This window comes from Barbus barbus (genome assembly GCF_936440315.1).
Source record: "Barbus barbus genome assembly, chromosome: 46".
NCBI classification, from domain to species: domain Eukaryota; kingdom Metazoa; phylum Chordata; class Actinopteri; order Cypriniformes; family Cyprinidae; genus Barbus; species Barbus barbus.
In genome coordinates this window covers 23,276,606-23,348,694 of record NC_136724.1, presented here as the reverse complement: position 1 = coordinate 23,348,694, position 72,089 = coordinate 23,276,606, and the positions used below count along the sequence as shown (strand labels likewise).

Here is a 72,089-nt window from a genome sequence, read left to right as displayed (position 1 = left end):
ATAAAAGTAACTAACCATGTAATATAATATAAACTACTATAATAAATACGTAAATAATAAGCAAATGAATTTCAATAAATAATACATAAAACTACTTTATACTGTCATATTTTTCCAATAAACAAACAAAAACAAAATGTACAAATAATAAATACCAAAATATAAAAGCTTTAAAAATTTTGTAAATTTATTTAATTTAATAAATTCAATTTCAATTTTATTTAAGGTGGGATTAATCAATATGTATATTGAAAGTTTTAAGGCACTCCTTTTTTCCCTTGCTTTAAAGATTTCAAATCATTTTTACATGCCACAAAACTTTAAGAAATCTACAGAATCTTATCTTAAAGTGGAAGAACGATAGCCATCTTTATAAATCTCATGAACTAACTAACTCTAGATGGACAGACGGATAGATGACCTGTATCTGTGACAGGGACTGTCGTATGAAGCGCAGTGACCGTCATTTCTCTCAGACATCCAGCAGCTCCTCCTGCACAGGGTCCTCCACTGATGCTGATGGAGAGCTTTTTATCCACAAAATCCTGCAAACACAACACAGAGATGCTTTCAGAGGATCTCAAACACACAGTGAAGCTGTAGATCTGTCTCCTTGCGGTCACTGACCTCCACAGCTGTGAAGCGGCAGTCGCCGGCCTGCAGGCCGTATCTCTTCTGATCGAAGGTGGTGATGTGCATCGCTCCGATCACAGAGCACTGACTTCTCTCCAGAACATTCCCACTAACCGGCACGACACACACTGGAAGATGGAAAATAGTAACAGGAACCTTCAATCGAAGCACAGAGGCTACAGTGGTTTCTGTCTTCATGCTGATGTTTGACTCACCAGGTGTTGCAGCGCTGTCGGATGGTGTCTGCTGCGCTGTAGCTGTGGCGTCTGTGGAAGCAGGGACAGTCGTCCCGTCGCAGACACTGACCAGCGTGCAGGTACAGACCCGGGGGACACTCACAGCCCCCCACACACTCATCCCGACACTGACCCGACGCCGGAGGACGAGGAGATGAGCAACACCATACCACTCAGACAAACACGCTCTGAGGGCCGAAACACAAGTACATTTTTTATACCTTAATTACCCTTTTTATTTTTTTTTATTACAAATACATATAACCTTAATACATTTATTGAAAACATATTTTTAATTAAAAAAATTATATATAATAAATAAACATATACTGTAATATATTTTTGATTTAATCAATATATATTGCAATGAATTGATATATATCTTGTGCACTTCAGCCACTTTAAGAACTGAAATAAAATTAACAATTTTTTAAATGCCACAAATCTTCGAACAACTTTAAGAAATCTACATTTGTTGAACATAAACCACAATCCCATGTGGAAGAACTACTACCATAGTAATCCTAATTTCTGAAGTATATATAGCAGTGTTTAGCATTATTTATATAGTATTACTTATTAGTTTTTAATAATATATCAAATTAGCTTTCCTTTTTATATATATTATATATATTGTTATAAACGCCGCAAAGCCCCCTGGTGGCAGCGAGGTGTTCAGCGGTAACGGTCAGATAGATGGTGTTCTCCATGTCAAACTTCAGTCTGACACCCAAAGCACTCTCCACAAACACAAAGTCACCCAGCCAGTGAACGCTGACTCCTGACAGCAAAAGAAACATACTTTCATCATACAGAATACATACACATATGCTTAGTAAATAACATAAAATGTAATAACTCCCAAAATAGCCTCCCTGTGAACCTCCACCCTGCCTTGTGCCATTGTTCAAAAAGGAAGTCAGGGTTATAATCGTTAACTAAATAAAAAAATAGAGCTAAAACTATTAACAGCATTTTTGTTAATTAAAATAAAACATAATGGTCTGGTTTCAGGGCTTATAGGCTAAGCACAAAAGCACATTAATTATCCTGCTATAAAACTACAACATGATATAAATCTAACATTTCACTGCACCAGAATTATGCCACTGGATAAAGATGAGTTTTGAAACTACGATACATAACATGATATACTGTAGAAATAGTTATGAAAGTAGCTCTGTGTTTTTTGTACCGTTTTGGAAGAGAGGTTCACCCTGAGGTAGTGTTAAACCATTAACAGTCATATTGGTTTTATGTATGGACACCAAGCCAAGACCCAGTCGCAGTCCCTAAAACACAAAACAACCACATAAACATCAGCCAGAACCGGCTGTCTGCAATCACTGCTGGACGCTGCACAAAACACAAAAAACAACCATACTCAACATAATGAATGATGATCATATCCCAAACTCGTGCTTTATGTGCTTATATGCTTTGTGTGTGACTGATATTCAACACAAGCTGCCAAGTTTCTGGCTTGTTGGTTTCATTGTTTTCTGAAGAAGCAGATGTTCTTTTTTGATAAATGGTTGTTTTGTTTGCTGGAAAATAGCGGAATTGCTGGAGAGAAAGATCTGCTCATAATGATTTGGAACAAACTGAGGCCAGATGCAAAAATGAGTGTGATGAGAATATGAGCTAATTTTATTAATATTAATTTAATTGACTGATTCTTTTTTAATCAAACAAAGACACAAAACAAGTTTCCTAAAGATACTCATATAGGCTAAAACTTTAAACTGAATCTGCAACAATTTCTGCATAACAAAGGTCTCAGCGTCAACATGAAATGACATTTGCATTTGACATGACATTACTCAGCAAGAATGTGGGACTTGATTTAATACATGAAAAACTAATTTCATGTATTTTTATAATCTTAAATTCAGGCCTGAATATTATTTTTTGGGTTATGTGGAGAACACTAGTAACCTGGCAGGAGCGTGTAAGGACAGGACAGACAGGTCTGACCGGACGCATTTCTCCAGCTTAAGCCCCACAGGTTAATGCAGCACTGCTCCAGAGCCATCAGAGATGTGTTATGAAGCCCAGGAAACTCCTCACATGTCCAGGTGGAGAAACACTGACCCCGGGCACCAACCCCTGCAATGTGAACAGACAGAAAAACTCAGAAGATATGACCAGAAATACACAAATGCATGAATCCTATGCATAATGTAGAAAGATAAATATGAACATATTCTTCAACAAATTCAACATCTGATATCATCCGTAGACTGAAAATCCATCTGATCTCACCCTGTGAGCAGTCAGGTCCAGCCCAGCCTTCACAACACTGTCTGACCGTCCGGTTCACTGTCTCTGTCTCAATGTCTGGAGGTCTGAGAGGCAAAAACACCAGCGTTCAACAAAACACATACATGTGATGTGGTCATAACATTGTTTTGGATATTGATATTGCTATTTACCTGTTTCAACGTTATGTTATTTGCTTGTTTTTAGGTTAATACCATACATGCTTTAATATAAAAATGGTTGCTCTTGCAATATTCACTTTGTTAGGATGAATAAGCAATAGTTGTGAAAGTTAGATGCCTGAGTTTGATGCTCTGTAATCAACCACAAATGTTAAAAACAAGAAGATACAGTATCTCACAGAAGTGAGTGCATCCCTCACATTTTTGTAAATATTTTATTGTATCTTTTCATGAGACAACACTGAAGAAATGACACTTTGCTACAATGTAAAGTAGTGAGTGTACAGCTTGTATAACAGCTTGTCCCCTCAAAATAACTCAACACAGCCATTAATGTCTGGCCACAAAAGTGAGTACACCCCTAAGTGAAAATGTCCAAATTGGGCCCAAAGTGTCAATATTTTGTGTGGCCAACATTATTTTCCAGCACTGCCTTGACCCTCTTGGACATGGAGTTCACCAGAGCTTCACAGGTTGCCACTGGAGTCCTCTTCCACTCCTCCATGATGACATCACAGAGCTGGTGGATGTTAGAGACCTTGCGCTCCTCCACCGTTTGAGGATGCCCCACAGATTCTCAATAGGCTTTAGGTCTGGAGACATGCTTGGCCAGTCCATCACCTTTACCCTCAGCTTCTTTAGCAAGGCAGTGTTCGTCTTGGAGGTTTGTTTGGGGTCGTTATCATGTTGGAATACTGCCTTGCGGCCCAGTCTCCGCTTCAGTATGTCACAGTACATGTCGGCATTCATGGTTCCCTCAATGAACTGTAGCTCCCCAGTGCTGGCAGCACTCATGCAGCCCCAGACCATGACACTCCCACCACCATGCTTGACTGTAGGCAAGACTCACTTGTCTTTGTACTCCCCACCTGGTTGCTGCCACACACGCTTGACACCATCTGAACCAAATAAGTTTATCTTGATCTCATCAGACCACAGGACATGGTTCCAGTAATCCATGTCCTTAGTCTGCTTGTCTTCAGCAAACTATTTGCGGGCTTTCTTGTGCATCATCTTTAGAAGAGGCTTCCTTCTGGGACGACAGCCATGCAGACCAATTTGATGCAGTGTACGATGTATGGTCTGAGCACTGACAGGCTGACCCCCCACCCCTTCAACCTCTGCAGCAATGCTGGCAGCTCTCATACGTCTATTTCCCAAACACAACCTCTGGATATGACGCTGAGCACGTGCACTCAACTTCTTTGGTCGACCATGGCGAGGCCTGTTCTGAGTGGAACCTGTCCTGTTAAACCGCTGTATGGTCTTGGCCACCGTGTTGCAGCTCAGTTTCAGGGTCTTGGCAATCTTCTTATAGCCTACGCCATCTTTATGTAGAGCAACAATCCTTTTTTCAGATCCTCAGAGAGTTCTTTGCCATGAAGTGCCATGTTGAACTTCCAGTGACCAGTATGAGAGAGTGAGAGCGATAACACCAAATTTAACACACCTGCTCCCCATTCACACCTGAGACCTTGTAACACTAACGAGTCACATGACCCCGGGGAGAGAAACTGGCTAATTGGGCCCAATTTGGACATTTTCACTTAGGGGTGTACTCACTCCTGTGGCCAGCGGTTTAGACATTAATGGCTGTGTTGAGTTATTTTGAGGGGACAAGCTGTTATACAAGCTGTACACTCCCTACTTTACATTGTAGCAAAGTGCCATTTCTTCAGTGTTGTCACATGAAAAGATATAATATAATATTTACAAAAATGTGAGGGGTGTACTCACTTCTGTGAGATACTGTGTATATAGTGGTGAAGAGAGCCTGTTGCAACATCAAGCAGAGATAAGACAGACAAAAAGAAGAGGAAGAGTGCTAGATGCAGACAGCAATGTAAGTGGCAGAGGAAGGACATTCATCTTAATAGACAGGAGTCACAGACATTTATAAATTAATTACAATTGCCTCCCATGAGACTTTACTTATAATTACAAACTGAGCTTCAGACAACAACAACCACAAGGGAGTCTTCTACATCATTCCTGAAGAACTTCAACCTGTGGGCAGGTAAGTACTTCATGGTTTAGGCTAGATTTGACTATCCTTACCCTACCTGAATAATAATAGGGTGAAAGGTGTAAGATAAAAGGACACAACGCGTAACAACGTGATTTAGTAAAATAAGGGGTTAATATCTGTCAATTTAATTACACATTTGAATATAAATAGCACAGTAACTTTACAATAATAATAATACATCTTTGTAGGCTAAAATGTGCTTTTTTAAAATTACAATATTAAGAATTATGTGGCAAAAATATGTTAAAAAGATCTATAAAAATACTTGCTTTTGATTTTGGTGGACATTGTGATCAAGCCATGTTTTTAAAAGACTGTGCGATTCATTGAACAAAAAATTAAGTAAAAAAATAAATTGTCAAAATATAAATCTAGTAATTCTGATGACAAATATGCTCATTTTCAGTACTCCTACTTTTTTGTGATTATGGGATGAGGTTTTTAAGATATTATTTCACATATTTAATGCACTCAATAGATATTTTATAACTTGACATACATACATTTAAAAGGAAATTTCCATTACTTATTAGATTTTATTATCTCCTAGAAATCACACTTTTAAAATTCCTTCATTTATCCAGGTTTTTCCAACACTTCGAGACTTAAAATAAGACATATGCCGCCGGTTTCACAGACAAGGCTTAAGCCTAGTCCTAGACTAAAATGTAAGTCTTAGCTGTTTCAACTGAAAGAAACTTGCACTGACCGCTCTTAAAATAGATCAGTGCCTTTGTTTTGTCTCAAGATGCACCCCAGTAATGTTTGTTTCTAAGCATGTTTATAAAAATTACTTAAATGTCCTAATTGAACTACGGCCTAATCCTGGCTTAGTCTAAACCCTGTCTGTGAAACCGGGCCATGATGTCTCTTTTCATCTTGAGTTTTAGTTGTTTTAGCTCAATTTTAAAGCTTGTGAATCTTGAAGCCCCCTTGTTGAGAGCCACCAGGTTACACCAAAAAAGTCAGTTTATACTTTTCCCCCCTTTGTACAGTCTGTGCAATCCTAATATTAATGCATATGTTTGACATAACAGAGGAAATGTATCTGATCTGACAGAATGAGTGGGATATGATGTTTTTCTCACTTGAATATGTAACAGGAGGCTCTAGGTCCCTGTCTCTTGTAATAAAGTGCGATGCCGTCATCTCCTCCGTGTTCATGCCGCATTCGCTCCACATCCAGCCTCCAGCCCTGGGTGTTGAACTGATAGACAGTGGAACATTCCACCTCACGCTGAACACGGGGGGAGACCAAACTCTCCACCTTCTCCTCCACCACACGTACACATCAGTGTCTGACGGAAAGATTCAAAGAAGAGTACAACAGTGACAAATGAGATTATTTTACTGTTTCTGTGCTAACGTTACTTACTATTAGGGGTTTGTTTAAACAACTAACCTTAAGATTAATAAAGCTAGACTAATCAAACAATCAAACAGTACAATTTAAAAATGTGAAATCGCTATTTTGTAATGTTAGGTTGTAGTAAAACATCTCACCCCATGACCACGACCAGATTAAACCCCAGTAGAGACATGAGCAGAACCTTCATTGTGTCTCTGAAGAGCTGAAGTTTGTAATCTAAAATTTTTTTTATTTTTTTTTTTATTTTGAAAATAAACAAAAACAAAAAAACAAACAATTCAAGCAGAACAGTTGAACATGAAATATGAAGTATAGTAATTAATTACATAAGCATGACTGAAGTGAGTTTTTACCTAAGTCTTCAGAGTTTATCCGGAGCTCTTGAGCGCAAAACGTCTGAAATTGATTCCTTTGTCTTTATTTATTCCTGTATTGCTCTTTATGCTCTTTTTGTTATTCCATATCCATAAAGCAGTAGATATGTCTCCGTATTCACTCTTTTCCACAGGTGTTGGTGGTTATTTGGTCGAGTTTTGTGGTGGTTGGTAGCTTTTAAATGGTGAGGATGGACAGGCCCATGGCAGCAGGTGTGAGGCATGTCATTGGTGTTAGTCACAGCTGTAGATGCACCCGTTAGCTCGTCGTTTGGTGACGCCAATGTTTCGTAGTGCTCCGTCCAGACCGAGGAAAGGGGCAGTGAAGTCAGCAGTAGATCCCTTGACTGTTTGTGCAAGTGTAATCCTATAAAGACTCACTTTGGTGGAAGGATTTCAGGGGCGTTTATTTAATAAAGTAAGTCAATAGGCGAGGACCAGGGGGCATGTAAACGCAACCAACATCACTGGCCTAGAGCTTCAAAAGAGATTTGGGGGTGTCCAGACACAAACACAGCTGCAACCATCCAACATTTCCTACAGTCAGAGAAGATTTCCTCTTCATTTTAAAACACGTGTCTTTTTAGGATGCTCTTTAATGATAGAAAGTTGTGCTTTTAGTGAAGAAGAAGAAGAGTGTAAGGAGTGGTGTATGTCTTTCAATACAAGATCCATGCAGTATTGTGTTTGAACGTGTGACCTCTGACATATTTTTCCATATTAAAATACTTCCTCCAATCGCAGTAGAGTCACTGTTAGTGGGTTTGACTTCCTAATGAGTGTAAACAAGAGAGGTTCAAACACTGAACCGTTTGTTTGAGCAAAATTAGGTTTGCATTTCCATTTTCTAACACTAGTGGAAAGTAAAAAACTTACTCTGTAATTGGCTAAAACAAGGAATCTTACCTTCCAGAACTTTGCCTCTGTTTTGGGATTAGGCATATTTTGCCTTATTATACTGCCTTCTTATAAGACAAATCACTATGTTTTGTATGAGAAAGAGATGTGGATGGCATAGATGCACAATAACTAAAGCAAACGGCACATGCAGTCTCTAGTCTGACAAATAGACATCAAAATGTATGCCAAACATCAGTTTGATCTGCAGAAGGGTGAAGGATCTGAAACTGGCAAATAAATAAAAAAAGGCTAAAGTGGTTAATTCTTTGAATTTGACATTAATCATGCGAAAAAAAATTATAGAAATAATGAGATGAAATCTCACCTGCATATCTCAATAAAATGATGGATGAGTATCTCTGGTTTACCATAGCTGGCATTACTGCAAAGTATTGTTCTGATAGACGGAAAAGTAGGATTTATATTCAACAGAACTGGACAATTGTAACATTATACAACCTTGGAGAGGAAAAGTATCAGTTTGTTTCCAAAACAAGCAATTCATTTTAATTTTGTTTGACTTGGACTGTGTATTGCTACATTTACAACCCTCACATTAGTTTGTTCTTGGGATTAAAAACAAACAATCTTGCTGTTTTTAAACCATGACGCTTGGAAAAAACAATAAAATATGTTCAAATAATGAGTCAGAGAGAAATAAACAAACTACAGTATACTTCATGGAGATTTGGACAGCATAATTTGAGGTTTATATGTTTCACTTGCCCTTCTTTTGAGCTTTTTATCAATAGGCTATTTGAGCGTTTGCTTATAACATGTTTTTCCAGCTAAACATCTGCATCACAACAATGTTTACAGCCAAGGCATATGTGTTAATATTTGTAAAGCCAGAAACCTGATTCAAATTATTGTATCTGTAGTAAAACTGTTGCAGTTTAAACATAACACAGATACGGTCTCATAAAACTGAGAGCCAGCAGAAAATAATTTATTAAGACAGTAATATAAATACTGGATATATAACAAATTACTACTTTCAGATGGTGATTTAAGTGCTTGTCATTAAGCTCTCTGCAGACCAGGGTTATGAAAGACTCAAGCTAATAATTAACCATAAAATTCTCACATTGGTAGGTAATGATGGCCTGTTTCATATCAGGTGGTTATGACCGATCATATTTCTGTGTTGTGAAACTAACAGACACTACAGTGCAATAACAGCTTCAGCTGCCAGTCCAATTCCCAGTCCCACATTGCTCGCACTGTAATTCACTTCAGCTGTCAGATTTGTGTTTCACCCTGCTGAAAAAATGCATATGAGCTGTATTGATATAACATATGTGAACTGAATTACATTAACTGCATTTTAAAGTTTCTTCACCAGGGTTTTTAATTTTAAATCTTTTTCTTGTTATTATTTTTCATCATAAATCCACCTTACATTAATTTCCTTGTTTTAAACATTTGTTTTATTGACATTGGTACATTTTAACTGAACTTACCTTTCAAATATCTTTAATATGCCAGGCTTCATCAGTTGAATAACTATGGGTTGTCCACTGAATTTTATCCTGTTAACATTTAGTTTTTAAGTGTCTTACCTGAAAGTGTGAAGACTGCACCTAAACTCTGGAAGCAATAACATGCAATAATTGTGTATGGTAAAACTAGTAATTTGACTATTTACCACAATCAAATAACAAATGTTGTTATTGGCATCTTTTCACACCATAGTTGTTAGGGGCCAAGTACCGAAGGTGCATAGGCACCTATTGTGTTTGTTAGATTTCTTATTATTATTCTTCTTCCGCCGCAAATGAATGGCAGCCCATAGAACCGATTGCGGGAAAGTTGTAAAATTTGGCACACTGATAGATGATACTGTAAATAGTAACCACACCAAATTTGGAATCTCTAACTCAAACTCTCTAGCGCCACCACTTGTCCAAAAATTAAATTTTGAAATGCTAATAACTTTTGAACCGTAAGCCACAAAATGAAAATTATTTTTTTCCACTGAAACCTTGGCTCAAGCCGAGTCGAATGAAGTCCAAAATTCAAAAATCGTAGGGTTTAGTTTTTTCGCTATCTTCAATTGTTTGTGAAACCTAATTTGTCGAACTCGTCCTAGACGGCTCGTCCGATTCTCACCAAAATTGGTTCAGATAATCTACAGACCATGCTGGCAAAAAATCATGGAATTCAAGTCGATTTGTCCAAGCGTTCTCGAATACCACATCAACGATTTTGCCGAAAAGCATGCAAAAATGGATCTGAGGCTACATCTCCGCAAGGGTTTGTCGTATTGAGACGAAACTTGGTGTGTCTTATAACAAGCATGACCTGAGGCGACAAGCAGTGTTTCGGCGCTGTGCCACCTAGTGGTCAGGAGATATGAAAAATTTATATTTTTGCTTATAACTTGTGAATAGTGTGGCCAAAAATCATAAAAATTGTATCTTTAGATTGGGTGCATCATGTCAAATCCAACCATATCCAATTTTTCCATATCAGCCATTTTGGGCGTCGGCCATGTTGAATTTTGTCGTAAAATGCTATATTTTACGAATGCATTGATATATCGTTACGAAACTTGATACGCTTCTTCGGCACCATGCCCTGATGGTACTCAAAAAGGTTGGGGACAGCACCACCTTGTGGTCAAAAGTTATAATTAAATTTCTAAAAATGCTAATAACTTTTGCTTACATTAGCCTATTGTAATGAACTCATGCTGGTATATTCCTTGGTTCATACCGAGAACATAATTGGATGAACTTCCTGTCCGCCATTTTGACTCATATTGAAAACCTACTTTTTCGAACTCCTCCTAGACCGTTGGCCCGATTTTCACCAAAATCAAATCATATCATCTTCAGTCCATGCGGACAAAAAGCTATGGATTTTGTGTTGATAGACAAAAACATTTTCACATACCACAACAACCAATTTGAGGCATGATGCCAAAATGATACTTGAGGCCGTATCTCTGCAATGCTTTGGCATATTGACACCAAACTTTGTGTGTGCCATTTTCACCTCACACAGAACACACCACATCGATTTGATAACGGTGCCACCTGTTGGTCAAAAGTGAAAAGTCATTCAATCATATTACTATTGGTTTTAAATTATTTTTCAGCCATTTGGACTACAATAATCTTAAAATGGCTTCAGTTACTAATTTCTGCAGTTGTTTTGATGCTCCGTACTATGCTTAGCTCCTAATTTTGCCGCTGATGTGCTTGGCCCCGTCATTGCTGCTTGCAGCTATATTTTTACATTACATTTGTTACATTATATAACTTGCATTATGTATATAACTCTATATATTTCATTGTTTTCCCATTATATGTTACATATTACACATATTTCATGTAGTGCATAATGCATTTCGTAGATAATGCATTAGAAAGGGTTAATTCCACATGATTATATTGCAATGATATAGTGCACCATATGTCATGAACAGTTGCAATATGTGTGCCCAAAACTATATTACTAAAGGTGTATTGTTTTGTTAAAATATTGATATAATTGAGGAAAATATGAGGTAAAAGAGACCAGAAAAAGGTGGGGTGCTGAAGACGATATTATATTAATGTGGAATGGACAAAAAGAAAAAAAGTACCAACCGTCTCAATTTTCTTCCTGATATCTGCAAATTGACCAAAATGCAATATATGTGTTACATATAAACAGTGCAAACACCTGTCGGCATGCAGCTGTCTGTATTAATTCTCAGTTTTACACTAAAACAGATTGGGATAGTCTGATACCCTGTCCACAAATGTGCACTGATAATGCAAGCAAACCCATCAATCATCTCTCGCTTTGTTCTTCTGAAGTTTTATGACCTTCTGCTGGCCAATCATCTTCTGTTCAAGAGAGGTGGGTGGTTGATAAAAGCAGAAACATCAGAGCAGTACGATTCAGAAGAGGACTGCATCTACTAACTGATCCAAAAAACACATTGCAGCTGTTGCAGCCACACTTTCGGGGAATTTATCCAGCCTGTAAACTTGGAAACAGTCACTGAAGGTAAGCTCGTTGCCTGATTTTTAATATCTGCTGCTATCATTAGGCGCTCATTATTCTAATTACAAGGTGAGTCACTGGACCTTTATGCAAAGGAGGGTTACGTAATAGAGCAATTGAATCGACACTGCTACAGAAAATGTTAGAAATAGATTGTGCCAAATGCAGAAAGAACACAGTGACATTTTTGCAGCAAAGAAGACCCTGAAAAACATTACAGCTTTAGGGTGGTGGAAAAACAACATCAGCTTAAGAATTGCCCAATACAGCTGAAAGAAACAGCCCTCAATGGGGTAATTAAATACAGCATATTGGGTTATCTGTTACTCATCTTAGTCAAGGAATGCAGAGGAAAAACAAGCAGGAAGCTGTGAGGAAGATAGAGGTGTTGGCTCACTCCATACTTGTATCTTGTATCTTTATTACTATAATGTGGTTACTATAGATTTTGCTATAATTTGTATAGATTTTCTGTGCAAAGGACGCACCGATTCCAAGGGGGAGGCGCTCTAGAAATGATAACCTATGCTTACATGAGCAGCTTCAACTAGATAGGAAAGTTTGAATAACTACATTGGCGTTACTAAGTCTGAGAATTTACAATAGGTTGAAGTTAAGGATAGATAGATAGATAGATAGATAGATAGATAGATAGATAGATAGATAGATAGATAGATAGATAGACTTACAGATAGACACATAGATAGATAGACTTACAGATAGATACATATATAGATATGTTGCTACAATGTTGCTAGAAATGTTGGTGTCAGAAGATGCTGCAGAATCTTAAAGAGTAGGTCAACTAAACTAGCATGAATTTCTATGTTGGTCTAGGCTGGTTTGGTGTTTGAGTAACAGTAAAAACAACTGATGATGAACCAGCGAGGCTGGTGGAGTGGTTTAAGGTTGCTGGTTAATGTAGCTAGGAAGCTTGATGGGGACCAACACACAAGTTTGTTAAAATTTGTATAATAAAACTATAACTAAAGTGATGTGAGATGGCTTGTTCATTTTGCAGGAGCCAAGATGTGGTTCTCCTGGATGCTGCTCATGGCTTCTCTAGCTACATCCACCACTTCGTCAAAAACAAGGGAGTGGGCCCATCATGGAGCTGCGATGTTTGCTGATCTCACTCCCCAAGAGATGAATGCCGTGAGAGACTACCTCCACTCCTGCAGCGAGCTGGGCCTCACCTCAGCACGAGACAAGTCCCTCAAGAAGAACAGCATCCTCCTTATGGAGCTGCATGTTCCTCGTAAGCACGAGGCGCTGCGTGCGCTGGACAGAGGACAGGCGAAACCTTCACGGCAGGCACGTGTGGTGGTGCAGTTTGGTAACCAGGCGGTGCCAAATGTGACGGAGTACATCGTCAGACCCATACCTTTCCCGAGGTCTTACCAGGTGAAGAAGTTCAAGGGCGACCGTCCAATCCGTTTCGAATCCAGGCCAATCTCCTCTGTGGAGTATGAGCATCTCAATGGGGTTTTGGAGAAGGTAGGAGCTAAAGCAAACAAGATTCTGCAAGAGAGCACCGGGTTTACTTATGGTAACTGCACTAATCGTTGCTTGACCTTCTCGGACATTGCTCCTCGTGGGTTGGCACCAGGAGAGAGGCGGACATGGATCATGCTGCAGAAGTTTGTGGAAGGCTACTTCATCCACCCGGTGGGCTTCGAGGTCCTCGTTAACCACAAAGATTTGGATCACAAAAAGTGGACTGTAGAGAAGGTGTGGTACAACGGGCAGTATTTCGACAGCGTGGAGGAACTTGTGGAGAAGTATGAGCAGGGGACGATTGATAAAATCAAGCTGCCGGAGCATGATGAGGAGGATCTTTTCTCAACCTACATTCCTCGTGGACACATGAATTCACCGACAAACATTCATGGCGCAAAGCTTGTTGAACCCCAAGGCCGGCGATTTCAGGTGGATGGGAACTTTGTGGAATATGCCGGATGGTCCTTCGCCTATCGGGTTCGTTCTTCGGCCGGGATGCAGATCTTTGACCTTCGCTTCAATGGGGAGAGGATTGCTTATGAAATCTCACTGCAGGAAGCCATTGCCTTTTACTCCGGAGATTCTCCGGCTGCCATGCAAACCAAATACATTGACGCCGGATGGGCGATGGGCACTTCGGATTTTGAGTTGTCATCTGGGATCGACTGTCCAGAAATTGCTCATTTTGAAGACCTTTATCATTATTATGACACGGACAAACCTGTGCGTTACAGAAACGCACTTTGCATTTTTGAAATGACCACAGCGCTTCCTCTGAGGAGACACTTCAATAGCAACTTCCAAGGAGGTTTCAATTTCTATGGAGGCTTGGAAAACCATGTTCTGGTGATCAGAACTACGTCTACGGTGTACAACTACGACTACATCTGGGACTTTGTCTTCTATCAGAATGGTGTAATGGAGACTAGAGTGAGTGCGACTGGGTACATCCATGCAACGTTCTTCACGGAAAATGGATTGAACTATGGAACCAGGGTTTACAACTATGTTCTTGGCAACTTGCACACCCATCTAATTCATTACAAAGTGGACCTTGACATTGCAGGTAGGTTTAGCTCTTGCTTTGTTATCAGTGTAAAATATGAAGTCAAATAACAATCTATTTTGTGATCTCTGTGCACAAATTACAACACTATAGGTGGCAAATATAAGACAATTGCATAACATTTTCACTGAATAGAGATAATTCTGCTCTTTCTTTTTGAACAGGGAGGGACAACAGCTTTGAAACCATTGATCTGAAATATGTTAACTTTACCAACCCCTGGAGCCCAGGACACACCGTTGTGCAATCAAAACTGCACAGGACACAGCATGAAACTGAACGTAGTGCTGCCTTCCGATTTGGCAAGAAGTTTCCTAAATACTTGCACTTCTACAATCCCAATCAAAACAACAAATGGGGGCATAAGAAAGGGTATCGGATCCAATATAACTCGCATGCTAACAGTGTTTTGCCCCGGGGCTGGAGGGAGGAAAATGGTATTGCGTGGTCAAGGTGGGCCTTAGTAATTAATTTTAAAGGTATAGCACATTTGTCTTTTTTGCACTCTATTTTTGAGCAAATCTTTGTGATTTTGTTGATTGCAGATACCCATTGGCTGTATCCAGACACAAGGACAATGAGGCCACCAGCAGTAGCATCTACACTCAGAATGACCCTTGGGAGCCTGTTGTTTCCTTTGAGGAATTCATTCGCAACAATGAAAACATTGTTAACCAGGTACACAGATAACTGTTAGAGACTTGAAGAATTATTTCAGTTTGGTCACCAACTCCAAATGGACCATGTGCAGTGTTCTCTTGGACATTAAAAAGTAGACACAAAACCAACATATTCAACATTTAAACAGGTGTATAAATAAAATCTATTATACATAACAATCTAAAAATACTCAATTGACAATTATATGTTTCTTGTCAGGATTTGGTTGCCTGGGTGACGGTGGGATTCTTACACATTCCTCATTCTGAAGACATTCCCAACACAGCGACTCCAGGAAACGCGGTGGGATTCTTCCTGCGTCCCTTCAACTTTTTCGACGAGGACCCCTCGCTCGCGTCCCGCAGCACGGTCATTGTGCGACCAGATGAGAAGGGCCAGCCGAAAGTTCAGAGATGGACTCCAGAGGTCGTAGGTCACTGTGTCTCAGACAAGCCTTTCTTCTACAATGGCACTTACACTGGAGTCTAGACGGAGACTGAGCCTGTTTCGTGTTATGCTAGTGTTTTTGTGATGTATATAAAATTATCAAAATCTGAAATCTGTGACAATAAATGCTGATGGTGTCAAATATTTACAGCCATAAAAAATGGAGTGCACTTTTTACATCACACAGGGAGCTGAACAAATAAACCTCAAATGCTTTAAATGTAGAACATATAAAAACCTCATAAGCTTCTGACATTTTTCACAACCTAAACATGGTAAAGATCAGTAAGGCAATAAGAATGTTTGAATACAAATCTCAGAAATAAATGTTGGGTAACACTTTATTTTGATAGTCCACTTTAGACATTCTACCAACAGTAAGTAACTTAACTACATGTCAACTTGCAGTCATTAGAAGATTAGTAGACTGTCTGCTTAATATCTTCATACCGAGTATGACAAACTTATGTCAGTATATCAGCAAGTATGTCAACTTCCTCTACTAACCCTAAACCTACCCTACTGAGAGTTAGTAGACATGTAGTTACAAAGTTACTCATAGTTAGTAGAATGTCTAAAGTGGACTATCAAAATAAAGTGTAACCAAACGTTATTGTCATATTTTAATCCAAAAATCAAAAGAAAAAATAGAAAATTATATTTTGCATAAAAATGCAGGATTTTAAGGCTATTTTGTACATTTACGTTGTTATATTATTATCACGACCATTTAGTAGAAATTCTCTTGTTCGAGCATAAATTATGCATAAATGAATTTAATGAGCATAAATTAAATTCTGTAAGACAAATATGACCATATGATGTATAATTACAATTGTATTTTACAATTGTATATATTACAATAATGTAATAGGCAACTAAGAATTGGAAGATGGGGTAAATCTGCTTAATTATAATGAAAATAATGTAAAAAAAAAAGTCTTAGAATTTCCTTAAAATAAGCTTAATTGTCCTTATACGAAATATAATTAATTTTTTCATTCAAATAGGGTAATAGTCTGATTGAGATTCACCTGCTGAAGTGTTTTTGAAAATGAAATAAATAAATGTCATGCGTCTGTATAATTTCATGCACTGTGAGTAGTGTTTATATCAGTTGTCATGGTAACCATGAGCAGTGGGATGAAGTGAGGACCCTTGAGATCCGTAAGTGAGCGGATGTATCCATGGACAGGGTTTATCAGCGGAGAACATCCAGGATGCAGGAGGCCGTATCCGTGAGCTCACTGATCCCGGTGGTCCTGTATGAGCTGAGTGTGAGCGGGAAACAGGGGCTCCTTACGCAAACACATCCATTCCAGAATCTCTCTGCAAACAGACCATAATTCACCTGCAGCGTCTCCCATGGAAACCAGCAAGAGACGGGTTGAGAGAGTCAAAAGAGAGTCATTTGATAAAATCTTACAATAATCTGACTGATTATAATAACGTAATCTTTAACAAGTCACATAAAAACAATAGACTTGTTTACAGGAACAAGAGAATATTGTTTACACATACATATAAAATAAACACATAAACTGTACATATATATACAAAATATATTTAATATATACACTATACAGTATATATAGCCTACAATTTAACTGTATTTATAGAGAGTGAGAGGAGCCATTTTTATTCTAGTCTTTATTATATACTAATTCAAATATAACATTCTAATCACTTTGAAACATTTTGACAGCACAGTATACATCACTGCTGAAAGATCTTTGATAGTATTGGAAGCATGTGTCACTGTTGGTGCCCAGCAAGACATTCTCTTCTCTCTGTTTGTTCAGGTTTTTACAGGGTATGTCTGTACTAACTATGGAGCAGGACAGAGATGGAGTGGTAAAGCTGCCTTATATAGGCACCATGGCAACAGCTAATGCATCACATTACAACTGAATCCTTACAAATCAAGAAGTTCTGAGTCAGAAGGATTTCTCATTTCTTTCTCTCTCTCTCTCTCTCTCTCTCTCTCACACACACACACACACACACACACACACACGCACGTTGGTTTTTGTGGTTTATAGGTGTAATGGTTTTTATACTGAACAAACTGTGTGTGCTATTGCCCTACACCAACCCTACACCTAAACAAAAAAACACCATTTAGTATGTTTTTTAAGCCTTTTGAATTACGGGGACATAGGCAGTGTCCTCATAAACCACCTTCATATTGTAATACCTCTGTCATACCCATGTCATTATACAAATGTGTGTCCCCATAAACCACATAAACATGCACACACACACACACACTTGCCATAACAATGTTCAGGTCCAGTATGTATTCATTAATATCTCAGTAGGCTAATTATAATGGTTTACAGGTATTGTGGTTCCTACATTCAGTAGCCCTACTTTTCAGATTTCCGATGTAAATGTTTAGTGGCTTTTATTACTTATTTTTGTATTAGCATATTAATCGGTTTTGGTGATGATGACAGATTTTCTCTGTTGTTACGACAACAAGAAAGCAAAGAAAGCCTTCATGGATCAATAATTAAACATTTTATTATAGAAAAAGGGTCAGTGCAGCAGGAGCAATGACAGAATCTACAAATTCATATTTAACTCTAGCAGACTGCATGCATATCTATAGTCTTTGCCACATGGGTTTGTTGAATTATTATTGTATTGGAAAACACTGACACTTATGGACCATGTGGGAAAATTGCAATTTCAACTGCAAACAGAAGTGAGCATCAGTTCTATAATTTTATACTAACAAAGCTTTAAAACCTTTTAAATAATAATAAATAAAAAAAACCTCAAAATTTTGTAACATCTATCTTAAAATGTTCATCAAAACCCAATTCAAGTGAAATCTATAAACTTGTGAAAACTCTCAAACTGAATTCGTAAACCATGAAAATATATTTGATGATATTTTTTAAATTTAATTTTTTTTTTTTCTTTCACCTTTTTATATATACCTTTCACAGTGAGTTTTATTATACACATAATTTTTGGTTACAGCAAAACATTTGCTGTAAATGCTTCCTGTTTGTGTCTTTATTCCAAAGGTACTTACACTAGAGTCATGTGTCTTTGAGAAGTGCTTGCTAAGAACAAATGTAAGGCAAATTCTGGCGTTAGAATTATATGACAGTGTTTTTCTATGTTTCATCAGTAGTATGTCCGAATACTACATAATATTTCAAAAACAGTAGGTGAAAATGATATGCTTATAAATCACATGACCTTTACAGAAGGATGTTGCCTCCAGTATTTAAAGTGCACGTTCTGATCTAGTTTGATCTTGTAGGTTCTTGCCATTCACAGTATTTTGGGTCAAATGTTCAACTACAATTTGTCCAACTTTCACAGCAGCCTAGTTGCAACATGTTTGCAGTTTTCACTGTAAAGTACAAACAACATTTCATTCCAGTTCATACTTGTGTGTGACTGATATAACAATAACCACAACTGAAACTATTCGCCTGTCCGCTTCATCAGCATGTTTGCCATGCAGACTGTGGTTTTGTGTGGTCCCTTCAATAAGGAAACAAAATTTGTAACTTTCTTGCAAATCACATGATCTTTAAAAATTTCACTGGCCTAAACTATTATTTCCGTATAAACAGAAAGCATATATGATAAATGTATAAATGATACTCTGACATTCAGTTAATATTGAGTAACTTACATTTTAGACACAGAAGAGTAACGGGAACATGTTTTTTTATGTATTTTTTCCCGCAGAAACTAAAATGACAAAAATTCCGAAACACTGTCACATAAAACAGAACTAACTGTTGTTCAGAGAGAAGACAAGGTTTGGTTTGAGATCACAGATGATCAGAGCGACCGAACATCAGCTCACAGACAGACCTCCATCATCACTGTTTATGGGTTTTATCTACAAGAGAGTAAAACAGATTTAACAATCATCGACACACCAGGATATGGAGACACACGTGGAATCAATCTTGACCAAGAGATTGCTGTGAGTTTCCTTAGTCTAAGTGAATCTACAGAGGGGATCCATGAAATAGATGCAGTGTGTCTGGTGGTTAAGGCGACCCAAAATTGACTCTCTGACAGACAAATATATGTATTCGATGCTGTTCAGTCCTTGTTTGGAAGAGATATTGCTGAAAACATTGTCTTGCTCTTCACACACTCAGATGAATGCATCCTTCAGATGCTTTGAGAGCTGTTGAAGAGGCTAAAATCAAGTGTGCAATAAATGATCAAAATCAGCCAGTGTTTGACAACTGTCAGTCAGACGCTGCTGATGAGGAAGATGAAGAAGAATATGAGAAAGAAGATGAACGGAGGCTAGCTCAATCATGGGATCACAGTTTTGGAAGAATGATACAATTGTTCAAATTTCTTAACACAATACAACCAAAAACCTTGCAGAGGACTTGAGATGTGATGCAGAAACAGGAACAGATGGAGGCAAATGTCTTCAATCTTAAATCACATATACAAATGATGGAACTGAAGCGAAATGAGCTGAAACAAAGATCTGGAAAAAAGGAGAATGTGAAACATTATAAAAACTTTGAGTATGAAGTTGAAGTGCCCTATAAAGAAAGGGTTGATATTGATTGTTCTCTAGCCAGCATGGCGATGTGCTGCGCCGTCTGTGAGGAGAACTGTCATTATCCAGGATGCTGGTGGATCAGTGGTCTCTCTTGGTGCAGCGTGTAAATAAAGCTGGTGCTTGAAGCTTTTCACCATGTAGAAACTCTGCAGATGATCGCTCTTAACACTGATTCACTGATCACACTTCAGCATGCTGATTTTCTGATAGAGAAACTGAAGGAAATCAATGAACACGTAAAGGCTGAAACACTGGATCACATCAAGAGAACAGGAGAACGGAAACAAGAGGTGCCTGGATACTTTACAAGCTTGTGTAAAAAATAAACTTGAATGCCTCGGCTGCTCTGAAAATGACTGAATATCTGACAAACACTGGGACCCTGAAATCCTGAATCCTTCTTTCAAAAAATCTGTCTTTCAGGTGATAATAAATATAAATCATTGTAACGGCAATGTTTTATGAATCAAACATTTTTATATTATTACTCCTGCTTGTATTTAAATTTTTTGTAAGTTGTGGATTTTAAGATAACTGATGTAAAAGAATATTTTCCTGGAACACAACACAAATCGACAGCAGTGTAGCATAAACAGTGTATTATACTATTAGCATAGCAATAATAGTGAAATCAACAAATAAGCAAAAATGTGTTATTTGTTGTAAAACGATGCCCATGTAATCATGATTACTAAGAGGCTGTTTGCTATTATTATGAAGCACTGCCATCTAGAGGACAAAAGAGAAAACGTTGAACCTATTCTTCAGGTGAAAAATGTAAGACATCTGAGTTTCTGTATTACAGTTATGAAAGCTTTGCTTTACTGAATCTGGACTGAGCTGTTCATTATTCATGACATTTTTGGGGCTCACGTGTTTACTGCTTCATGAGTTTTCTTTGAAATTTTGCTAAAATTTTATGAACAAGAACAAACAGAAAATAAGAAATAATTTAACCTCACATAGCAATAAATTTAACAAGCTGCAGTGGTTTAGCATTTTTGGATTATCTGTGTTCATTCGAGTGCAACATATTACAGAAACTAATAATAATTTTTTCTATATTGCTAAACATATTAAATCTTTAGCATGTTTCTTGCACATAAACTTTGGCCTCAAATGATTCACAGCATAAGTTAATGACTCCAATATACATATGAAGTAAACACTTATACACATATACTGTATGTATGTATATATATATATATATATATATATATAAAGCAATAAGATCATGACCATACTGCAATCAAGGCACCTAATAGTTTTGAACTTTGCCATACAATTCTACTATAATTAAAATATATTACAGTATGTAGAGTAGAAAGATGAATACTCTTCTGTTTCTAAAATGTAAGTTACTCAATATTAGCTGAATGTCAGACTATCATTTATACATTTACAGTATATGCTTCCTGTTTATACGGAAATAATAGTTTAGGCCAGTGAAATTTTTTCCTTTTGTGCTTGCAGTAGCTATTATTCTGCGATGTGAAGCGCCATTTGAGGAAAAGTAACTTTATATCTTCAGCTATTCTATAGATTTGGATGTGAATGAAAATTCACCTGTTATCGTACATCTGGTGAAAATCATGTGTCTGATCACAGCATACTGTCCTCAACAAAACGCATGACTTGAGGAATCATTTATGTCTGAGGCACAAATAAGTTTAAAGGTTGGTTGAAATCACTAACACTATGAGCAGTAGTAATAGTGATACAAACACCACTAATGAATCTACCTCCATGAACAGAGTAAAAAACAGATCATCGCTCGTAATACTTATGTTAGGTTGTACAGTAAAACAAATCTCTCAGATTAAACCCCAGAAGAGACAAAAACAGATCCTTCATTGTGTCTCGGAAGAGCTGGAGTTCTTCAGCAACCAAGCAAAAATACATTCAAGAATAGATGAATGGAGTAAATCTATGGCAAATTCAGTTTGGAAAGGCACACAGTTGTATGTAAATTCAATAGAAATTCTAAGAAATATTTGACACAGTATCAAAATGTGTCAAAGATCTTTCAGCAGTGGAGTGTTTGGCTGGTGATTAATAGGAGATTGTTTTCTATCTCAACTTTCTGTTTATTACTAAAATTTGTTACAAATCCCTATACTCTAGAACTCGTAGTGCTCTGAATGAAACAGGAATTAACTTGTTAGTCTTATGTCTTATATGTGGCACACCTTGAAAATACAGCAGAATTTTTGTGGTAAATTAAGCATTTAAGTTAAATAATGCCCATATATGTGTGTCCTTATTTTCGTATGTATTCGTATGTCTTTTCATGTGGTGCTTGGTAAAAACAAACAAACAAATAAGCAAAATGAGCTCGAATACGTCATAGCAGCGTAATGTCAGAGTCTTCTGTTTAGGTCGGAGCGAATGACACTTAAGTTCCTGCGACACCTACAACTTAGGAGCAATTTAGTTGCTTGTTCATTACCTTTAAATGTGCGGTTCGGGACTTCAATGTCTAAAACATTTCTCTGAAACTGAGATAATACAACTGTCTTCATTTTCATTATGTTACAAACAGTAGGCCTACTCGAAATATAAAATATATAACCTATATATAGCCTAAATTTTCAAATGTTTTTTATGAGAAACAAGCAAGATTAATTCAATGATTATCAGACCTATTAACTGAACCACACGTCTGCATTAAAAGCCTTTATTATTTGCACCCAGAGAGAACTTTTCACTGTTCACTTTGTTGGCATGTTCAACATGTTTTATAGCCTTTAACAAAATATGCGAACCTCGGTTACCAATCGTTTTAGTCTTATATGAATTCTTATATTTAAGTATATTTTTCAACCTCAATATTTATTGTAGGAGGAGGGAAAAATCTAATTTGTTCTCATAAAACATGTGGGATGTGACATTGCACACTTTGTAAAGGCATACAAAGAGGTATAATATTTAAAACACAAGCTATATCACACTTTCCTTTTTCCTCATTTTGTATTTGTTCTTCAACCTCTAATGTCAATATTTATTTATTGTCTACTCTCGAATATGTGAGATGTTGGAGAACACTGCTTGATAAAGTAAGAGAGACCAGTATTGCACAAAGAAGACCAGAAGTTGAAGATCAATTTGAATCATTTGAGTTTTTTGAAGGCAGTGATCTCCACATTTCCAAAGGCAGGTGTGAGAAGGACAGCAATGAGTTTGACAGTGGTGTAAAGTATTTCATGAGTAAATGTAATTAATTACTGTACTTGAGTATCTTTTTGGCTACTTTACTGAGTATCAAAGGTATTAGCAACTTTTACTCTCCATCACTACATTTTTTAACAAGTAAATGTACTCTTTACTCCATTTATAATGAGTCATGCAGTTACTCATTAATTTTTGCATGGCACCTAATTTTTTTCTGCAGCAGTTTATTTCTGCTACAAAAGATGCAATATTTTCATCTACGTGGCATACTATATCTTGTGTGTTTTGCCTTACTCACTGAAACTTGTCAATAAGGCTTCTTTATGTGAATGCGAGTGTCAAATGTTAACATTTACCAGAGTTACCAATCATGTTATAAGTCTGAGATTGTCTGAATAACACGTGTCATTGTCTGTTACCCTTTTTGTCTCTCTTTCTGTCAATCTGTCCCTCTTTTAGGGTATGCTTACTTGAGGAAGCCCCTGGATTTTTTTTTCTTTTTCCAAATAAATTGTAATGTCACTCATATTTTCATTGTCATTTTTATACTGGGGGGGGGGGGGGGGGGGGGGGGGATATGGATGTTATGGGGTAATTCATAGGGTAGTTGGTTGGGATGCCATGAAAAGAAATGGTGTAAGTGTCAAACCCTTAATCTTTGTCATCTTTGGAAAAACAAATTATTCAAAGCTCTTGTTTTATGTGAAAACTGGAGTCTTTAATACACACAGGGATTGAAATTAACTATTTCACTCACCAGCCAATTTGGCTACTAAATTTTTAAGTTACCGGCCATTCATAACTTCTACTAGCCAAAAAACAAAACTAACTTTTTTTGCAATATACTCGATAATGTCATGATGTCTCACGAGTTCAGTATTTGCACTAAACTTGCGCAGATTTTGCTTGCATGATCTTCCACAAGAAATTAATGAGTGAACATAATATATGAAAAGTAAGCCACTGTTAATTTCAAACCCTGAATACACATATTTTAGAAGTTGTGATTCTGTACGAGTAAGTGTAAGTATATATATATATAATTTAGCGAACAAGACTAGTACTGGCATTGTGACCTAGTGTCGGCTCAGTTTTAGTACCCAGTGTCGGCTAAAGGGCCTTTCACACCACGGGAACCTTTTCATAGTACCCCAACTAATTGTAGAACTACCCACTTTTTGGCATGTTCACACCGCAGGAACTAGGAACGGTTCTAGTTCTAGGAACTCTGTTTGGAGGAACTAATTAGCTCCTACTCCAGAGTAGGGTCTAAAACAGTTCCATAGGAACTATCAGTGATGTAAATGTACGCTGACTGGCCAAATGTAAGCGAAACACTGTCTACCAGGCCTTTTAAAAAAGCCATGTAAACATATTTACTCCACGAACATGGAAAACAGCAATAACGGCATTTACCTGTTGTCTGCAGTGTTATGTTCTTTTCTCAGCTTCGATGATATGTAACACTGCAAGTTGTCATAGAAATTTAGCCTCTTAGCCCAACTTTTTCCTCTTGCATTTGCGTAAATTGTGCGTTTACATTCCATCTCCTTTATCACACAACCCACGACACACCACTAAAACAGCTCTGATTGGAAATGGACGGTTTACAAAGTTTATTGAGATGCTCTATAGTGCAAATAAACTCTGGTCTCTGATGTTTTATATGGAGTCTGTGCTGTTTTTAGTACCATGACTAGCGTTTGTTCTTTGTCTTAGTTTTAAATTGCATTGCATTTTATTTTGTTTTTATAATTTATTAAATAGCATTGTTTCATTTTTGCTTACTGTTTATTTGCACATTTTGTAACTAATATAATAATAATATTCTTGCCATACATAATCACAATACAATTTCAGAACATCTGTACACTGAAATAAAATGTCAATTCTGATTCGTGCAAAAGTTAACCAACTGGTTCTGTTTGTTCAATGGAAAGGAATTACATTGTTCTATAAATGCCATCAAACAGCCTGTTTTCCTTCCTATAAATCACATGACCATAAGGGCGTTGCTCTCAGTAGACTGTTTGCCTGCAAGTATTTAAAGTCATCTGGGACTGAAGCATCAAAAACAGTAAGTAGATCCATTTTAAAACTGATTTATTGCATTATTACAGCAAGGACCATATAAAGTACCGAAGGACAACATTGTATAAACAATAAGAGGACTGAATCAGCACCAATTGTTTTCATATCAGTCTACCAGCTATGTTTTAAAACATTTTCTCAGCTCAAAACTTACCAGCGAGTGTTTGAATTAACATCCAAAATTGTGATCCAATGGATTCTGATGAGGCAGAAATATTTATAGATTTATATAATGCTACGTTATTCCTATAGCTGCATTATTCTTTAAAAATACCAGAGACTGCTTGATGAACACCGACAAATACAGTGAACACACACACACACACACACACACACACATTATTCTTTAAAAATATGCATTATTAAGAGTAATGCCGGTGAACGTCTTAATCGCAGTCAATTCACTATACAGAAAGTGAAAGTAAAAAAAAGTAAAAACTGACGGCACTTCCTCTTTTGTGCCTCGTAACGTCACTTATCCTCTGCCCCTCTGTGCACGCCACTGGACCTGACCGTTTCTCAATATGCGTACTTGTCTGTACTTGTGTTCTTGTGGACTTGTGAAACGTCATCAGTCGCTGCCCAAGTACTGTTCCAATTCAAAGTTCACATCTAGCCAAGTCCAGTTCAAATCCCCGGATGTGTTCTTGATCCGCCCCTTTTACCGAGGATGCATCGAGAGGTGACTTGTGCGGACTTGATACGGGCCATAACCCAGAATTCAGTTCGTCCTCCCGTCCTCGAGAGTTCGTTCTTCTGAGTCGAACTTGGCAAGTCCAAACTCGAAAGGACGGAAGTCCAGACTCTGCGAACTTGGTATTGAGAAACGGCTATCGTCGACACATGAATGATTCGATGCAACCCAGCACGGGGAAGTTATCGCGTGCCCTGCGTCCGATGCGCCACTGATCTCATTTTGCGCCACTGTGTGCTTCTTCAATTCAGAAACAGTGATTTTGGTGTCGTGGTTTGATTGGCTGCTTTAGCCTGATTGTGGAAATGCCCAATAATGAAATAAATACCATCTTATGTAAAATGTTGGTCTGTATGTTATCATTTTGTTTAGATCTTCTATAGCCATAATCAGTTATGTGAGAAAAATAGTATTTTCATTATTTAGCATCACATTGCTTTATAAGAGTGCCAGCTGTTCTCAAAAGGGTAAAACTGTATTATAACTGTATTATTCTGTATACTCAACTGAGACTGTATTTAATTGTTTTGTTTATATGACTGTTAGAGAAACTATTCAATCATGCCTTAGGTAAATTACGCCGTATAAGGTCACACTTTGTTTAACAAAACAAAAATATAATAGAACACCAGAAATAATCTATGCACACAGACATATACAAGTCTGTGATTAGGGCTGAATTGGCTGCAAAACTATAATACTTACAATGCAAAAAACTTAAAGGGTTAGTTCACTCAAAAATGAAAATTAGGCCGTGTTTTACTCACCTTAGATGCATCCTAGGTGTATGTGACTTTCTTCTTTCAGACAAATTCAATCGGAGTTACAGTAAATATATTAAAGACTAACCCTTTAAAAGGAATTTAAGTGCATTGTGACCATCAGATGGCGCTAAACCTGATGAACAAACCTCTGACACCTGTGAATATCTCAATAAATAATATTGGCCAAACCTCTATCAGTAATCTCATTGGTTGATTTTTTTCTTCTTCTTCTCTGTGTTTTGTCAGCATGGATCCAGTGGGAGTGAACTCAATAGATACCGCAGCTCTAGGGAGACCCTTCCAGCTGGGGATGCTGTATGACTGCAGGAGAGATGCTCTAGTTCCAGGTGCTGCAATATGATGGGCTGAATGTACTGTTGCTACAAATCTATTAAGTCTCAATGTTTTCACAACATGAAAAAAAAAAAGAGTTAAATAATTTATCTAATATTTATGGGGCTGTACTAAAAAGCTTACTATATAAAAAGTTGGCAATTGTAATCTTTTACAGCCTTACATAAATATCTTCCCCAGCATTCATTTAGATCTTATAGCCTTTAAGTCCCCATAGAGAATATAATACTATATATATATATATATATGATACTTCATTATAATTGTTATTATAATTCCATATTTAGAATTGTGTCTTTTTCTGTATTTCTGATATATTCAACAATCATTTATTTTATTCTCTTTTTACTCATACTGGTTTGAATTATTTGTACTTTTTGGTAGCTCTGCAAATGGAAGAGAACAAAAAAATAATGCTGTGTTGTCTGCGGGGAAAAAAAAGTGAAGGAGCTGATTAAAATTCAGTTTAATGAATGAATAAAGTATTTACATGTACATTCTTCATTTTCTCCAATACAGGAATCAGACTTTGGAATAAAGAGCAGCTGCAGCAGAACATAAGCCATACAACCCAAATTAATACAGTTTTTACAGTCACGGCTTCAGACTCAATAAAGGAAAAAACTCGATTGCTGAATATTGATGGTTGTCTGAAATTGAGTTTTTTAGGTGGACTCATCAATGTAAGTGGAGCTGCCAGTTATCTTAAAGACACCAAGGAATCTTTCAATCAACAGAGACTGACATTACATTATCATTCAACCACTGAGTTTAAAGAACTGATCATAAACCACTTTCCTTCTGGAGAAATGGCTCATTATGACAATGATATAGCCACACATGTAGTGACAGCAGTGCTGTATGGAGCAGATGCCTTCTTTGTGTTTGACAGAGAAGTTTCATCAGATGAGGACAAAAGGGTGATAGCCGTAGATGTAAATGCTGTCTTTGGGAAACTAAAAGGCATTTCAGCTGGTGCAAACATTAAACTGAATGACAGTCAGAAGACTGCTGCCCAGAAGTTCAGCTGTACATTTTATGGCGACTTCCAGCTTCCATGTAATCCGACCTCTTTTGAAGATGCTATGAAGGTTTTTGAAGATCTTCCCAAACTGCTGGGAGAAAACAAAGAACATGCAGTTCCTCTGAGAGTTTGGCTTTATCCTTTGGACAAACTTTTCTCAAGAGTTGTGAAGTTTCAGCATGAAATCAGCATAGGTCTAAGCACAGATATTGAATCTGTAATTGAGAGTTTAAGTACAACTGAGATGAAATGCAGTGACCTTCTGACAGACACGCTTGCTTTGACATTTACTGCATTTCATGACATAATCAATGACATGAAGAAAAACTGCTACCAGTGCAGGTTGAGTCTCATGAAGAAACTTGGCTCTCTCTTACCACAGATCAGAGGAAAATTTATAGAGGATACAGCATTGATCGATCTGCTGAACGATCATGAGAAATCTCCATTTGAAAGAAGCACTCTTGAACAATGGCTGAAAGAGAAAGAGGAAGAATCTGACATCATTAAATCATTGCTCACACAACTGAATGATTTAGGAGCAAAGGTAGAAAAACTAAATTTAATGAATCTTGAAGTTACACATTTGGTCATCTACACTTTAACATCATTGGGCTGGCCAGATGTGCTGCTTTCTAAACAAAAGACCTACCTGAGCTCTTCAACAAAAGAAAATGAAGAAAAAAGCTCTGAATCTGAACACAAGACTTGGCTCACACCCGAAATCCAAAAGAATATGAGGAACAACTTGGAGGTATTTAAAAACTTGATTGATTCAAACAGTAGCAAATCAGTGAAGTTTATTGTTGCATCAAGAGAAATAGAAAATATTCCAGGTTCCTGTATACATCTTTATGAAAAAAAATCTACCGAAGCCATTTGCTTTACTTCTCCATCAAAACCAGACTGTCCAGTCATTGAAGATGTCAGATACAAACAAATGGTTTTGAAAGTGTCTCCACCGTGTCCTGCTACAGAGGAGCTCAAATTACTGTACAAAATGAAGGAAGAAAAAGACTGGACATCTCAAACTGTGTCAAAGAAGCAGAATACAGTGACTCTGACTGATCTCAGACCAGATACTGAGTACAGTATTAAATGTGCAGCAGTGGGAAAACTCAGCTACACCGTAGACAGTGATGTGATGCGTCTCACAGTCATAAACCAGAATCTCATCAAAGCCAAAGAGTCTGCGATTGAAAATCTCAGTTGGGCTGAAAACAAGTGCAGTGTACTTCTGGAAAACACCAAGGAGACAACTTTTACTACACTTTATAAAAAAATTCAAGATATGCAGCAAAATTGTGAAATGTACCGACAAGATTTCAGTGACCGAATTAAATCTGTGATCCAATCAGTTAAAGCTTGTGAAAAAAGTGTTCTGATGGATCTTCTACAAGCTCATGATGAGTCTCCATTTAATGAAAAGCATCTAAAGGAGTGGATCACAGTAAAAGAAGAAGAACTGAACACTGTTAATGAGTTCCTTCATCAGTTACTGGACCTTGGAGCCGAAGTGAACAGAAACTTGGACTCATATTTGTCAGATATTCAGGTGGAGAATGTATTTTGTTACACTTTCAGTTCTCTTAAGCAGCCAGATGGGTTGCTTATTGAGCAAGAAAATTACATGAATCCTCAAATAATGAGAAATCTACAGAAGACACCTGATGTATCATCTCAATCATGGCTCACTGAAAACATCAGGGAGAAAATGAGAGAACATTTGAAAATATTTAACGAGCTGATGACGTCACACAGCAATGAAAGCACTAAATTTATGGTTTCCATAGAAGACCATGAAAAACATCCAGGTTCCTGCATTCTCCTGTATGAAAATGGATGTAATGAAGCTGTTTGCTTCACTTCTCCATCAAAACCAGAAAGTCCAGTCATTAAAGATGTCAGGTATAGGCAAGTGGATCTGAAAGTGTGTCCACCGTGTCCTGCTACAGAGGAGCTCAAAATACTGTACAAAATGAAGGAGGAGAAAGACTGGACATCTCAAACTGTGTCAAAGAACCAGAATACAGTGACTCTGACTGATCTCAGACCAGATACTGAGTACAACATGAAATATGCAGCAGTGGGAAAACTCAACTACATCACTCAATCTGATGTCACCTCAGTTATCATAAAGGTATGATGCTCAGTCATGAAAAAGTTTGAATATATACTGTATAAGTATTGAATTTATTTTTACAATATAATTTAGCACTGTTATTCTAGTCTTGAGGCTTTTCACATGACTTATACTCTCCATCTCGATCACTGGTCTGATGTGCACATGAAAAGCATTGCTGATAGTCTATACGTGTAATATACAAGTAAACCTCATACAGCTTCACAGCAAACTGGATTTGGGATGCAAACAAAAAATGTAATGACAACTAAACTGACATTTAACATTTGATGGGCATGTAATAATGTATAATGTTAATGTATTAATGTGGTCATGTGAAAGGGCCTATTGAAAACAGATGTTAGTGCACATTTTATAATTTTATGATTTCAAAATATTCCATCAAAGTGCGCACATCCATCAGGTCAAAAGATCAATGTGGGTGCACAACCACAAAAACAATATAAGAACAGGAAAAGCAAAGATGTTACAAACAGCTCAAGTAGGAAAATACTTGAGAAATACTGGAAAGTACTGCACTAGCACTAGCAAAGCTACTGCTCAATGGACAAGGTTTGATACCTTAGAGGTGTAGTATCCAGAACCATATGCACTACTCTTCTGCACAATGGTAACTATTGCACTGAACAATGGAATCTTCAATGTAACAGAAACTCTTTCAAATGTCAAACATAACTGAACATTAAACATTAATAGATGTTTCCCTTCACTCAAAAACACATAAAATAGCATTTAATTTCAAAATTCACTCTCCATCCAGCTATATGCAAAGCATGCTGGGAACTAACAATCACCTCTAAAATAAAACTGCAAAATTGAGCTAATTCTCTTAAAATAAACAGGTAGCCTTCTTTCCTTTTTTTTTTTTAGTTTAATCAGTTCCTAAATTCAAGCCTCAAAACTGCTGAAGATTCCTTTAAAAAAAATGAGGAAAACACATCTCTTGGTTTTATTAGTAAAAAGTCCTCAATATTTTCTACACAACACTGAATCACAATTTCTTTAATGAAATATACACACTATTTTAAAGTATCACCTTAATTTTTTAAATGAAAATTACAAGACCCATGATTCATTTTTTACAGTGTATACTTCTGACATTGATTTTCTCTTTAACTCTTTACTTTATATTTACTTCATTAGGAATGTATGTACGTGTACCCCATGATCATAAACTCTCCAGTCTGATCATTAGCCAGAGGTTATGACTAATACCTACTATTTAATAGGTCGCCCATGCTTACCATTCTTTAAATAGTAGTTTGGTGCAAAATAATTATTTGATAAACCTTGATTCAAGCTAGATTTAAAATTAATCATTGCAAAAAAATGTAGCTATTATTTGAAGAAAAAAAAGAAGCGGCGGCAATTGGCCTAATGATCATTTAAAATATAATTTGAAGAAGAGTTTCTTTCACAAAATGATTTGTGAATTGTATATAAACTATACTCATTTTTTCTCCCTCTTCACCAGGCACTCATTTCACTTTTATTTCTTTCGGAATAAATAATTGAATTCACGTGTTGTAAATCAGTCTGTATAGCACATTTTGTCTTTGTTACTCTTAGTTATAAAGAATGGTAGCACAGCATTTTTGAATGACTGCCTTCATGAGTTTGTCTGCATCCATATTGCAGGTTTCCTCTCACATGTAAAGTATGGTAGCAGTTATTTCTTCTAGTTCTTTCTGTGTTTCTGCTCACGTGTTTTTAACCTCTGTTTCATTGAGGTTCCAAATAATGGCTCATTGGCTTGGATATAACACCTAAAAGCATATGTTCTTCTTATGCACACATGGAAAGTATTGCAGCTGTTATTTCTATGAAATTGAATAGAAATTAATAAATTAATAATTAATAAAATTAATAAAATAGTTTTTTTTTCCACTGCTTGTCCTATTTTGGCACAATCCCTAAATTGAACTTGAGTAGTTTTACTAAGGGCACCCATCTCACATGAAATTAAACTATGTAAAACATATTCTACCCGAATTCCTGATATAAATTACTATTAATTTGATATGGTAATTACCGTATTGACCCGAATATAAGACAACCCTGATTATAAGACGACCCCCCTTTTCAAGATGTACCTTTTGGAAAAAGACTTTTTGAAAACCAAATGCTCTGTTTTTTTTTCTTAAATAATTTTCATATTGCATATTTTTCCTATTTAAATTTTTGTTTTGAAAGTATGGTAAATATTGGTAAAATGTACTACCAATCACTGTTTAAAATATACATTTTTTGATAAACCATAAAAAAAAAAACAGGTAGCCCATCTGAATTATATGACAATTAGGCTATCCATCTCATAACAGCAGAAGTGAAATCTTATTGTAGTTTATCAAATCTGCGTACTCTCTTACCTTTTAAAGTCACTTACAGCTGAAGTTTGTTCCCATCAGGCTAACATGACAGTCACGACTATGCCACTATAAGCTTTTCTTTTTCTTTTGTTTTCACTCGCGATCTTACGACACACATTACATATTACATATTTCATGGCACACTCGTTTTATGCGTTTTTGGCGCCACCTAATGTTGTATTATAGACATGTTAAAGTCTAGACCCTGAATATAAGACGACCGTGTTTTTTTTTCAGATGCATTTCCAAGAAAAAAACATAGTCTTATTTCGGGTCAATACGGTAATATATAAACATTTTCATGAATATGAAAGTTTACGTCAGAATTGCTTTATGAACGACTTACACAAAAATTCGCCCTGCTCGTGTTTCATGAATGAGGCCCAATGTGTTCAAATTCTAAATCCAATATGCTTCATGTTTTAAAAGTATATTATTAATATCACCCAAGTTTCAATACCAGTATATTGTAGAGTTGAAATGGAATGTCTAAACTTGAGAAAGTGTTGTGCTACTGGACTTCTACGGTCATGATGTCTGAGTGCGCTTCGATGTTCAGCAATTTGAGTGTTAAATTGTCTACTTGCTGAATGCAAGGTTTTCCATCTGTATCCTTTACCCTCTGAACCAGCCTCTGCTAAACACTTTCTGTTTGGTTTTGTCTTGTCATCGCTCAAGAACTCACCATCATCTTCTTCAACCTCTTCATTACATACATGTATAAAACACAAACTTTTAATCATCCCTCTACAGGTAAAACGTTTAAGAATTGAGGAACGATTTCTTGTAAAACAACTAACATCATTTATATGTTGTATTGCTCTTTGGACTAGGGCAGTTCCCAAACCTGTCCTGGAGGCGCCCCTACTCTGCACCTTTTGTACGTCTCCCTTATCTAACACACCTGATTCCCCTTACCAGGGGCCCGTTCTTTGTACGTCGTTAACTCAGTTAGCTGGATTTGATTATTGCTGATTTTGCTTGATCTTGGATCATTTGGTTCTTCGAAGCTCATCCTAGACACATCCTAGCTGTCATAGCAACAGGTCTGTAAGCTTAAACCTGCTCGGGAGGTTTTTCATGTAAACAGTATTATAATGCATCTTTTTAAGCAGAATTTTAAGAAAATTAATTTGAGTGATGACTGACAGATATTATGAGAGTGGCTTTATGGAGCACAGGAGATGCAGATAACTTGATCTTGACCCTTAAGAAACTTTAATTAATGCTGTCACGTAACAAATCGGTTTCAAAGATAAAATTAAATGAATTGCTAATTCCAACATTGAAATAAAAATGTAAAGCCTGTACAAATACTAGAAATCACGAGTATAAATAATTGGGAATCATGTAAAAAATAAATTAAAATAAATTAAAAACAGTGCACATTTCATTTATCTATTATAAAAGTCCAGAAATTTGTCAAGTTTTTCGTCAGGTGTCTTTTTTAATGAGGTTATCACGTTGCTGTCCTGCTGCCAGCCAGTTGTTGCATTGCTGATCGTGGTTTCGAGTATCGATACATCTGCACTTTTCGGGGAACATGAGAACGTGCAGTAAATCTTAGGGTGTATTAACACCTGTCTTGTTTGGTTCGATTGAATCGAACTCAAGTTTGCTTCCCCATTTGGTGCGGATCTTTTGGGCAAGTGTGAATACAGCAATCACACTCTGGTGTGGACCAAACAACCGTACCAAAACCCAGCTGTGGAGGTGGAATTCTGGTATGGTATGGTTGAATGGATGAGCCAATAAATGGATGACCTTCAGCACACGTGTGGTTTTGTTTACAGTTTTGGTCCACTTGCAAAAAGAGCAGTGTGAAAGCGAACCGCACCAAACAAACAAACAAAAAAATCAACATTGTAATTGGGCCGGACCAAAGCAAGTGAACTAGTGGATTTCCTGGTGTGAATACACCCTTAGACAACTTAATACCGGCACTTCTTTTTTTCCACTTCAAGCACTGGTTTTAACGATAAATGTTATATTCTCACTTTTCTTTAATTATGACATTGATCTGTGTTTGGATTGATTATATTTTATGTATATTTGATTCAGTCTTGGTGTTCATTATGTTTGTTTTCTTGATATTAGGTATTTTTATATGATTGTTGTGAGAAATATTGTTCATTTATGTATATTTTGCAGTCAGGTTTTTTTTTTAATATGTTTATGGTCCAACGTACATAGTCAGTTGTTGTTTTCACTTTTATGTTTCATGTTTATTGTCTTGTGTGATGGAATGAAGTTGTTTTTTTGCTGTATATAAGGGCTGGGCAATATACGTGTTCATTGTCTGATGAAGGGCTTTTAGGCTCGAAGAGCCTAGATATTTTTCTACTTTTGGAGCTGTGGTGTGCCACGTTTGCTTTTCCTGTTTGATATGATTTCAAATTATAATATTGTACAACATGTACTGTACACACAACTATATTCATTGTTATTGTTATGCTTCACATTACAGGACATAAATGATCTCCTCAAGAAAAGCATCTCAACTGGAGATGGAGATCCTGCTCTATACCGTCTGCAAACAAAGACATACAATTTGAATCGATATGAAAAAAAACGATATAGAAAACTAACATTTGGTGAAAGAGACAAAAACAAACCCCATAAAACCATTCTGATGGTGGGAGAAACAGGAACAGGAAAAACAACCCTGATCAATGTGATGATCAACTACAGCTTAGGTGTTCAGAGAGAAGACAAGGTTTGGTTTGAGATCACAGATGATCAGAGCGACCGAACATCAGCTCACACTCAGACCACCATCATCACTGTTTATGGGTTTTATCTACAAGAGAGTATATTTGATTTAACAATCATCGACACACCAGGATATGGAGACTCTCATGGAATTGATCTTGATAAACAGATCGCTGTGAGTTTTAAAAGCTTAAGTGAATCTGCAGAAGGGATCCATGAAATAGATGCAGTGTGTCTGGTGATTAAAGCAACACAGAATCAACTCTCTGACAGACAAATCTACATATTTGATGCTGTTCAGTCTTTATTTGGAAGAGCTGTTGCTGAAAACATTGTCTTGCTCTTAACACACTCAGATGGAGGGCGTCCTAAAAATGCCCTGACGGCTGTTAAAGAGGCTAAACTCAAGTGTGCAGTAAATGACAAGAATCAGCCTGTGTTTTTCCTTTTTAACAACTGTCAGACAGACGCTGTTGATGAAGAAGATGAAGATGATGCTGGTACTGAAGAACATACACAGAGGTTGGATCAATCATTTAATCTCAGTTTTAAAGGAATGGCAGGATTGTTCAAGTTTCTTGACACAATAAAACCAAAATCCCTGGAGATGACTCGAGAAGTGTTACAACAACGGAAGCAGCTGGAGGCAAATGTCTCTAATCTACAATCACGTGTTCAAATGATGGAACTAAAGCAAAATGAGCTGAAACAAACTCAAGAAGCTCTGGAGAAGAACAAGGAAGATGTCAAAGAAAACAAGAACTTTGAGTATGAAGTTGAAGTGCCTTACAAGGTGTTGGTTGATATTGATCCTGCTATAGCCAAGATGGCGATGTGCTGCTCTGTCTGTGAGGAGAACTGTCATTATCCAGGATGCTGGTGGATCAGTGGTCTCTCACGGTGCCGCATGATGAGAAATAATCACTGTACAGTGTGCACTAATAAATACCACTACAGCAAACACGTCAAAGAAGCAAAAATATATGTAACAAAGACAAAGAAGGAGAAGAGGACATATGAAGACTTAAAGAAGAAATTTGATAGTAAGATTAGGGATGGTGTGTCTCTGGTCAAGAAACTGGAAGAAGAACTGCAAGAATTAGAGAAAGATAAAGTAAAGCTAGTGAATGAAGCTTTTGTCTGTGTGGAAACTCTGCAGATGATCGCTCTCAAGACTGATTCTGTGTTCACACTTCAGCACATCGATTTTCTGATTGAGAAGCTGAAGGAGATAAAGGAAATTGAAAAGGCCAAAACACTGGAAAACATCAAGAAGAGAGCAGGAGAAGAAAAACAGGGAACTATAGATTACATTAGAAGATATATAAAAATTAAACTCAGATAATACCTCTCTGTTGGATGCTGAAAATAGAATGTCAATAATGTGATGTAAAGCTATCAGAATCAGCTTTATTTGCCAAGTGTGCACAAACACACGAGGAATTTGTTGTGGTTTTTAAGAAGCTCTGGTAAATACATGCATACATACATACATACATACATATCTGACACGAGAACAGAAACATTTAAATAAGACTTAACAATAATAATAATAAATATAGCTGCAAGCGATATTAAAGCCTTTTAAGGCCTTAAGGTGGTATGCTTTTATGGTCTATGCCAACCTGGATGTATAGCTGACAGTGAAACACATCGAAAATGGACAATAGGCTCACAGAAACACACACACATACACACACACACACATAGAAATGAAATGGTTAAACTATCATATTAATAATCAATAAGCATCCTTGCACACACTAACACACACGGACATATATGCACACACATTTTGTTGCAGATATACACATTTGAAATAAATGACAGGTGACAATACTTTTTGCAAGTCATCTCTTTTTAATAGTTTATGTCATTTTCAGGTTTCTCTGTGATTATAATATGGCAAAATTGTAAAGTCTGACATAACCGTATGAACAAAATGGTCAACTTTATCTAAATGTGAGTTTAAATGTTGTATAGCAGTGCTGTTTTAGGGTTTAATGAGCCCATTAGTGGTCTTTCGCTGCCATCTAGTGGTTAGAAATGGCAATTTCTCATACAATACTGTTTTTTTTACCTTTATAACTGTTATAGTGTTATTTTTTGCCCAATCTCTCTTAAATTTTGCTACGATTTTATTGCAATTTGAGGTCATTTACTACAGCAATACTGTGTTTTTGAGGCATTTTTCACTGTTACAGCACCACCTATGGGCCAATCTCCATGAAACTTTTCATACTTGTTAAGAGTCATCTGACATGTTTTCACCATATAAGGTTTTTGTTTAGGTTTTATAGGCTTTTGGGTATATGTAGCCACACCTCTTTTCTAAATGACCTGTTATAGCTAACCAAAGGACAAAATTATTATAATTTTTTTTGATAATTATTGATCTAGAGAGTCCAGAGAGTTGCACTGCAGTGGTTTGATTGAGCGAAAAATCTAGGACTAGTTCGCAAAAGTAGGTTTTTAACATATTTGTGAATATTTAATGAATGATTTGATGCACAGCATTACTCCCAGAGGCACAGTTGCTCAGGATGAGGAGATCTAACATATGATATGAAGGCCATGTGTTTGTGTGAATATATGAACATTATCTACAATTTGAGGTCATTTTATACAGAAATATTGTGTTTTTGAGGCCTTTTTAACTGGTATAGCGCCACCTATGGTCCGATCTCCGCTGAAACTTTGTATGCTTGTTAAGAGTCGTCTGACATATGTTTTCACCAAGTTTCGTAAAGTTTTGATTTAAGAAGATTTTACTGATTTTATCCTGAAGTTAATGAGGAAACAAGAATTGGTGAATAAAAGAATAATGAAGTTAATGAGGGAAATACTTAAGTTGTATGATTTTTCAGCTGAATTGCAAATGGTAACAAATGAATTAGAGACAATAGAACTTCAAACTCCCATCATAGACATATAAATGCTGGATGCTGTACCAAGGACGTATGTGCTGTATATTTAAGAGCACGAGTATTGATTGCTTTGTACTGTAGTTACAATTGTTATGTGATTATTTTGCTTGTTTTGTAAGAGAGCGGTCTATACTAGGAGATGCATTTTGACGAATTTCTAGATGAGACCGAGACTTAAGGTGTTACTCACACCTGCCAGAGGTGTGATATAGTGGTTTAGACAAGTGTATACAAGATTAACATATGTTTTCTGAGGTGTTGCCGCTTTCCTTATAGTTTAAAATAGTGATATGCATGCTTGCTGTTTGAAGATGTTATAACTTTTTTCTGTTGAACTTCCGACCCTGCCTTGTGCAGCTTCTGTAGAGAAGGTTACGTTTCCTGCCTGCACGAGCAGAGGAGGCAAAACACAGGCAGGGGGAGAAGAGGGGAAAGTGATGGGAGGGTTTGTTATGTGATTAATGCAAATGATATGCAAGGCTATAAAATGCTGAAACAATGAATGTACGAGACCAACATTCATGGTGAAGATTTTACTCGCTGTTATTTTTGTTATTTGCTTATGAGTTACTGTTTTTAATAAAACGAAACCATTGTATTGGCGATTCGTTAACCCTTTTAAACAAGTCTCTGAGTGATTAATAAATAATAACTAGTTATCGGAACCTGAATAAAACCCTTATTATGAGTTCCAAGAGGCCCGAACTTGACTGAGCCAGGACTGACACCGGGAGAAAGGACGGGAGACTTCTGCCAGTTTCAACTCAGCTGAAAGGTGATTATATATCTGTTGATAATGATCTATTTATGAGTATGATAGACATGAATCAGGGGTTTTAGCCCTTTAGTCCGGTATATGAAACACAACAGTATAAATGATTGAAATTGCAGTGTTTTATTCATCTAAAAAAAAATTCTATCATCACACTTGATTTTATTTACCTAATTTGTAACTTGCTTTGGATAACAACATCTGTTCAATTAACTGATGCAAAATACTGCAGTGATTACTGTAATGAATTTCCTGGAATAAAGCAGGAACTGACAGCAGCATAATGTAAACTGTGAGATACTGTTTAAAATACAGCAACAATATTGAGAAAGCAACTAATAGCCAGAAAATTTGTATTTTTGGCCGGGCCTCAGGCCTGTTTTAGGCTTCTCCTTATTTTTATATTTTAGACATCCATCAATTAGGGATGAAAAAAATTGCCGCGCTGGTGACCACTATCCCTACTATAGGTTTTAATGTAGAGACTGTTGTATACAAGAACATCTGCTTCACCGTGTGGGATGTCGGCGGACAGGACAAGATTCGTCCTCTCTGGAGACACTATTTTCAGACACTATTTTCCCACTGTCAAGAGCAGCTCGACGGTGTTTAGAGTCCAGCAGTGTCAGAGAATCACAGTCACCTGCACCTTCATTAGCCAGATCCCAATCACCTGAGTACTGATTCCCCGCACCTGTCACCGGCTAATGAACAGCACTATATCCACTCACCACAAGCACTCCTTCCTCGTCCGGTCTACCGTTCACTACCCGAACCTAGCCTGACTTCTAACCTTGTCTTACTTACCTGCAGACCTCCCGATAACCCCCGCTCCAAGTCTCCACCGCTCCTGGTCTCCACCGCTCCTGTTCTCCACCGCCCCTGGAACTTCCTTGTCCTGGTCCTCCCCGCGGCAGTGCGCACCGCCGACTTCCCTTCCTGGATCCTGTCCCCGCTCCTCCGCTCAGCACTCACCCTTGCACCTATCCAAATAAAACCCTGTATTGACTTTACTCCTCCGTGTCTCCTAGTCTGTTCGTGACAGAAGACCGGACCAAGTACAGCAACGCGTGTCATGGAGTCCCGGCCACCCACGGCCGTCGACACGCTGGAGGAGTTGGTCAATACTCTCCGGACCTCCCTTCTTCCGCCACCTGTCCCACCACCTGCCTCTGAGAGTCCCGTGGCCGTTCCGTCCAAGTACGCGGGTGATGCGGCGGGGTGTGGCGGATTCCTGCTGCAAGTATCCCTGTATATCGCGGCACAACCCCGTAAGTTCACCACCGAGAGATCGAAGGTGGCTTTTCTTACCTCCCTCCTGTCCGGCAAGGCGTTGCTATGGGCGCAGGCGATCTGGGACGCGCAGAGCACCATCATCAACTCCCACGAAGCGTTCACCAGCCACTTCAAGGAGGTCTTCGGAGTCGCCGCGGGACGCATCTCTGTGCAGGATCGTCTTCTTCGCCTGCGCCAAGGAGAGGCGTCCGTGGATGACTACACCTTGGAGTTTCGCACTCTAGCGGCCACAAGCGGCTGGAACGAAGCAGCTTTACTGAGTGCCTACCGCCTCGGCTTGAATCCCCGCCTGCGCGCCCAGATGGCCATCTACGATGACAGTGTTGGACTAGAAACCTTCATGCAATGCGCCTCTCGCATCTCTCAACGCCTCACCGCCTGCCTCGAGGATGAATCCGCCTCCCCGTCAGCTTCACCCGCTGCCAGCTCCCCAGTACCAGAACCCATGCTCGTAGACACCGCCCGCCTCTCCCGCACGGAACGTGCGCGCCGCCTCGCGGCCAACCTATGCCTCTACTGTGCGAAACCAGGACACTTCATCCGGGAATGCCCCGTTCGACCTCCACGCCCCGCGGTGAGTACCCTTCAAATTGAACCAGATATTTCTGCATTATCGCTGATGCCAGTACAACTCCTCACCCCAGACTCCTCTCTTACAGTCTCCGCCCTGGTCGACTCGGGCTCCTCGGGGAACTTCATTTCCCAAGCTCTACTAACCCACCTCAATCTCCCCCGGAGGCGGCAACCCCAGGAGCTCCGAGTCGAGACCATCCAGGGAAAGCCGCTGGGGCGTGGTAGAGTGAGGTATCGCTCTCCTCCCGTGACACTCAGGGTCGGCTGTCTACACGAGGAGTCCATCACCTTCCTGGTACTGGAGGGGCCCACGGTGGATATCATCCTGGGACGCCCATGGCTCAATCTCCATTCTCCAGTAGTCAGATGGGATCCATGCGAAGTCACTCGCTGGAGCGAGTTCTGTTCCCAGTCCTGCCTGCAGTCAGTACAGAGGATCCCTACGAACCCTGCCCCCCTGACAGTCTGTTCCACTCTAGTCGAAAGTCCTGAGCCCCAGGTGAAGTGTACTGTCCCATCTGACTACCAGGCGTTCCAGGATGTATTCAGCAAACAGGCAGCCACTCGCCTACCACCGCACCGGCCATGGGACTGTGCCATTGACCTGCTGCCTGGAGCAAAACTGCCTAAGGGCAAGATCTACCCCCTGTCCATCCCGGAGCGCAAGGCAATGGAGGAGTACATCAAGGAGGCTCTTCAACAAGGCTTCATCCGGCAGTCAACATCCCCCGCCGCCTCGAGCTTCTTCTTCGTGGGCAAAAAGGACGGAGGCTTGAGGCCCTGTATAGATTACCGCACACTCAATGAGCAGACAGTCAAACTCCCGTACCCGCTTCCCCTGGTCCCGGCCGCCCTCGAGGAACTCCGTGGGGCCCGCATCTTCTCCAAGTTGGACCTGCGAAGCGCGTACAACCTCGTGAGGATAAGGGCGGGCGATGAGTGGAAGACGGCGTTCCACACTCCATCTGGGCACTACGAGTACCGGGTTATGCCGTACGGCCTCTCCAACTCACCGTCCGTCTTTCAAGGCTTCATGAACGAGGTGTTCCGGGAGTTCCTCCACCAATTCGTGATCGTCTACATCGACGATATCCTGATTTACTCCCGGAACCTGGCCGAACATCGCCACCACGTTGAGCAGGTCCTCCAGCGGCTCAGAGAGCACCGGCTCTACCTTAAACTGGAGAAGTGCGAGTTCCATCGCTCCACGGTACAGTTCCTCGGCTATACCATCAGTCCCGAAGGAATCCAGATGGACCAGGGGAAGGTCCAAGCGATCCTGGACTGGCCGCATCTCTCAATACTCTCCGGACCTCCCTTCTTCCGCCACCTGTCCCACCACCTGCCTCTGAGAGTCCCGTGGCCGTTCCGTCCAAGTACGCGGGTGATGCGGCGGGGTGTGGCGGATTCCTGCTGCAAGTATCCCTGTATATCGCGGCACAACCCCGTAAGTTCACCACCGAGAGATCGAAGGTGGCTTTTCTTACCTCCCTCCTGTCCGGCAAGGCGTTGCTATGGGCGCAGGCGATCTGGGACGCGCAGAGCACCATCATCAACTCCCACGAAGCGTTCACCAGCCACTTCAAGGAGGTCTTCGGAGTCGCCGCGGGACGCATCTCTGTGCAGGATCGTCTTCTTCGCCTGCGCCAAGGAGAGGCGTCCGTGGATGACTACACCTTGGAGTTTCGCACTCTAGCGGCCACAAGCGGCTGGAACGAAGCAGCTTTACTGAGTGCCTACCGCCTCGGCTTGAATCCCCGCCTGCGCGCCCAGATGGCCATCTACGATGACAGTGTTGGACTAGAAACCTTCATGCAATGCGCCTCTCGCATCTCTCAACGCCTCACCGCCTGCCTCGAGGATGAATCCGCCTCCCCGTCAGCTTCACCCGCTGCCAGCTCCCCAGTACCAGAACCCATGCTCGTAGACACCGCCCGCCTCTCCCGCACGGAACGTGCGCGCCGCCTCGCGGCCAACCTATGCCTCTACTGTGCGAAACCAGGACACTTCATCCGGGAATGCCCCGTTCGACCTCCACGCCCCGCGGTGAGTACCCTTCAAATTGAACCAGATATTTCTGCATTATCGCTGATGCCAGTACAACTCCTCACCCCAGACTCCTCTCTTACAGTCTCCGCCCTGGTCGACTCGGGCTCCTCGGGGAACTTCATTTCCCAAGCTCTACTAACCCACCTCAATCTCCCCCGGAGGCGGCAACCCCAGGAGCTCCGAGTCGAGACCATCCAGGGAAAGCCGCTGGGGCGTGGTAGAGTGAGGTATCGCTCTCCTCCCGTGACACTCAGGGTCGGCTGTCTACACGAGGAGTCCATCACCTTCCTGGTACTGGAGGGGCCCACGGTGGATATCATCCTGGGACGCCCATGGCTCAATCTCCATTCTCCAGTAGTCAGATGGGATCCATGCGAAGTCACTCGCTGGAGCGAGTTCTGTTCCCAGTCCTGCCTGCAGTCAGTACAGAGGATCCCTACGAACCCTGCCCCCCTGACAGTCTGTTCCACTCTAGTCGAAAGTCCTGAGCCCCAGGTGAAGTGTACTGTCCCATCTGACTACCAGGCGTTCCAGGATGTATTCAGCAAACAGGCAGCCACTCGCCTACCACCGCACCGGCCATGGGACTGTGCCATTGACCTGCTGCCTGGAGCAAAACTGCCTAAGGGCAAGATCTACCCCCTGTCCATCCCGGAGCGCAAGGCAATGGAGGAGTACATCAAGGAGGCTCTTCAACAAGGCTTCATCCGGCAGTCAACATCCCCCGCCGCCTCGAGCTTCTTCTTCGTGGGCAAAAAGGACGGAGGCTTGAGGCCCTGTATAGATTACCGCACACTCAATGAGCAGACAGTCAAACTCCCGTACCCGCTTCCCCTGGTCCCGGCCGCCCTCGAGGAACTCCGTGGGGCCCGCATCTTCTCCAAGTTGGACCTGCGAAGCGCGTACAACCTCGTGAGGATAAGGGCGGGCGATGAGTGGAAGACGGCGTTCCACACTCCATCTGGGCACTACGAGTACCGGGTTATGCCGTACGGCCTCTCCAACTCACCGTCCGTCTTTCAAGGCTTCATGAACGAGGTGTTCCGGGAGTTCCTCCACCAATTCGTGATCGTCTACATCGACGATATCCTGATTTACTCCCGGAACCTGGCCGAACATCGCCACCACGTTGAGCAGGTCCTCCAGCGGCTCAGAGAGCACCGGCTCTACCTTAAACTGGAGAAGTGCGAGTTCCATCGCTCCACGGTACAGTTCCTCGGCTATACCATCAGTCCCGAAGGAATCCAGATGGACCAGGGGAAGGTCCAAGCGATCCTGGACTGGCCCCTGCCACAGACGGTCAAGGAGCTACAGCGCTTTTTGGGCTTCGCCAACTTTTACCGACGTTTCATCTGTCAATTCAGTCGACTGTCGTCACCCCTCACCTCCATGCTCCGTGGTAAGCCCAAGTCTCTGTCCTGGAGCCCCGAAGCCCACGAAGCGTTCCAAAAGCTCCAGGAAGCCTTCAGCACGGCCCCTATCCTACGCCACCCGGATCCCCAGCTCCCCTTCGTCGTCGAAGTCGACGCCTCCACCACAGGAGTCGGGGCCGTGCTGTCCCAACACCACGACGAGCCTCCCAGCCTCCATCCTTGCGCTTACTTCTCGCGGAAGCTGTCCCCTGCGGAGGTAAACTACGACATTGGCAATCGAGAGCTGCTGGCCATCAAACTAGCCTTGGAGGAGTGGCGTCACTGGCTGGAGGGAGCCGCCTGCCCCTTCACTGTCATCACGGACCATAAAAACCTCCAGTATCTAAGAGATGCCAAACGCTTAAACCCCCGTCAAGCACGCTGGGCCCTCTTCTTCACTCGGTTCTCCTTCACTATCACCTACCGCCCCGGAATCCGCAACACCAAGGCCGATGCTCTCTCCCGCTTGCATGCCCCAGAAACGCCCACAGACCCCGAGCCTATTCTCCCTCCAGCCCTCATAGTCAGCCCCATCCAGTGGGCACTTAACGACAACATCCGTGACGCCACTCTCACCGAACCCGCCCCGCAGGGAGGCCCAGAAGGGAAAATTTATGTGCCCCGCTCCCAACGCCTCACCCTTCTGGGCTCAGCTCACGAAGTACCGGGCTCTGGACACCCAGGCAGCCAGCGAACCCTCTCACTCCTCCAAGCTCGGTACTGGTGGCCCGGTATGACCGCGGATGTCATCAGGTACGTCCGAGGGTGCTCAGTCTGTGCCATGTCCCAGTCTCCTCGCCATTTGCCCGCAGGCAAACTGGTTCCCCTGCCCATTCCCCAGAGGCCCTGGTCCCATCTCGGTGTGGACTTCGTCACCGACCTTCCTGAGTCTGAGGGCCACACCTGTGTCCTAGTTGTGGTTGACCGCTTCTCCAAGGCCTGCAAACTCATCCCCCTCAGGGGCTTGCCCACGGCATTGGAGACCGCCGAATGCCTATTCCACCATGTGTTCCGCAATTTCGGCCTACCGGAAGACATCGTGTCGGACCGTGGCCCTCAGTTCGTGTCCCGGGTCTGGAGATCCTTCTTCCGCCTCTTGGGAATCACTGTCAGCCTGTCCTCGGGCTATCACCCCCAAACCAACGGCCAGACTGAGCGTAAGATCCAGGAGCTCGGACGCTACCTCCGGTCATACTGCTCCCCCGATCAGCACAGCTGGAGCCGTTTTCTCCCCTGGGCCGAGTATGCACAGAACTCCCTTCGTCAATCCACCACCGGCCTCACCCCGTTCCAGTGCATGCTCGGCTACCAACCCCCACTATTCCCCTGGACGGAGGAACCCGCAGAAGTTCCAGCTGTGGACCACTGGTTCCGCGAGAGTGAGAGGGTTTGGGACTCAGCCCACATCCATCTCCAGCGGGCAGTGCGGAGACATAAACGCTTTGCGGACATCCGGAGATCCGAACCCCCCCAATACCAGCCAGGAGATCGGGTCTGGCTGTCGACCAAGGATATCCGTCTCCGCCTGCCCTGCAAGAAGCTGAGTCCCCGCTTCATTGGTCCGTTTAAGATCCAGAGGCAGGTGAACGACGTCACCTATGAGCTTCAGCTCCCCCCCAGGTATCGCATCCACCCCACCTTCCACGTCTCACTACTCAAACCCTTCTCCCCCTCTACCCCAGGAACCACCGAACCGGACACGCCCCCTCCTCCGGAGATGATAGATGGCGCTGAGGTCTACCGGGTCCGCAACATCCTGGACTCGCGGCGACGGGGCGCCCGGCTCGAGTACCTGGTGGACTGGGAGGGGTATGGCCCAGAGGAAAGATCCTGGGTGGCCAGGGACGACATCCTCGACCCCTTGCTCCTCGAAGAGTTTCACCGCAACCACCCTAGTCGTCCCGCACCCAGAGGCCGAGGCCGCCCCCGTCGCCGTGGTAGGGCGTCAGGAGCCGCCCCTGGAGGGGGGGGTAATGTCAGAGAATCACAGTCACCTGCACCTTCATTAGCCAGATCCCAATCACCTGAGTACTGATTCCCCGCACCTGTCACCGGCTAATGAACAGCACTATATCCACTCACCACAAGCACTCCTTCCTCGTCCGGTCTACCGTTCACTACCCGAACCTAGCCTGACTTCTAACCTTGTCTTACTTACCTGCAGACCTCCCGATAACCCCCGCTCCAAGTCTCCACCGCTCCTGGTCTCCACCGCTCCTGTTCTCCACCGCCCCTGGAACTTCCTTGTCCTGGTCCTCCCCGCGGCAGTGCGCACCGCCGACTTCCCTTCCTGGATCCTGTCCCCGCTCCTCCGCTCAGCACTCACCCTTGCACCTATCCAAATAAAACCCTGTATTGACTTTACTCCTCCGTGTCTCCTAGTCTGTTCGTGACAAGCAGCAGCAGCGAGCACCGTCAACACAGATGAAGATTTCTGCCTTCAAATACACACAATGGGCTGAAGCTTGCTGCAAAGCCCCAGCAAAGTAATTACCATGAATGTGTCCGGGGAAATAGTAAGGAGATATTTGAATTATTTACAAAAAAAAGTAGTGTTTTCTGTGTCAATGTCACAAAGATGAAGATGATGATCATGACGCCATCTCCTCATTAGACGCGCCTTTAGAGAGAAGTGCATCTTCACGGATTATAAATATAATGAAAGAGTTTTTGTTTTAGTTTTTTCGTTAAGTAGTAATTTAAAGCTTTCTATAGATGTATTTATCATGTCTGTGAGGCATGCATTCGCTGACTTTCGGTTCATTTTTGTGAAGTTCTCCTGTTCAAGACAAGAGGGCGCATCATTTTTTTTCTTTATTTTATAAAATTATTTTATATATTTTATAAAACGTTTTGTTGATATTGTGAGTGCACACAAATAAAAGTAGACCCTTTACAGTTTCCGAATGATGTATTACTATTACCTTTATGAGCAAAAATTGTGGCGTAAGTTGTTTCCATTGAAAAAAATGCAATTGATAGCGCCGGCGCCTCCATGTCCTGCGCTTTAACTTCCACTCTACTGGATATAGCGCACATTTATCTAGGTTTAATGTTTATATTGTTATATGCTTGAACTGTTTTAGTATATCTATAGATTGATCTGAGAAGGCTAAATTGATCAAACATGGCTATGATCAGCCTGCCGGTCTGCCGCTGGCCGCTTGGCCATTACTTTAAAAAAGAATAAAACTTATTTAATGAACAAAAAAATGCTCCTAACATTTTTCTAAATTAACTTAATAAAAAAAACGAAACGAAATATAATCACTTTGCCTAACTGAACAAAACTGAACTAGCTGAAACAGTATAATCTGGTTTGGGAGACGAGGAAAAAAACGGGCTTGGGCTGGTAATTCTGTTAAACTCTCCTATTGTTACCTTATAGACTCAAGAATACATCCATTCCAGACAAGGAAGACGCTCTGATTTGAATTTACAACATTTATTTTACCAACCAAACATGTTAGAAGTAGCCTACACACACATCACCCGAAGACGAACCCCGGCTGGCTGGCCATCGGTCCCTTTCTCTGTGTCAGACTTAACTTTGTTGTCTTCTTCTAAATAATGCTGTGAGAGGGACCTGATGCAGCCCCTGAAGTGAGACACAGGAAACAGAAATAATGCAAAATAATAATAATAGCACGACTAAACCAGACGAAATAACAGTCATCTTCACCAGCATTTAGGTTGTGTCTTCGTCTCGTTTTCGTCACGTGATAAAGGTTCGTTGACGATGATATTTAGTCTTTAATTAATTTTCGTTGACGAAAGCAACACTTCATGTGATGTAAAGTGAGATTAATTACAGTGTTTTATGAATGTAACATTTTTCTATCATCACACTTGCTTTTATTTCCCTCATTTTTAAGTTGCTTTGGATAAACTGCATCAAATATTGCAGTGAAATTAATTTCCTGGAATGAAGCAGCATAATGTAAACAGCTTTTACTGTGACATACTGTTTAAAATACAGCAATTATATTGTAAAAGCAACAAATATAATATTACAGTTTTTCTTTAAGACACATTTCCATAAATGTCTAACACATTTCTAAAACACTTTTCTTAACTGTAGACTTTAACCTGAAATGACTCTCAATGAATGACTCTAATGCATATAAACAAACTGAGATTTATTAAAAATAATCATGACATCATAGAACAAATAAGACTTTTCATAGCAATATCTTTAAGTTTTGAATTTAGCAACACAGTTGTGTAATCAACATGAATGATAGGAAATATGCAGAATATAAAGAATACAACAAACTGTTTTCCTTTTGTGCTTACAGTAGCTGTTGTAATTTAAATATAAAGTGTGTTTCAGTCAGTGGAAATCTGTCATATGAAACAGAGAAATCAAATACATTGAACAGCAGTCTGGATAGTAAAATATAGTAAAGAATAACTACAAAATAAAGAACTGCAAAATAAATTGATTAATTAACAAAGCAATTACTTGTATACTATATTTTGTAACACTGATCTTCTACATCGACACATGAAATATGAAAACACCAAACTAAACTTACAGATCACTATGACTAACAAATTTAAAGTTATTATTGCCATTTTCATTTACAAATCACAAATATGCATAGCATATTATTTACATGAATGTGACATATATGTCACTAAAATACTTGTATCATTCTTAAATTTGATTGCTGAGTATGTTATACTGCATAAATGCAAAAGAGCCAAATATGTAATAATAAATTACAGGAATATATTTCAAAATAAAATCAATTTACAGACAATTATGGTAGTTTTGAAAGTGGAAATGACTGTATGGAGAAAGTAAGACATGAAAGTGAGAATTAAGAAATGATTAGATTACAAAAGCCCAACCTATAAGCTGCAATAAAATTGCATCACAGTGGAGATAGAAACGAAGTATAGTTCAGATTTACAGTTATCTGTGCTTGCAATCGTTAAAATAATAACTGCCAACAAGTATAAAGACAAGTGTAGATCATTATTTCAGTATCTTGAAGCTCTCCTATCCAAGCAGCGTTTTGCACTCAGGTTTGTGACAATGAGCGTCTGCCGGCCTCAAGCGACCGTTTTGATGCCATGAATAATAAATTAGAATCAATACCAGCTGGTTTGAATCATTCACTAAATCCCATCTCAATAATGCCATCTCAGTGAATTACTTACTAAAGAAAGAAAAACACTTGGAAATTAAGCTGCCTTAATGCATAACAACAATTTCTTTATTTCTCTTTTTTTTTTTTCCGTAATTTATTTTTCTTCTTTTTTTAAATTCATGCTTTCCTAAACTGGTCTTCAAATAAAATCTTAAAATAGGATCCTGGAAATATTTCAGTTAATTTTAAAAACATGTCATGAGCAATTTTTATCATTAATTATAACTGCAAATATATTTTATAAATCTAACATATTTTTATATCATTTTCTTAGGATAAAAATCATCTGCTAAATTAACTTATGTAAAATACTATACTGACTGTCTAAAGACTGAGTGACCAAATTATGTATGAGAACATGAGAAAATATTAATGTATCTCAGCTGTATCAATAAATTAATTTAAATAATTAATTTTGTTTCTGTGGCAGCATTTTATGATTGTCTGATTACATCCATTATCTAAAGAAATACAACAAGAGAAATTTTTTTTATTTATTTATAAAGAATGTGAAGTTATTTACGTTCAATCAATATCTTATTTGTGATCTGGGTCAGTCCAGAGACACAGGTACAGTACTGTAACATAACCCAATATTATGTTACAGCACTGTACCTGTATCTCTGACTGGACAGTGGGAGAGAATTAGACTCCTGAGGCAACATTTTGGTTTGGATTTTGGTAGAGAAATGTAGCAGGCAGAAAGCGGGGAAAAAGAAATAAAAATAGAATTGTGTGTGTGTACATTATGTAACCTATAACTCATTATACCATAGTCAAGTATTACACCTATGGCTGGTTCTGTTCAGCTCCCCTCATCAATTAAACTAATTAGTGGAAATATTTAAACTACATTTCAAAAATACTGTACTCATATAGTGACAAATAATATAGAACCACCAAAATGAGACAAAGCATGGCAAACTAGACTAACTACATTAATACCATAGTAATACCTTGATGTTTGATGTTATTGCAATATTCCAATATATTTACACGGTTGCAACTCAGGAGTGTCTGCATTTCCTAAAACAGATGAGGAGAGCAAACCTTCCTCCTCCTGTCCTCACAACCTTCTTTAGAGGCACAATAGAGAGTATTTGACCAGCAGCCTCTCAGTCTGGTTTAGTAGCTGTACGGCTGCAGACAAGAAGTCCAACCAGAGAGCGGTAAAGACAGCAGAGAAGTTCATCAGGACCTCCCTCACGTCTATACAGAATTACATCTGTCACGCTGCTTTAGTAGAGCCACCAAAATAATCAGTGACTCCACCCTTCCTGCTAATGGACTGTTCACCCTTCTGCATTCTGACAAACGCTATCATAGCATGCAATGCAAGACTGACAGACTCAGAAATAGCTTCTTTCCGCAGTAATACTCAACTCACATTGACAAAACACAGATATACTGGTTGCTGAACTGCCGATACATATGCACAGACTGAATCATATATGCTATTATTCTCTATGCTGCTTTTTAGCAATGTTACATCAAATGTCACATTGAACCATACACTCACAGTGTAATTATGCAATGCATCTATTATGTGCACTTCCCCCTCTATTTTTAGTTCTTGTATTATTCAGTATATATTTCGTTTAGAATTGTCTTATATGGTGATATGTTATTTTGTCTCTATATCCACATTGAGCATTGGGCTTAGAGAAATGCGATTCCGTTCTGCTGTGCACTTCGTTGTATAACTAGAATGACAATAAAAGTATTTGAACTTTGAACTGGAACTTGGATTGCTCGTAGATTTCCATATTAGGAGCAGCAAATAGTTTTTTATTGTTGTTTTATGGCCCATGTTGTTCTTTGACCTGTTTTAACACAGCGCATGAGATCAGAAAGTCCACTCTAAAGAGACGATTGTGTTATTTCTCCTTTTTGTAATAACTCTATTCTCACTTGAGAAAAGAGAAAGGAATCAGCTATCATTGAAGAATGAAGAGAAAAACTTTCAACAAGGATTTATGAGATGGGATATTTGTTTCTGAACGGATCTTTGTGATTCACATGGTTTTTCTTTTTGTTTTTTAAATGGATAGAAACAGAATAAAGTTCAGACTGCTGAAGCTCAAACTCTGAAAATGGCTTCACTACATGTTTCTGCAGAAGAGCTGTCTTGTCCCGTGTGCCGTGAAATCTTCAAGACTCCTGTTTTTTTGTCATGTAGTCACAGTATCTGTAAAGAGTGTCTTCAAAAGTTCTGGAGAACCAATAAAACTCAGAAGTGTCCTGTCTGCAGGAGAAGATCCTCAAAACTCAGACCTCCAGTTAATCTTGCTTTACAAAACCAGTGTGAGTCGTTCCTGAAGCAGAGAAATGAGAGTCGTTCATCCGGATCTGAGGAGATCTGCAGTTTACACGGTGAGAAACTCAAACTCTTCTGTCTGGAGGACAAACAGCCGGTGTGTGTGGTGTGCAGAGACTCAGAGAAACACATCAATCACACATTCAGACCCATCAGTGAAGCTGGTCCATCCAAGGTAAGACATACTTATTTCTGAGGAATAAAGCTTGTCATAAACATGCACATTTCTCAGTACCATTTTTATGTACATTATATATATGAACATATTTCAGAAATCTCTGATGTCTAAGATTTTTTATTAAAATTCTAGGAGGAGCACTATACACCACTGAAGTCCTCACAAAAGAAACGTAAACACAAAGAAAGTCCTAAAGGAAAGTTTGAGAAAACAGGACAACATAAACAGGTGAGACTTGATTCTTTTGACATAGTCACAAATTTAGAACAACTGAACTTAACTGCACTTTAACTGAATTGCAAATTAGCTTAGGCGAACGCAGACAATGTGATTAATATTCATGAGCACAACAACTTAGCCTGAGAGACACTGAGCTGCTGATATTATGTATCTACCTGAGCCCAGACCTCACAACTCTGAAAATGGCATAGAACATTTTTGAACAGGCAAAAAACAAACAAAAAAAAAACATTCTTGAGGCTTAGATATATATGTAGTCTATCATGTTCATCTGTTTTTATTATGTTTTGTTATTGTGTATTGCTTTATATACAGAAGACAAATGATCTCATGAAGAAAAGCATCTTAATTGAAGATGGAAATCCTGCTCGATATCGTCTGCAGAAAAGGACAGACAATTTGGATCAATCAGAACCATACAGAAAAATGACCTTTGGTGAGAGAGACAAAAACAAACCCCATACAACCATTCTGATGGTGGGAGAAACAGGAACAGGAAAAACAACCCTGATCAATGTGATGATCAACTACTGCTTAGGTGTTCAGAGAGAAGACAAGGTTTGGTTTGAGATCACAGACGATCAGAGCGACCGAACATCAGCTCACAGTCAGACCTCCATCATCACTGTTTATGGGTTTTACATACAAGAGAGTAAAACAGATTTAACTATCATTGACACACCAGGATATGGAGGCACACGCGGAACTGAACTGGATACACAGATCGCTGAGAGTTTGCTTAGTTTAACTAAATCTGAAGAAGGGATTCATGAAATAGATGCAGTGTGTCTGGTGATTAAAGCAACGCAAAACCAACTTTCTGACAGACAAATCTACATATTTGATGCTGTTCAATGTTTATTTGGAAGAGATTTTGCTGAAAACATAGTCTTACTCCTCACACACGCAACAAGAACTCCACCTAAAAATGTCCTGACGGCTGTTAAAGAGGCTGAAATCATGTGTGCAGTAAATGACAAGAATCAGCCAATGTTTTTCCTGTTTGACAACTGCCAGTCAGACGCTGCTGATGAAGAATATGAAATGGAACAGAAATATGCATGGAATCTCAGTTTTAGAGGAATGACACAATTCTTTAAGTTTTGTGACACAATAAAACCAAAATCCCTGAAAATGACTCAAGATGTGTTGAAGAATCGGAAGCAGTTGGAGGCAAAAATCTCCAATCTAAAATCACGTGTTGAGCTGATGGAACTAAAGCAAAATGAGCTGAAACAAACTCAAGCAGCTCTGGAGCAGAACAAGAAACATATCGAAGAAAATAAAAATTTTGAGTATGAAGTTGAAGTGACCTACAAAGAAATGGTTGATATTGATCCTGCTTTAGCCAGCATGGCGATGTGCTGCTCTGTCTGTGAGGAGAACTGTCATTATCCAGGATGCTGGTGGATCAGTGGTCTCTCGTGGTGCAGCGTGATGAGAAATAATCACTGTACAGTGTGCACTAATAAATGCCACTACAGCAAACACATCAAATCAGCAAAAATATATGAAACAAAGACAAAGAAGAATAAGAGGACATATAAAGATTTAAAGAAGAACTATGATAGTAAGATTAGGGATGGTGTGTCTTTGGTTAAGAAACTGGAAGAAGAACTGAAAGAATTAGAGAAAGAGAAAATAAATCTGGTGAAAGATGCTTTTCACTGTGTGGAAACTCTGCAGAAGATCGCTCTCAACACTGATTCGCTGTTCACACTTCAGCACATCGATTTTCTGATTGAGAAGTTGAAGGAAATCAGAGAACCTGAAAAAGCGAAAACACTGGAAAACATCAAGAAGAAAGCAGGGGGAAAAAAACAAGGAGCAATTGGATACTTTACAAGATTAAAAATAAATAAATAGCAAATCATGCCTTAGCTACTCAAACCCTGATGAAACTCTGAAAACAGGATCCTGAAAATGTTTCTGCTTCTTTCAAATATGATGTAAAGCTATATTATCATTAATTGTAATTGTTTTATGAATCTAACATTTTTCTGCCATCAGACTTGTACTGTATATATGTCCTCACACTTGTATTTTTTTCATTTGAATACAACACAAACTGACAACAGTATAATCTAATCATTTTATACAGTAAGATACGATTTAAAATGTAGCAATAATACTGTAAAATTCACAACCAAAATATTGAAATTTATCATAAAATTATGTGCGAGTAATCATGGTCTTTTAGAGACTTAAGGGACTGTTTAGATTCTATTTTTAAAAAGCTGCCATCTAGAGGTTATATGAGAAAATGTTGCCTATTCCTCAGGTGAAGAAACAGTGATAAAAATCTGAGACTGTCATGAAAGCTCTTTTGGACTGTGTTGTTCATCTTCTATGACATTTGTGGGCCTTTCATGTTTATTGCTTCATGTTTTTTTTTTTGTTTTTTTAATACTAAAAACTTTGAGAATATGCAGCAGAAATATGAAATGCTTTCACTTGTATCTTACTTTTGAATAAAGTAATGACATTTTTCCAGAATATCTAGAATCATTATTTCCAGAATATTCCTGTACATCATTTCTTGTCAGAACCAAACTCGTCCAATCTTGACCCCGGTGTGTGTTGTGTGTCGGTCAGTAGCAGTATGTGAATCATCCCGTCCCACTTTGTCTGTCTCTTAAAATAACCCACAGCAGCTGAAACAAAACCTGAGAGACTGGAACAGTTAATGCTGATGACTGAACTCACACAACTGAATAAAACATGAAAACAAACGAGACCCAGTTCATACGGTCATTCAGATTTCACAGTTAAAGTTGACTTGAGTCAAACTAATAATAGCTATAATACGCCAGATCATGAGTGGCAAAAGCCTGTTTTCCCAGCAGAAGAACACCAGAGAAGAGGAAACTATCTGTAGTCCTGGACCGGATTCATAGATCCTGCGTGGTGTGTTTTGTGGGTCTGACCGATCATTCTCTGGGAATAAAGAGGAGTGGAGGTCTTGGCATCCCAACCATGCAGTTTAAATTAGGCTTCATTTAATCTTTTCTTTCACAAGCAGTCCCACTTAACAAAAAAGTTATGCTGAGTTTAACAGAGTGTCTTTATTTCATGTGACATTTTAGAAATGATGTTTCTCTGTGTGACTTAAAGTCATCCGAGTCAGTATCATCATTAAAAGCAGCTCTTCATCATGTTGTGTGTGAAGATCTTCTGTAGGTTTGGAAACTCCTCATATGTGTTACTCATCTGTATCTGTGAGAAAACACACGACACAAAAGGGAAACAGAAAGTGGATGTTAATGAAGCCACAGGCTCATGTGAATATGAGTTAATATGAGACACATGTCTATATAAAACACTAGAGAACATCAGCACAGGAACGTGTCTGTCATTAACATCATTTAAATAAAACAATATTTTCATTAAGACGATTAAACACTAACTGTTAACTGTTCACATATCTGTATTTACTGTTTATAAATAACTTGTCTAGTTCACAAGTAATGATCTTAATGACAAAACAACAAACTACAGAACAAATAACACAAACATAGACTTACATACAGTGGTGTAAAAAAGTGTTGGCCCCCTTCCTGATTTTTTAGTATGTTTGTCGCACTTTAATATTTCAGATCATCAAACAAATTTAAATATTAATCAAAGATAACACAAGTAAACACAACATGCAGTTTTTAAATTAAGGGTTTTTTTATGAAGGGAAAACAAAATCCAAAACCACATGGCTGTAACGGAACGCTTTCCCAGGCAGACAGGCGGACACGGGATACCAAACAAAAATCAAATTTTATTAAAGAACCAGAAGCAAACTCCGAGAAGCAGCATAAACGTAACTTTAAGACGAGACAGGGACAAAGACTAAACTGAATGCTTATAAAGGAAACGGAAATAATAGAGCAAACTAGATAATTAATTAAACACAGGTGACAGGACTAAATGATGATTACTAATTAACTAAATCAGAACAGGAACTACGAAATAAGGTCAAAACAGAACTGAACAGAAACAGACACATAACAGTTATCTCCCCCTCCCGGAAGGCACGTCCCGCGCCGTAACAACAACAACACGGGTGGGGGGGCGGGCGCCCTGGAGGCTGGAGTGCCCAGTACAGGGAGGAGACCAGGGGAGCCTCCAGGGCGGATCAGGGGCCTTGGGAGGCCATGGTGGATCAGGAGACACGGGAGGCCATGGCAGATCAGGAGACACGGGAGGCCATGGCGGATCTGGAGACTCGGGGAGCCATGGCGGATCTGGAGACACGGGAGGCCATGGCGGAACTGGAAGCTCGGTACGCCATGGCGGGACTGGAGATTCGGGAGACCATGGCGGATCAGAGAGCTTGGATGGCCATGGCGGATCAGGAAGCTTGGATGGCCATGGCGGATCAGGGAGTTTGGATGACCATGGCGGATCAGGGAGCTTGGATGGCCATGGCGGATCAGGGAGCTTGGATGACCATGGCGGATCAGGGAGCTTGGATGGCCATGGCGGATCAGAGAGCTTGGATGGCCATGGCAGATCAGGAAGCTTGGATGGCCATGGCGGATCAGGGAGCTTGGATGACCATGGCGGATCAGGGAGCTTGGTGGCCTTGGTCCTAGGCCAGGCCACGCAGGCCGAGACTAAATGGGCCCCCCCCCCCAATTTTTTTTTGGGATGTTCCCCTCTAGGGGCCAAACTGGAGGAGCAGGCTCTGTGGGGCGTTCTGGAGGAGCGGACACTGGAGGGCGCTCTGGAGGAGCGGGCACTGGAGGGCGTTCTTGAAACGTGAACTCTTGGGGGCGCTCTTGAAGCGCGGAAACTGGGGGGCGCTCTTGCAGCGTGGAAACTGGGGGGCGCTCTTGCAGCACGGACACTTGGTGGCGCTCCAGCAGCGCGGACACTTGAGAGCGCACGGGAGGCGTGGAACTGGACAGAACCAGCGGAGACGCAGGAGGGCGCTCTTGCAGCGCGGATACTTGAGGGTGCTCTTGCAGTGCAGACATTTGGAGGCGCTCGGGAGGCGCGGAGCTGGACGGAACCAGCGGAAATGAAGGAGAGCTGGACGGGACCAGCGGAGACGCAGGAGGGCGCTCTTGCAGCGCAGAATCTCGGAGGCGCTCTGACAGCGCGAATTCTCGGGGGTGCTCTGGTAGTGCGACATCTCGGGGGTACTCTGGTAGTGCGGATCCGTACAGGACCAGCGGGGACGCAGGAGAGCTAGGTGGAACCAGCGGAGACGCAGGAGAGCTGGGCGGAACCAGCGGAGACGCAGGAGAGCTGGGTGGAACTTGCGAGGAGCAGGCACAGGAGGGCACTTGCGAGGAGCAGGCACTGGAGGGCACTCGCGAAGAGCAGGCACTGGAGGGCACTGGCAAGGAGCAGGCACTGGAGGGCACTGGCAAGGAGCAGGCACTGGAGTCCAAGACATTCCCTCATAGACTATTAGTACTCCTACCGACACCTGAACATCCTCTTTCGGCGGCTTGGGGTGAGGGCACTTGCGAGGAGCAGGCACTGGAGGGCACTTGCGAGGAGCAGACACTGGAGGGCACTGGCGCGGAGCAGACACTGGAGTCCAGGACATTCCCTTATATTCGATTAGCACTCCTACCGGCACCTGAACCTCCTCCCTCAGCGGCTCGGGGTGAGCTGTAGTAGGCTGCGGAACCATCTTCACCGCGGGCGGCGGAATCCTCATCACCACGGACGGAATTCTCATCTCCCAAAGAACAAATCTCCCACGGACCGTGGGCTTGGGAGAGCCGCGAACGGCGGCGGGATCTCCCGGATACTGTGGGCCTGGGTTGGTCGCGAACGGCGGCCTAATGTCCCACAGACAGCGGGTAGGGGTGTGCCGCGAACGGCGGCGTGATCCCCCATGACCGACGGCGACTAAGTCTATCATAGTGGGCGTCGGTCTCGTCTTCGGTATTGGTCTCGTCTTCTGTAACGGTACGCTTTCCCAGTCAGACAGGCGGACACGGGATACCAAACAAAAATCCAATTTTATTAAAGAACCAGAAGCAAACTCCGAGAAGCAGCATAAACGTAACTTTAAGACGAGACAGGGACAAAGACTAAACTGAATGCTTATAAAGGAAACGGAAACAATAGAGCAAACTAGATAATTAATTAAACACAGGTGACCTGACTAAATGATGATTACTAATTAACTAAATCAGAACAGGAACTACCAAATAAGGTCAAAACAGAACTGAACAGAAACAGACACGTAACAATGGCCCTGTGTGAAAAAATATTTGCTTCATCTAAAACATGTTTTTAAGAATAAATAAATAATATAAATAATATTATAAAATGAGGGATTTGTTTACATTATTCAAATAATATTTTTCCTTTTTGTAAACAGTGGTTTAACATTATTAATTTCTTGAATTCCTTATCTTGAAATGGCTTTATCTATAAAACATAAATTAATATTATTATATTTAAATAAATAAATAAAATGTATTAAAATAAAATAAATAATGCTTTAGAACAAAAATAATAGGGAGTTATTAACATTAAAAAAAGTTTTTCTGTCATAAAAATAGTTGAACACTTTTCATTTCTTGATTTCCTTAAGTTTGTAATAGCACAATTCAACTTTAATACTTAAACATCAAAGGAATCATTATTTTTAGGCTTCATTGATGGAACTAAGCACATCAGACAAAAGGCTTCTGGAGATTAACTTTACTAGCCTGCCATCGGCTGGCGAGAGTAGCCGCTTGCAGTCGGGGCGGAATTAGAGATGGAGACGTCAAGTCGGATACTTTCTGCTCCCGGTAGTGATGCTCGCAGTTAGTAAATTAAATGCAATATATGTGAAATACACAGAAACGTTTTTATGAGCAACAGAAAGACTTTTTATATACTGCTTAATACAGCGCAATGAGTTCAAGAATAAAGTTCAGCATAAACATAATAGGCTACTAAATACCAATAAAGTGTGGGTATATGCACTTTTATCAGTGTTTTTGATAAAAAATGACTCAAGATAACAGTGCGACAACACTAAAAAAAAAACTTTACTGTTATAAAAACACAGATTTGTGAGCATTATTGGAATTAGAATAAACACGCAACACACATTGTGCTTGTCATCACAGAATCTAACCAATGAGAATAAAGTGTGTCGTCATCAAGGCTCTCGCAGCCAATTTTGAGCAACTGCAGTGCCTGACCTCTGCGGCTGGTCTCGTTTTGCTCTCGTGGTACTTTGATGGCATATGTGATCGTAAGGCGGCTGCAGCGGCGATCAAAGTCAGACAAATGTCCTAACCAGAATTCATTGCTTTTGTCAGGCGCCGCATGAAGTCGAACAAGCCTAGTAACATCTCGGTTACGTATGTAACCACAGTTCCCCGAGTAGGGAACGAGATGTTGCGATGTGACATCATCGCTTTGGTAACACCTTAGGTGTGACGAATGTCTGAAGCCCTTATACCATCACGCCAGTCTATTGGCCAAGTAGTGCTTGGCACCGCCCCTTACGCATACGTGCCATATACTATATAGGCGTGCCGCGCGCTATTTCATCAGATTTCCATATTGACGAAGGAAACGTTATCAAGGTACGGAACGGCCCTCATCGCAGTGTAGTGCATGGTAGACCAGGACACACACAGGTTAGGTCAGTTAGGTCATTCTGGTTAGGACATTTGACTAGCACATGACAGCCTTCAACTGTGGTAAGAACTGCCTGAGAGCCAGGAAGACTGTTAGTAGTTCCAGCCAATTTATATGCCAGCTCCGCTGTCTCTCTGACCAGGTTCCCCGAACTGGACGTCCTGAATGGACCGCACCCCAGCCCGTCAGGGACGTGTCCGTCGTGATAGTTTTGTAACGAGAACACATCCCTAGCGGGATTCTTTCCTGAAGAGACTGGGACCCCTTCAATGGCTTTAGAGCACAAAAGCCTCTGCGTGTCACTGTAATTCTGCGAAGTGGATGACAATGAGGTGAAATGTTCTGGCCCAGCTGATCTATAGGGGACGCTGCGGTCATCGGACCCAACAGTCTGAGACACAAGCCTACATGTAATGACTACACACGTGCGTACCCGCATCGTGCGTGGATCCATGACTACCCCCAGAAAGATTGTATGCTGACGTGGTGGCAGACCACTCTTTTGTAGGTTCGTCTGGATACTAAAATCAGGCATGCCCACACCAACCACAAGAGTGGGGGGCTTGGACATCAACCTAAACCCTGCACCATGGCCTTAGGGCTATCTTCTCGATCTCCAAAAGCTAATGCACAGAGAACGAACAAATTCAGTCCAAAACGCAAAAAGCGGCAAAACAGCTGATAGAATGCAGACACACGTATAGGTTGTCCAGAATCATATGAAAGTTCCAGCTCAATGCAGCAGCGGAGCTAAAAGAACAGAGTAATTAGTCATGCACACCACTGTTTGGTAGCATGAAGCACTCACAAGTAGCTTATAGAATAGAGCCCATTTTTTGTTCCAGCTCAAAGCAGCAGCAGAGCTGAAAGAATAATTACTAGTCAGTAGTGATGGGAAGTTCGGATCATTTTACCGACTCGGACCTTTGAGTCTCGTTCAGCAAAATGAACGAATCTTTTTTCGAGTCATTTCGTTCATTTCGTTCATTTTAGCAAAATATAATTCAAATGTTACGTGTTACTTTCCAAACACATCTACTACTTATGCAAACGTTTATCACACTACAAACAATACAAAACTATGCTATAGGAAACAGAAAATATTACTTAATTGTTTACCTGGGTCTTTAGTCTATGATTAGCGCACCACCTCTTATCTGACAAGTGTTCGGGTTTGAGTCGTTCGTTCATCACGTGACAGTCCCATACGCTTAAACAATGCAGCGTGAGCCGGAAAGAGAATTGATTAGTTCTTGTATATCGAGTCTCGGGTTTGAGTCGTTCGTTCATCACGTGACAGCCCCATACGCTTAACCAATGCAGCCTGAGCCGGAAAGAGAATTGATTAGTTCTTTTATATCGAGTCTCGGGTTTGAGTCGTTCGTTCTTTTGTCACGTGATGAACGAACGACTCAAACCCGAGAATGCTGTGCAATGCGCATGCGCGACTGAACGAATCACTCCCCGAGACGACTCGTTCTTCTCGAGTCACATTAAAGATTCGTTCAAAATGAACGAATCGTTCAAGAACGACCCATCACTACTAGTCAGGCAGATTAGCGTTTGGTAGCATGAAACGCCAAAGACCATATTCAATTTACGGGCCTTAATGCAGTGCAGGAGTAGAGAGAGACAGGAAAAAAACCCGGCTCACACTGCAGCCCGAGCCACTATGGCATTAAGTGTAAAACAGCTTGCCATAGGAATTACTAGATACATTGAGCTCGCCTACTGATTTTGTTCCAGCTCAAAGCAGCAGCAGAGCTGAGAGAAAAATGAACAGCCGGCAAACTACTGCTATCACCAATTAATGCACACGCCTGCATTAGTGCAGCGCAGAAGTAGAGAGAGAGAAGGATAGGAAGACTCGTCTGCTCAACTCTACAACCTGAGCCATTATATGCATTAATGTCAAAACGGCTTGCCACTTAATTTCCCAGCTTAATGCAGCAGCAGAGCTGAAGGAAATATTATATTAGTCGGCTAGACCAATGCTCGGTAGCATGAAGCGCCAAGACCATGGTGCACAACACCCATCTGCTGCAGGACTCCTCAGAGTCTGCATTCAATAGTCGAGCAACTATTGTTTGGAAGCAAGAAGCGCCAAAATCATAGTGCACAACACCCATCTGCTGCAGGACTCCTCAGAGTCCGCGTCTAAAACAGTGCATGAACAAGAGTTAGAAGCATAAGAATCAATCAAATGAACGTGTCTGCATTAGTGCAGTGACATTAGAGAAAGGGGAAAAACCCACTTGTTTCAGCTCGACGCAGAGCGGAGCTGAAAGAAATAATCGGGCAACTAATGTTTGTTAGCACGACGCGCCAAAAACATATTGCACAATAACCATTTGCAGCAGGACTCCTCAGGGACAAGATTTGGAAGCATAAGCTCCAATCAGATGAACGTGTCTGCATTAGTGCAGTGCAGCAGGTGGCGTTAGGGAGAGAGAGGGGGAAACCCCTTATTTCAGCTCGACGCAGACAACCGTCACACAACAACCGTCTGCTGCAGGACTCCTCAGAGTCCGTTTCTAAAAACGCCAATCAAGCGAACGTGCCTGCATTAGCACAACTTAGCAAGTAATTAGAGAGAGAGAAAAACTCGCCTGCTCACGGTTATAGCTTGCTAAGCATATCCTCGCAAGCCTCAGGCTGCTGTAAAGTATGCATCATCTAATCCGCAGCCAAAAGAATCGATTTATGAGCTTCTGGAGCGGGATCAGATTTGACTAAACCACCAGACTCACGAGGCGCTCTTATGATGAACGCACGCGAGAGACAAGGGGATTAATTCAATTTGCTCACTCTCCGTACACTCGGCTCATCACCATCACCCCAAGCGTCGAGCTCATGCGGCGCCTCGGCAACTGCAGAACTGGAACTGGAACAAGGGGCATCTCTCCTTCCTCAGAAAGAGAGTGAGCCCAGAGTGCAACACTTACAAACACAGATATACACGGATACAATAATAGATCAAGACTGCAAAGCGGTCTTTGTACCTGTTTCCTCGTGAGTCCGTGTAACTTGCATCCATACATACCGGAAAACTCATTGTGTCCGCCTAGGGGAGTAAACTGCTCTTTTTCCGAAGAAATAGCTGAGAACACGACAAAAAACGCTTTCCAATGGGCGACAGATCATTTGCTTCCTGAAGGAATTGAAATCTGGCAACATTTTGGTTTGGATTTTGGTAGAGAAATGTAGCAGGCAGAAAGCGGGGAAAAAGAAATAAAAATAGAAATGTGTGTGTGTACATTATGTAACCTATAACTCATTATACCATAGTCAAGTATTACACCTATGGCTGGTTCTGTTCAGCTCCCCTCATCAATTAAACTAATTAGTGGAAATATTTAAACCACATTTCAAAAATACTGTACTCATATAGTGACAAATAATATAGAACCACCAAAATGAGACAAAGCATGGCAAACTAGACTAACTACATTAATACCATAGTAATACCTTGATGTTTGATGTTATTGCAATATTCTAATATATTTACACGGTTGCAACTCAGGAGTGTCTGCATTTCCTAAAACAGATGAGGAGAGCAAACCTTCCTCCTCCTGTCCTCACAACCTTCTTTAGAGGCACAATAGAGAGTATTTGACCAGCAGCCTCTCAGTCTGGTTTAGTAGCTGTACGGCTGCAGACGAGAAGTCCAACCAGAGAGCGGTAAAGACAGCAGAGAAGTTCATCAGGACCTCCCTCACGTCTATACAGAATTACATCTGTCACGCTGCTTTAGTAGAGCCACCAAAATAATCAGTGACTCCACCCTTCCTGCTAATGGACTGTTCACCCTTCTGCATTCTGGCATACGCTATCATAGTATGCAATGCAAGACTGACAGCCTCAGAAATAGCTTCTTTCCGCAGGCCAATACTCAACTCACATTGACAAAACACAGATATACTGGTTGCTGAACTGCCGATACATATGCACAGACTGAATCATATATGCTATTATTCTCTATGCTGCTTTTTAGCAATGTTACATCAAATGTCTCATTGAACCATACACTCACAGTGTAATTATGCAATGCATCTATTATGTGCACTTCCCCCACTATTTTTAGTTCTTGTATTATTCAGTATATATTTCGTTTAGAATTGTCTTATATGGTGATATGTTATTTTGTCTCTATATCCACATTGAACATTGGGCTTAGAGAAATGCGATTCCGTTCTGCTGTGCACTTCGTTGTATAACTAGAATGACAATAAAAGTATTTGAACTTTGAGCTGGAACTTGGATTGCTCGTAGATTTCCATATTAGGAGCAGCAAATAGTTTTTTGTTGTTGTTTTATGGCCCATGTTGTTCTTTGACCTGTTTTAACACAGCGCATGAGATCAGAAAGTCCACTCTAAAGAGACGATTGTGTTATTTCTCCTTTTCGTAATAACTCTATTCTCACTTGAGAAAAGAAAAAGGAATCAGCTATCAGTGAAGAATGAAGAGAAAAACTTTCAACAAGGATTTATGAGATGGGATATTTGTTCCTGAATGGATCTTTGTGATTCACATGGTTATTCATTTTTGAAAAAAAACAAATGAATAGAAACAGAATAAAGTTCAGACTGCTTGAGCTCAAACTCTGAAAATGGCTTCACTAAATGTGTCTGCAGAAGAGCTTTCTTGTCCCGTGTGCAGGGAAATCTTCAAGACTCCTGTTCTTCTGTCATGTAGTCACAGTATCTGTAAAGAGTGTCTTCAACAGTTCTGGAGAACCAATAAAACTCAGAAGTGTCCTGTCTGCAGGAGAAGATCCTCAAAACATGAACCTTCAGTTAATCTTGTGTTGCAAAACCAGTGTGAGTCGTTCCTGAAGCAGAGAAATGAGAGTCATTTATCCGGATCTGAGGAGATCTGCAGTTTACACGGTGAGAAACTCAAACTCTTCTGTCTGGAGGACAAACAGCCGGTGTGTGTGGTGTGCAGAGACTCAGAGAAACACATCGATCACACATTCAGACCCATCAGTGAAGCTGGTCCATCCAAGGTAAGACATACTTATTTCTGAGGAATAAAGCTTGTCATAAACATGCAAATTTCTCAGTACCATTTTTATGTACATTATATATATATATATATATATGAACATATTTCAGAAATCTCTGATGTCTAAGATTTTTTATTAAAATTCTAGGAGGAGCACTATACACCACTGAAGTCCTCACAAAAGAAACGTAAACACAAAGAAAGTCCTAAAGGAACGTTTGAGAAAACAGGACAACATAAACAGGTGAGACTTGATTCTTTTGTCATAGTCACAAATTTAATTAGAACAACTGAACTTTAGCAAATTAGCTTGGGCGAACGCAGACAATGTGATTAATATTCATGAGCACAACAACTTGTTAGCCTAAGAGACACTGAGCTGCTGATATTATGTATCTACCTGAGCCCAGACCTCACAACTCTGAAAATGGCATAGAACATTTTTTAGAACAGGCAAAAAAAAAAAAAAAAGCATTCTTGAGGTTTATGCAACCATATTCTTGCCTGAAAAAAACTACATTCCGTGACACAGAAGTTTTTCAAAAATGATAGTGGGTTTAGAAGATGGGGTGTTTGCATCTTTTTCATTTTTATCCACTAAATACAGTCTGCCCAGCAGCCATTTGTTTTGTTTTTTTCAGGATAGGCACTTTGTTAAGAAATTATTTCCCCACTTTCCTAACCATCCTCCTAAATGCCCTCTTGATGATTTTCTCACTTTAGGTGCAGGCCAGAAGCATCTAATTTCAGTTATTTATAATTTGATAAGTGCACTTAATGAAGACCCCACTGTTTCTCTTAGAGAATCTTGGGAGCACAACCTAGGTATCTCTATTACTGATGATCAATGGGGAGACATTTTAAATCTTGTTCACTCCTCTTCTATATGTGCCAGAAATGGCCTATTGCAGTGTAAAGTGCTCTATAGAGCTCATTTAACAAATGCCAAACTAGCAAAACATTTTCCAGATAGGATTGATGCTTGTCATCGCTGCAAGCAATATCCTGCCAGCCATCTCCATATGTTCTGGAGTTGCCCTCGGCTGACAGACTTTTGGTCCAATGTATTTGATATACTTAATAATGCTCTTAACATAGACTTAGACCCTAACCCCTTGACAGTTCTTTTTGGCATTTCCTCGAGACCCAATTTGACCGTCTCATCCTGCCAGGTCCTCGCCTTTACTACTGTTTTAGCTAGACGAGCTATTCTCCTTAAATGGAAACATGCCCCCCCCCCCCCCCCCCCCCCCATCGCATGATATGTGGATCTGAGAAATCTTTTGCTGTATAAAACTTGAGAAGTTAAGATTCTCGCTTTCAGGATCTCTCAAATCTTTTCATAATACCTAGAAACCTCTTGAAAAATCATTCATTTCTTTTTATGTATTTGTTTATCTTTATTTGTTTATTTAATATATTATTTAGTTCCTTTTTTAAAATGTATTTATTTATTTTCAATTTATTTATTTTTTTCTCTTGACTTTATATTCTAATGTCTTTTGGGTGGGAGGGATCTTCTGAGTGGGTTTATATTGAGACGATCTGTAATTTCTATTTTTCACTGAATACATTATGTATGGTCTTGTTAAAATAGCATAAAAATAAATAGGTAAAAATTATAGTGGGTTTGCTCTTCCGTCATTGCTTTTTGCTGGGAAAATCTCACACAGAAACAAGCAGAGTGATACAAATGGTGAACAGCCCTGATATCAGCACTCCTGAAAAGTCTCATTTGACAATTAGAAAATTTTACTAAGTATCTAAGGGGTAAATTACTAATAAAAATAAATGTATAATGCTTGCTTTTCTAGGTTGAGTTGTGTGAAAGGGTCTTTATTGTTAGCAGGGATGTTGGTGTTTACAATTTGATTATGACTTATAAATTAATAAAAAATATATAATGTCGTATATCACGTTCATCTGTTTTTATTATGTTTTATTATTGTGTATTGCTTTATATACAGAGCACAAATGACCTCATCAAAAAAAGCATCTTAATTGAAGATGGAAATCCTGCTCGATATCGTCTGCAGACAAGGACAGACAATTTGGATCAATCAGAACCATACAGAAAAATGACCTTTGGTGAGAGAGACAAAAACAAACCCCATACAACCATTCTGATGGTGGGAGAAACAGGAACGGGAAAAACAACCCTGATCAATGTGATGATCAACTACTGCTTAGGTGTTCAGAGAGAAGACAAGGTTTGGTTTGAGATCACAGATGATCAGAGCGACCGAACATCAGCTCACAGACAGACCTCCAGAATCACTGTTTATGGGTTTTACATACAAGAGAGTAAAACAGATTTAACAATCATCGACACACCAGGATATGGAGATACACGTGGAATTGATCTTGATAAAGAGATCACCAAGAGTTTTTACAGCTTAAGTGAATCTGAAGAAGATAATCATGAAATAGATGCAGTGTGTCTGGTGATTAACGCAACACAAAATCGACTCTCTGACAGACAAATCTACATATTTGATGCTGTTCAGTCTTTATTTGGAAGAGATATTGTTGAAAACATAGTCTTACTCCTCACACACTCAACTGGAGCTCCACCTAAAAATGTCCTGACGGCTGTTAAAGAGGCTAAACTCAAATGTGCAGTAAATGACAACAAACAGCCAGTGTTTTTCCTGTTTGACAACTGCCAGTCAGACGCTGCTGATGAAGAATATGAAATGGAACAGAAATATGCATGGAATCTCAGTTTTAGAGGAATGGCACAATTCTTCAAGTTTTGTGACACAATAAAACCAAAATCTCTGAAAATGACTCAAGATGTGTTGAAGAATCGGAAGCAGTTAGAGGCAAAAATCTCCAATCTAAAATCACGTGTTGAGCTGATGGAACTAAAGCAAAATGAGCTGAAACAAACTCAAGCAGCTCTGGAACAGAACAAGAAAGATGTCGAAGAAAATCAAAATTTTGAGTATGAAGTTGAAGTGCCCTACAAAGAGAAGATTGATATTGATCCTTCTAAAGCCAAGATGGCGATGTGCTGCAGTTTCTGTGAGGAGAACTGTCATTATCCAGGATGCTGGTGGATCAGTGGTCTCTCGTGGTGCAGCGTGATGAGAAATAATCACTGTACAGTGTGCACTAATAAATGCCACTACAAAGAACATGTTAAACATGCAAAAATATATGTAACAAAGACAAAGAAGGAGAAGAGGACATATGAAGATTTAAAGAAGAAATATGATAGTAAGATTAGGGATGGTGTGTCTCTGGTCAAGAAGCTGGAAGAAGAACTGCAAGAATTTGAGAAAGAGAAAATAAAGCATGTGAATGAAGCTTTTGACTGTGTGGAAACTCTGCAGATGATCGCTCTCAACACTGATTCACTGTTCATCCTTCAGCACATCGATTTCCTGGTTGAGAAGTTGAAGGAAATCAATGAGCCTGAAAAAGCGAAAATTCTGGAAAACATCAAGAAGAGAGCAGGAGAAGAAAAACAAGGAGCAATTGGATACTTTACAAGATTTTTTTTTAAAAATTAGCAAATCATGCCTTAGCTACTCAAACCCTGATGACACTCTGAAAACAGGATCCTGAAAATGTTTCTGCTTCTTTCAAATATGATGTAAAGCTATATTATCATTAATTATAATTGTTTTATGAATCTAAGCCATCATACTGAATCTATATCCTCACACCTGTATGTTTTTCATTTGAAAGTTGATTTCTTATAACTGATGTGAAATACTATGGTGATACTGTAGTATTTGTCCCAGAAAACAGCACAAACTGACAACAGTTTAATCTATTCATTTTATACAGTAAGATACAATTGAAAATGTAGCAATAATATTGTAAAAGTCACGACCAAATTATTGAAATTTATTATAAAATGATGTGTGTGTAATCATGGTCATTAAGAGGCTATTTAGGGACTGTTTAGATTATATATATATATATATATATATAAAAAAAAAAAAAAGCTGCCATCTAGAGGTTATATGAGAAAATGTTGCCTATTCCTCAGGTGAAGAAACAGTGATAAAAATCTGAGACTGTCATGAAAGCTCGTTTGGACTGTGTTGTTCATCTTCTATGACATTTGTGGGCCTTTCATGTTTTCTGTAGGGTTCAGACAAGATGTTCCAACTTACTTTGGAGCAGTCGGCCCATGCTTTCAGAACCTATTGAAATAAATCATATGTCATTATTAAATCCAACACAGTTCTTGTTCATTTTGAGGCAAATAAATAAATAAAAACACTTTAGAATACTGTTTCTTACTTACTGCATAACAAAGGAATTATTGAACAACTAACAGGTAATTGTTCAATTATTCAATAATTCACTACTGTTAACTACTAAGTGTGTTAACTAATCAGTATGTAATTCAATTTTATGATTGTGTTAAGTAACAGTTAGCTAATCAATAACTGATGTATTCTGTCATACCTCCTGAAGAACTACTATTAATTTAACTTAACTATCTACGAGTTAAGGTTCAAGAAAAATAACTATGAAATAACTACTAATGAACAGTTATACGCAAATAGTCATTATAATAATCAGGTTGTGGCCCACAAATCAAGTGCTTGAGCAAAACTACAGATACCCCAATAAAATATTACTCCAGTGAAATTATAAGTAGGCCTATTCATTTTCAAAATTACTTGAGTAAAAGGACAAGTACAACGTACTTGTTACGGTTTGCGTTGTAGTAAGATAAGAGCCCGACGAGGAGTAAATGAAAAGGAGGTTTTTAATCAGCATCAACACAAATAACCACTTTACAACATTAATCCAAGACAAAAACAGAGGGAGAACTGAGGACTTATAAAGACACAGAGAACAAAGGACTAAACAAGATAATTAATTAAACACAGGTGACGAGAATGACTGATTAACTAAACTGGGACAGGAAATACCAAAAAAGGGCAAAACTGAACTGAAAGTAGAACCAGACCGTGACAGATATCGCCCCCCCCCCCCTCCCTCACCGTAACATCGGGGAGGGGGGGGTCGGGCGCCCTGGAGGCTGGAGCTGGACCAGGACAGGGAGGAGACCAGGGAAGCCTCCAGGGCGGATCAGGAGACTCAGAAGACCATGGCGGAACTGGAGACTCGGGAGGCCATGGCGGATCCGGCGACACGGGATGCCATGGCGGATCAGGGAGCTTGGACGGCCATGGCGGATCAGGGAGCTTGGACGGCCATGGCGGGACTGGAGACTCGGAAGACCATGGTGGATCAGGAGACTCGGGACGCCCTGGCAGGTCAGGTAACTTGGATGGCCATGGCGGTATAATTCTTTTGGGAGCCCAAGGTGGATCAGGGAGCTCAGTGGCCTTGGCCCGGCCACACAGGCAGAGTATATGGCCCCCCCCAAATTATTTTTGGGGTGCTCCCCTCTAGGGGCCACACTGGAGGAGCAGGCTCTGTGGGAAGCTCAGGAGGAGCAGGCTCTGTGGGAAGCTCAGGAGGAGCGGGCACAGTGCACAGTGGGGCGCTCTGGAGGAGCGGACACTTGGGAGCGCTCTGGAGGAGCGGACTCTTGGGGGTGCTCTTGCAGCGCGGACTCTTGGGGGCGCTCTTGCAGCGTGGACATTTGAGGGCGCACAGGAGGCGCGGAGCTGGACTGAACCAGCGGAGATGAAGGAGAGCTGGACGGGACCAGTGGAGACGCAGGAGGGCGCTCTTGCAGCGCGGACACTTGAGGGCGCACGGGAGGCGCGGAGCTGGACAGAACCAGCGGAGATGAAGGAGAGCTGGACGGGACCAGCGGAGACGCAGGAGGACGCTCTTGCAGTGCGGACACTTGAGGGCACACGGGAGGCGTGGAGCTGGACAGAACCAGCGGAGATGAAGGAGAGCAGGACGGGACCAGCGGAGACACAGGAGGGCGCTCTTGCAGCGCGGACACTTGAGGGCTCTCGGGAGGCGTGGATTCAAAGGGGCGCTCTTGCAGCGCGGACTCTTGGAGGCGCAGGAGAGCTGGGCGGAACCAGCGGAGACGCAGGAGAGCTGGGCGGAACCAGCGGAGATGCAGGAGAGCTGGACGGGACCAGCGGAGACGCAGGAGGGCGCTTGCGAGGAGCAGGCACTGGAGGGCGCTTGCGAGGCGCAGGCACTGGAGGGCACTGGCGAGGAGCAGGCACTGGAGAGAATACGGGAGCCGAGAACTCCGGGGGCAGAGCCTCATCCAATAGCCCCCGGTCTTGTGTCGGCGGAACTATCTTCGCCGCGGGCGGAATCATCATCGCCTCAGACGGCAGAATCTTCATTGCCGCGGGCGGAACCATCATCGCCGCGGGCGGAATCATTATCGCCGCGGACGGTGGCACCATCTTCGCCACGGGCGTGTTGGTTCCAGATCGGGGCAGAACACTCTCCAGACACCGGAGGATCCCTTCCCTCCAGCTGAGTCCGGTGGGGTCTGGGAGGTCTACGGAGCGATGGTAATTTGCCCCGATCCAGAACAAGGAGTTCAGCGTTGCGTCTTCCAGCCCCGTACAGACGGCGATCCTGCTGAACCCCAACGCATACTCCGGCAGCGGTAGATCTTGTTGGGCCAGAGTTATGATCCGATCAGCCCACTCCATCCTTCGGTATTGGTCTTGGATTCTGTTACGGTTTGCGTTGTAGTAAGATAAGAGCCCGATGAGGAGAAAACAAAAAGGAGGTTTTTAATCAGCATCAACACAAATAACCACTTTACAACATTAATCCAAGACAAAAACAGAGGGAGAACTGAGGACTTATAAAGGGACAGAGAACAAAGGACTAAACGAGATAATTAATTAAACACAGGTGACGAGAATGACTGATTAACTAAATACAGGAAATACCAAAAAAGGGCAAAACCGAACTGAAAGTAGAACCAGACCGTGACAGTACTACTACAGTAGCAACTTTGTTACAGTCCACTACTACTAATATTAGCCTATAATGGAAAATAAATATGCATTTTGTTCGCTGCACACCCAAAAGGACTATAATTGTACATAACAAGGGGTGAGAACCAGAAGGGCGTAAGTGA

At 40.5% G+C, this 72,089-nt stretch overlaps 3 protein-coding genes across 5 annotated transcripts; all 3 read left to right on the top strand.

The window, feature by feature from the left end:
- The first annotated feature begins 5,056 nt into the window (after positions 1 to 5,056).
- On the top strand, positions 5,057 to 16,747 carry LOC306864793 (diamine oxidase [copper-containing]-like). Of its 3 annotated transcripts, XM_079409027.1 has the most exons (7): positions 5,116 to 5,330; positions 11,795 to 11,837; positions 11,926 to 11,987; positions 13,006 to 14,550; positions 14,715 to 15,003; positions 15,096 to 15,228; positions 15,430 to 16,735. In XM_079409027.1, exons 4-7 carry the CDS (start codon positions 13,014 to 13,016, stop codon positions 15,697 to 15,699), a joined length of 2,229 nt encoding a protein of 742 aa, XP_079265153.1. In that variant the 5' UTR covers positions 5,116 to 5,330; positions 11,795 to 11,837; positions 11,926 to 11,987; positions 13,006 to 13,013; the 3' UTR covers positions 15,700 to 16,735. The 3 variants fall into 3 exon arrangements, with proteins under 3 accessions (XP_079265152.1, XP_079265151.1, XP_079265153.1); XM_079409026.1 differs by having other exon boundaries at positions 5,057 to 5,330; positions 11,834 to 11,987; positions 15,430 to 16,747; XM_079409025.1 differs by having other exon boundaries at positions 5,105 to 5,330; positions 11,795 to 11,987; positions 15,430 to 16,747.
- An 8,634-nt stretch (positions 16,748 to 25,381) lies between these two features.
- On the top strand, positions 25,382 to 39,088 carry LOC306865199 (uncharacterized protein). The gene is made up of 4 exons (XM_079409666.1): positions 25,382 to 25,472; positions 27,191 to 27,291; positions 27,818 to 30,462; positions 35,302 to 39,088. Exons 2-4 carry the CDS (start codon positions 27,192 to 27,194, stop codon positions 36,889 to 36,891), a joined length of 4,335 nt encoding a protein of 1,444 aa, XP_079265792.1. The 5' UTR covers positions 25,382 to 25,472; position 27,191; the 3' UTR covers positions 36,892 to 39,088.
- A 25,570-nt stretch (positions 39,089 to 64,658) lies between these two features.
- Positions 64,659 to 69,063, top strand: LOC306864983 (uncharacterized protein). The gene is made up of 3 exons (XM_079409318.1): positions 64,659 to 65,078; positions 65,226 to 65,321; positions 67,045 to 69,063. Exons 1-3 carry the CDS (start codon positions 64,680 to 64,682, stop codon positions 68,593 to 68,595), a joined length of 2,046 nt encoding a protein of 681 aa, XP_079265444.1. The 5' UTR covers positions 64,659 to 64,679; the 3' UTR covers positions 68,596 to 69,063.
- Positions 69,064 to 72,089: the final 3,026 nt, after the last annotated feature.

Coding starts and splice junctions, on each gene's coding strand:
- LOC306864983 (XM_079409318.1), top strand. CDS start 64,680: ATGGCTTCACTAAATGTGTCTGCAGAAGAGCTTTCTTGTCCCGTGTGC. Junction 65,079..65,225: donor GTGAAGCTGGTCCATCCAAG/GTAAGACATACT, acceptor TTAAAATTCTAG/GAGGAGCACTATACACCACT. Junction 65,322..67,044: donor AAACAGGACAACATAAACAG/GTGAGACTTGAT, acceptor CTTTATATACAG/AGCACAAATGACCTCATCAA.
- LOC306864793 (XM_079409026.1), top strand. CDS start 13,014: ATGTGGTTCTCCTGGATGCTGCTCATGGCTTCTCTAGCTACATCCACC. Junction 14,551..14,714: donor AGTGGACCTTGACATTGCAG/GTAGGTTTAGCT, acceptor CTTTTTGAACAG/GGAGGGACAACAGCTTTGAA. Junction 15,004..15,095: donor AATGGTATTGCGTGGTCAAG/GTGGGCCTTAGT, acceptor TGTTGATTGCAG/ATACCCATTGGCTGTATCCA.
- LOC306865199 (XM_079409666.1), top strand. CDS start 27,192: ATGGATCCAGTGGGAGTGAACTCAATAGATACCGCAGCTCTAGGGAGA. Junction 27,292..27,817: donor GAGAGATGCTCTAGTTCCAG/GTGCTGCAATAT, acceptor TCTCCAATACAG/GAATCAGACTTTGGAATAAA. Junction 30,463..35,301: donor TCACCTCAGTTATCATAAAG/GTATGATGCTCA, acceptor TTCACATTACAG/GACATAAATGATCTCCTCAA.